At 36.7% G+C, this 72,089-nt stretch overlaps 2 protein-coding genes and 1 non-coding gene across 3 annotated transcripts; all 3 read right to left on the bottom strand.

Annotated features, from left to right (window-relative positions):
* Window positions 1-19,649: 19,649 nt before the first annotated feature.
* CLDN12 (claudin 12) lies at window positions 19,650-29,937 on the bottom strand. Its single transcript, XM_044245986.1, has 3 exons — window positions 29,831-29,937; window positions 28,501-28,589; window positions 19,650-22,996 (listed from the first exon to the last, which is right to left on the bottom strand). Exon 3 carries the CDS (start codon window positions 22,961-22,963, stop codon window positions 22,229-22,231), a length of 735 nt encoding a protein of 244 aa, XP_044101921.1. The 5' UTR covers window positions 22,964-22,996; window positions 28,501-28,589; window positions 29,831-29,937; the 3' UTR covers window positions 19,650-22,228.
* A 7,782-nt stretch (window positions 29,938-37,719) lies between these two features.
* Window positions 37,720-37,826, bottom strand: LOC122905706. Its single transcript, XR_006384399.1, has one exon. It is a non-coding gene; the product is annotated as a U6 spliceosomal RNA (small nuclear RNA).
* Window positions 37,827-41,277: 3,451 nt separating this feature from the next.
* Window positions 41,278-70,323, bottom strand: GTPBP10 (GTP binding protein 10). The gene is made up of 10 exons (XM_044245985.1): window positions 70,206-70,323; window positions 66,792-66,985; window positions 57,590-57,681; window positions 56,672-56,816; window positions 51,588-51,661; window positions 49,944-49,996; window positions 47,323-47,430; window positions 46,685-46,762; window positions 43,403-43,526; window positions 41,278-41,587 (listed from the first exon to the last, which is right to left on the bottom strand). The coding sequence occupies exons 1-10, from the start codon at window positions 70,236-70,238 to the stop codon at window positions 41,352-41,354; spliced, it is 1,137 nt and encodes a 378-aa protein (XP_044101920.1). The 5' UTR covers window positions 70,239-70,323; the 3' UTR covers window positions 41,278-41,351.
* Between the last annotated feature and the right edge of the window lie 1,766 nt (window positions 70,324-72,089).

Here is a 72,089-nt window from a genome sequence, read left to right as displayed (position 1 = left end):
CCAGCATACCTTTCCCTCACAAAATGAAATGACCTCTCCTTTGATTTATAAATCTGTGTGTGCATGTGTATGTATCTGTGTCTATGTATATATATAAAATCACCTTGTATCATGGATACTTATTTTATGTATTTTGCTCTCTATGTTCATCCCAGATTGAGTTCTTACAAATCTCATTCATGGTGGTAAGTATACCAGTACCCATATATATATATAGGAGGAACTCAGAAATAAACATTTTTAAAAATGAATAAATGAATGAAGGAATACTTATTATCTGTCTGCTGGCTTAAAAATCTTGCTGTGTGTAAAAAGGGCAACATATACTCTTTTTTATCTTATGTCTTAGTGCCCAGTGAATTTCCTCTTGTTCCTGAATACAATAAGGCAAACACTATAGTTTTTCTTGATCCCCAGCTATAAGTTTATGTGAGCAATAAATTTAAATAGCAGATCCCAAGAGAGTTTCTCCCATGGATTGGCTTTTAAAAATAAAATTTGTAGCTTATTCAAAAATAAGACTAGCTCCCTTGTCTTTTCTTCTAGATTTAAAAATCCACACTTTTAAATGGAAGTGATGAATTGAGTTTATTTCCAAAAAAGCACTAAAGTCAGGCCTTAAAGCTTTCAAATGAATTCTCAAAGCTGAACTTTAATAACTAAACAGCCTGTTGAAGGCCAGCAGATGAAAAGTCTCCAGGATACTACGGATTAATTAATAAGCAGTATGAAAGCCAACCCAACACACAGAAATTATGTTTATGGTGATTGATATTCCTTTGCTCTGACCATTATATCTGTCAATCTCTGAGCTGTGGAAATTATCTGCAATGACATTTGAGACAAATATGCATGTGTACTCATCACTTGCTATCTAATTACTACAGTTGGCTTAATGACTGGGTCGCATCAATTTTTCAGTAGTACTGCAATAGTAGAGCAGATAGTTCTCCAAATGTCATATTCCCTTTTACATGGCCAACCAGCAGAAAGACAGCATGGTGGAGATTGCTTTCTTATATCCTGTTGTTATAGAAAAGAAATGTTTATAAGCTATTAGACATTTTTGAGGGCACATCTAACATGAAAGGGACCTTTTCCCCCCCAGATTTTACTTATTTATTTGACAGAGAGGGCGAGAGAGCACAAGCAGTGGGAGCAGCAGAGGCAGAGGGAGAAGCAAGCTCCCCGCTGAGCAGGGAGTCAGACTTGGGGCTTGATCCCTGAACCCCGGGATCATGACCAGAGTTGTAGGTAGATGCTTTAACTGACTGAGCGACAAAGGTGCTCTGAAAGGGACCTTTTGAAGGAAAACATACATTCTAGTTAGTTATGGTGGTTAAGTGCATTGTTCAGCAAATGTTCCACTATATTGAGTTTCAGGCATCAGTTGAATTATATTATGGTGAAATTTGTGATTAAGGTAAGCTAACTCAAAATGACAAGCCAAGGGCTTTTAAAACCCACATTTCAATGAAATCTGGCAGCTCAAAAACAGCTGCTCTAAGTCTGCTCCTCTAATATTTCAAAGGAAGAATAGCAACGGATTTCTGATACCATATGTGCCAACTGCAGAAATTCTAGAACAGCCTGAGAGACCTGGATGAAAGGTCACACTCTACCTTATACAGATGGTACGTTTAATTATTAAAAAGCAATTTTAATCATTTAGTCATTCCAGACCCTGAAGTGAAAGGTCTTCTCAGATAACATGAAGCTTGTTGCAACCTAAACTCTGCTGTCAGACTTCTATAGAGCCAGTAAATAGCATATGTGATTTCATATTTTAACTTGATTTACATTTTCATGTGAGTTAATTTTGTTTTGCAGGCTCTGAAAGTCATTTTGTGGGGAAAAAAAAATGAAGGTCATGTCTTTGGCAGAGAATTTGTCTACCCCTTGCAGGAAAATTAGATCTAAATCCTTTGCTTCAGACTGAAATCAGACTCAAACTCCTCAGGAGGATGGCTAAGTGGTCCCTTTTTTTTTTCAGCAGAACTGTTTGCAGCTCTGCTGGAAAATTGTGCATCTAGCTTCAAAAAGTTTTTAATGAAAATCCCCTTAGCTTTTGTTCATTACAAAAAATAAACAACCCCAGCAAAGTGTCTGGTATGTAATGTTCAGTAAATGTTAGGCCCTCCTTTCATCCTTTCAGCAAATGCATGTATGCACACATTCACACACATACACTGGAATTCAAATTTATGCAATTTGGCAAGAATCACGGAATAAAATCAAGGATAATTCCACCAATCAAAGGACAAAATCAAATGCAAATCAAAGGACAAAATCAAATGCAAATCTTGGAACTAGTATGTCTGTTAAAGTAAGAAAATTGATATGCCAATAATATATGACATTTGAGACAAATATGCATGTGTACTCATCACTTGCTATCTAATTACTACAGTTGGCTTAATGATATGATATGATATGGCTATTGATATGCCAATAATAATAGCAACTATTTATTGATAACTTATATGTCAGGCACTGTGCTAAGATCTTTACTTGTTAATACTCACGGCAGTTCAGATGGGAAAGAGTTATAATTACCGCCATGTGACAAATGAGGAGACTGAGATACAGAGAGATTAAGAGACCTGTGAGTTCATACAGCCGTTTAATGTAGCCAGAATGCTAAACCAGGTCACTGAAATTTCAAAACCCATGATTGTGTCAACACCCTTCAGCTAAAGACCACCAAAAACATACCTGAAGTTGAACACAGTGGGTGTATTTCTTAGAACAGAGCAGGAAGATGCACAACATGGGAGAATGTGTGCTATCTCAGTAAGAGGGTATTTGAAAGGAGTTATTAAAGGATTTGGCCTTGTGTTTGGGGAAGGGCTTAGGGAAGCAAGACTTTCCTCTGGACTGGATGTTCCCAGGAAAAGAGGGTAATACTATGATTGGGTATGTTAATAAATCTTACAAAGAGGGAGGAAAGACTAGAGAGATGTTAGCAACAACAGTCACTCAGATTAGCCAGGATAGGGATATAGAGGGTCACTGGAAAGTAGGTAGAAGGTTCAGGATTTGAACTGTGGTGGTCCACTTTGGAGTCTGCACATTTACCCGCTTTATAGGCAAAGGCAAGGGGAGCAGCAACAGAAGTAAAATAAGGACAATGGGAGAGATGTTTTAGGGAGACATCTCCTTGGTAATGTATGGAGCCAAGGCATCAAAGAAGGGGACTGACACCACAGAACTCCCTTGAGGGAGCTAGCTAACTGCTCTAACAATAGTCTGAAGTTAAAAAAAAAAAAAAGTCCTTTTAGAGGACCTTTTTGCTTTCCTGGAAGCCATCTAGATGAGCCTACCCATAAGTATCCACCAAGCAGACTATTCTCAGTTTTAAAAGACTTAGCCCTGGGACCCCTGGGTGGCTCAATCTGGTTAAGCATCTGACTCTTGATTTGGGCTCAGGTCATGATCTTGGGGATTGAGCCCCTGAGTTGGGCTCTCCCTCTGTTCCTCTACCTGTTGGTGCCCCACTCTCTTGCTCTCTTTAAAATAAAGAAATAAAAATCTTAAAAAAGCTTAGGCCTGTTTTTCATGTGTGTGATAAGGCTACTTTCTTCAAGAGGACTCAGATCCATGCTGGTAGCCTGCTGTCCTCAGTGTACTTGATGGAGGCTCCCCTCCATACATTCTCAGGACCACTTTCAGAGGTGGTATCTCCTTCTCGGGTCTGAGACCCCTTCAATGCCACTACCAACAGGGTGTGCCAGAAATTGCTGCACTGGGCTTTGATAAAAGCATGTGGGGGGAGGAATGAAATGACTATCTATTGTGTCATCCTATACAGCAATTCTCCCCTTTATCTGTGTAAGCAAACCCTGGTTTCCTTTGGGAAGTCCCCTTCCCTAGCACATACAGTCCTGGAACGACATGGAAATGAAGATGCCCTCCCTGCCACCTCTTCTTCAGTCCACCAAAAACACACACCAAGGAGGGGCCGCACGGCATGAGTCAGGCAATCAGTTTCTCTCTTCCGGAGTCTGAATCTCGAGTGGGGAATCTGTGTAGAGCTGACAAATGGCAGTTCTCTGCAGAGACTACCCACTCATTCCTAGTTGCCTAGATTCCCAGAACTGCCCTTATCCCTTTGCATTCCCTTTGACTCTCTAAGCTACCTAGAATATTTCCAATAACTTTTTGCTTAAGTTAGTTCCTATTGTTTGCATCCAAAGAGGCCTAATTGACATATGGAATTTATTTGATAACGTCTTCTCTTGAGCAGAGTTTTGGAAAAAGGTCCTTTAATGATGTCAGTTCAAAATAATGAGAAAAGACATAGAGTTAAAGCTCTGGCTCCCAGTTCACATGGGAAACCAGAGTACGCTTTCCCAAGAGTCTTGCTTTATTAAGACTACTGGGTCCTTTTGCCCAGTACTGATAGGTGGTCAGAATAAATGGCCACAAAGATAAAGGGTCTTTGACCTTGATTTTCATTATCTGACTCTAACTTTTCTTCTCAATGGAAACAGATAATGTTGCATTCACATCTCATCTCCAACTTGTTTTATTAAAAAACAAAAAGACAATACCTTTGTTTCAATTTACAGAGAAATCTGATTAAGAGCTTCTTAAATCTAAACACTGTATCTCCAAAAGTCCACTGTTCTATAAAATCACAGATAACGTTAAATGGGATAATATGCTCTTCTTGAAATAAAAGTGACCCATTTGCTTCCAGTTCTTGAAACTTCTGGTACTCCATCTGAAGTCACACCAAACAATCCTCTGAGAATAAAGTCTTAGGGTAACAGAGCAAGGAAAGAATATGGTTATAACTACAGCTTTTGAAAAACATGCAGGATGGGGGGTAAGAAGGCATTTCCTGAATACCTACATTTGAACATATGCTTGTAGATACTGGAGAATGATTTTATTTTAGAAATCAGATATCCTATGAGCTTTTTATTCTGTAAAGTAGCAGGTCACACTGAGAAATGGGATCATTTAAAAATGCTTGCCTGTGCTTTTTTTCAAATGATTGCCCACATGGAAAATCCAAGAGAATCTAGAAGCTATTAAAACTAATAAAGGAGTTCACAAAGTTTCCTTGATCCCAAACCAACAGTGTTCTCATGTACCAGTTATGACCAATTTGAAAATGTAACTGAAATGAAGATCCCATCCACAATATCACAAAAACTAAAGGCATAAAACTATTAGTTTTCAAACCAACATAAATCCCAAAACAACACTGAGCATAAAACAACAAATTGCAGAATGATAGATATTTTTATAAATGATAAAGTTTACATTTTTATATAAATACCAAAAAAATCTTGTATTTAGAACATGTAAATGCAAAAGTACTATATACATATTTATGGATTAATATAAAAATTTTTGCTTTTTGGTTTTACCTCCAGGTAGTGCAAGAAAAAAATGGGACTGGGAAAACACTGGGACTTTATTACTTGAAAAAATAGCCAAAGCAAACATGGCAAAATGTTAAGGTGTATTGTAGGTGGGTTATTATCCTCTTTAAAAGATTATTATTATTCTCTATAACTTTATATTTCATAACAAAATGTTTAAAATACTATTGTAACTGTGAGGAACAGAATATTTTCCTTATTTTTCTCTTACACCAAGTGGACAAATTGAGAACAAAATAAAAATCATTCTGAATGTGTGGGGTTTGTTGTTCTTAGAAACGTGAAGTTAACAATTAGCCAGTAGAAGAAGTTATGCATGAGATAACTCGGAACCTCTATGACCAGAGTTGATGTTCTTAAAATAAACATCCTTCCACATTTCCCCTTATGGAGAAACTTCTCCCTCAAGCTTTTATATAACAGAGGTGGTAATACAGGTTTTGCACAAGGGGGAGGTAAGATTGGTGCCAATTTTACTACTACTTGGTGACCTTGGAGAAGTTACTTTCTCTTGGGTTCATTTGTAAAATATGGGTATTCAGTTTCCCTTTCTTGCTGGCTTGTTATGGAGAGAAATGAGGATATATATATATATATATATATATATATATATATATATTTACTGTTATAGAAATGTTAGAGGATTCTATGTACACACTTTTCACTGATTTCTGGATTGAATTTCATGAAAAGCCAAATATAGCTGTTGGGAAGTACAAACACAATCACACTTTGGAGAAAAGGAGTAGAGTCTGCCTAACATTAAAGTCTCACTATCAGGAAAACGATAATTTGCAAACAGGACATAATCCTGTGGATTATTTTTGGAAGAAAATGTACCAAAGTGTTTGTTATTATAGTGCTTTTTTCCTAAGTTACTAGAGAACTTTATTTGAAAAACTTCGTTTTTATCTTACCAGACTAAGACATTTGATAGAAATTAAGAATGCCTTAGGTTATTTTTGTTGGGACAAAGGCTAACTTCTGAAATTTAAATGGAAAAAGAATGTCAGCTATTTTCTTATTTTTATCCATATATGTAGAAAGGCAATTGTTAAAACCAATAACTCAGTATTTCCACTGGGTTTGAATCCAGATTTTGCCATTTACAATTGGATGCTAAATAATTGAACCTCTCTGCTTCAGTCTCTTTCCTAGTAAAATGGGGATGATAATGATACCTACCTTTAGGCTACTGGGCTTTTAGGGAAGACAATCATATCTCTCTCCACAGGTGAACTTAAGTTTTGTGGGACCTAAAGCTTATATTTTTGAAGAGTCTCTAAGTGCAAGAATTTGACATTATAAATACAAAGTAAGTTATGAGGTCACAGAAGGAGTCCTGAAGCTTTATTAACTTCTTGGGATACCTACCTCTGCTTTTCTCCACTCTTCAGGCCAGGAACCAACTGAGAAAAGTAGACACAAATGTCACAGTGGGATATCAAAACACAGTCAAGCAATCTCTTATTTACAATTCAAAATCCAAAAAGTTCTAAAAGCCCAAAGTGTTTTCATAACTCATTTGGCAGAAAAATCCAGTTTCATCTGAACTCATTTGACAGTAAAATCTAATCTGAACTGATGTGATATGGTCCTACTTTATTCCACTCACTCAGTGTGAATATTCATACATTTTAGTGCAGAAATAATAATGTTTGATAATGGAGAGTTGTCCCAGAAACCAAAAATGAGCCATACAACCTTTCTAAAATCTGAAAATTTCTGAAGTTTGAAACCCACCCACCTGGTCCCAGGAGTTTCAGATAAGGGGTTGTGGACAGTGTCGTATTTATTTCTGACAAAGCTGAACTGAGGAATACATCAGAACCCCAGAAACACAAGGGCAGAGCTCTCCAGAGCAAGCTTAGTACTCAGAGGGTCAGAGAAACCCCACACCTTCCCGGTCAGGCGAACAAGCCTTCCTTCTCTCAAACTCACCAATTCTCCCAAACTTGTCCAGAGGAGGAACAAGTTACTAAAGGGGCAAGTTTGAGAAGCCCAAAGAACTACTCCCAGATGTTTCCCTCAGAGGGAGTCAAGTGGAAACATGGGAAGTAGGAATAAATGTTCTCCACTAACAATGGGGTTATTGTGAAGATTAATCAGAACAAGGACTTAAAGAGTTTAGCTTTGTTCTTGATCCACAGGAAGCCCCAGTATATGCTATTGTCATAGGTAAACCTCCTGCACCTGAGTCATTTCCCTCTGGCCTCAATCTCAGTACACTGTGACCTTTCCAAACTCTGGTCTCTTTCTTGTGGGTGGTTAAGGGAGCTGTTTAGAAAGGTTAATTTCACCCTCAAGAAGAGCACTGATCCTTAAGGTCTGGATTGCCTCTTATCACTCTTTATCTCTTATTTTCTTTGTTCTGATTTCTTTGCTTGTTTATTTTACATTTTATGTTATCTGGCTATGTTTTATTTATCTTTAAATTTTGTGAGTTGTTACTACTTTAAATTATTTCTGGAACAGGGTGACAATACTCACATAAATAACTTTTAAGTAATGCAAAGAACAACAGAAGTGTTTGCTACTTATCAACCACATAAGATATAGATGAAATCAGTCAAGTATGGAGGAGAAATCCAAGGATTAAGGGTCTTGCATGACTGAAATTTGGTGGAAGAAATAACCTTCTTGTCAGATACTTTTGTATCCAATTATCTTCTGGGTCCATGAATCAGAAATTTCTCCTTTTAAAGGTATTAATGGAGTATATCATCTTATTTTACAAGAAATGTCTGGTGAATCAAACTTTTTAAGAATGAAATAGGTCAGGGGAGTGGGGAATAGAGCGAAGGGCAGTGCTAGGCCTTTGGGTGAATAAAACATAAGCTATATGAAATCATACTTAAAGTACTGCACAATGATCTATACACATGAATTAGTTCTGATTTTTTTTTACTTTTTGTAATCATAAAGTAACATATGTGCATTGCAGAGTGATTAAAAAAATAGAAATTAATATAAAAGAAAACAATAAAATCTAACCAAATCCTCAACTCTGAGATCATTAACATTTAGGTGCATTTCCATCCAGTCTTTTTTGTTTGCACAGATATTCTTTTATTTTCTAAAGTGGGACTATATTTTACTTATTATTTTACAATTTGTTTTTTCAGCTACCTATAGATCCTAATTACTTTCCCATGGTATTAAATAGTTCCTTAAAATAATTTTTATAACATAATAGTAATATGTTCAAGTAGTATAAAATTGTATAGAGATAAAAGCAAAATGCCGCTTATCTTGCCAATATCCCATTTAAATATGATATAAAATTAAAATTATAAAAGGAAAAATTGTTATATCTGACTACACAAAATTTTAGTGCCGCAAAGTAGAAAACAATCACAAAGTATAAACAATAAATGACAAAATGGAAAAACGTTTTCAATGCAAATGACATATAAAGGACTAACTTCCTCCATAGGCAAAAGCTTTTACAAGCACACACAAAAAGAACCAGAACATTTCTAAAAATGGGATAAAGATGTGGGTTGTCACCTCACTGATAAAGAAATCCAAGTGGCCAAACAAGATAAAAAAACAGAAGAAAGAAAAAGGAAAAAAAAATGCCATAAGAGGATGAACTTCCCCACTTATATATAAGTTAAAAAAAATGAACATGTTTGGTAATATACATTGTTGGGATGATGTGAAGAACTATTCTTAGTCATAGTGGAAGTGTAAATTGGGGCAAACTTCCTTGAATGGTGAATTAACAATATTAACATTCTAAATATATACTTCCTTTCACTCAGGAATTCCACTACTTGGTCTTTGTCCCTTATATGATTAATATGCAAAGATATTGATACAGTATTGTATGAATGGCAAGATCCCATATTAAATGAGTTGAAGGAAAACAGCATGTGAAACCATCCGGTGGAATTACTTAGTTTAACCACTAGATGTCAGGATTGTTGCACAATTAAGCTATAGCCAGGTAGATCAAGGGAATTTGAAGGTTGGAAAAAATTTTCCATATATAGCTTTTCACTTTAAAATAATTGGTACTTATACATGCTTCCCAGTGCAACTCTAAAATAAGAAACATTTTGCATATCACAAAGTACTTTGCAAAATAGAGCATTTCATAAAGTGATCTTCAAATTCTCTTTTAAAACATACTTTTCCATAAAGAAGTCTCAACAAATTTTCATGTTTTGACTAGGCTTTAGCCTAAAATGCAGTAAAATTGGGTAGATTCACATGGTCTGATTTGCAAATTTCCAGGAGAAACTCAGATTTCAAAGAATATTACTTCTAACATGAATAATACCCCAAATTCCACTGTTGCAGATTAATTTTGAAGAACTTAAGAGTTTTCAATCTTGGGGTGCCTGGGTGGCTCAGTCGGTTAAACCTCTGCCTCTGGCTCAGGCCTTGATCCCAGGGCCTTAGGATAGAGCCCTGCATCGGGCTCCCCGCTCAGCAGGGAGCCTACTTCTCCCTCTCCCATTCTCCCTGCCTGTGTTCTCCCTCTGTCAAAAAAGTAAATAAAATTTTTATTTAATTTCCAATCTTTAGAAGTAGAATATTAACTGTAAAAAATATCTCTAGATGGAGTGACCCTTCATTGGGTTCACCTAGAAGGAGATGGGTGTGATGACAGCACACTAGGAGGAGGTGCCTCTTCATCTGGGCTTTGTGTGTCCCCTATATTGTCCTTCAAGCTAACGACCACACAATTCAGTGCAATCTTACTACTGAGAAGTATGAATACACAGGGAAACCTAAGATCTTAGACAATATTCAGCTTATCGAATTCCATGTTGCCACAAGTATTTCCTAATGTTCTTCTATCAAGTTGCATATTTTATATTATCTAAAATAAATAAGCACAAATACATTAGGCAATAGATGTCACTTATTTATGTTCTCATAAACTAATTACTAAGGCAAATATTGAAACCAAATCCATATTTGGTTTCTGATTAAGGAGCTCCAAATATAAAAATTTCATGTAGACACAGGGCTACATAAGTGTCTGAGAATTTCTTCATCAAAGAAAGAAGCAGGAGATGCAAATTGGACAGGAAAGTGAATCAACAGTGTTAGGTGATTACTTTCAGAAATAGCTGTTCATTTATTTAGGCTTATATCAAGTATAAAATAAAATCATAATAATGAAAAGGGCTAAGACAATCTCATCTTGGCAAAGTATAATGTGTTTGGCATTGCAAGGCATACCAAACCTGAAGATGCAACTACTTTTTAAACATCTTTCATTTGAAAGGAATTACGTTAGTAAAGTGATATTTGTAAGCATATTCAGCTATAGATACCAGTCAATTCCTAATGCTTTCTGGTCATGGTACATTCTACAATTTTCAAAGCAGGTTTACATGCCTTATTTGATTTTCTCCTGAAGAATTACTTTTTTTGGCATTCATATAAAAAAAATACTAACAGCTTATTATCTACTTTCTCTAGCCTTTCTCTAAGTTCAACTAAATTAAATTTATCTTTAACCTTAGGCACTTCAAAAAGAAAAAAATAAATTTATCTATTAAGTTTGTGGATAAGCTGTAAAAGGTAGAAATGACATCGGTGCCCAGTCCCCTGTTCCCCTTCCCCGGACTCAGAGTGGAACCCACTCACAGCTCTGACACGCATCTCTTGTGGATAGACAGAGATTACAGCTGATGAAATAGGAATGACTTTTCATGGACCTTGGCATGTTCCATATGTCCTGCCCTAGAACTCAAGTGTTAGGGCTGCATCTTCTTCCTAATGTGATGCAAGAACAGTGAAGTAGCTCTGGGTTGGGTCCTTTTCTTTTTAAAAATTTTTCTTCTACATCACGTTATTGGAGAACTGGGCAAATACAAACCCTTCTCTCTTACAGACCAGGAGTCTCCTAAGTGGAATGTACCCATAATGAACTACTAGGCAGGGGCTGGCAAATTCCAGCCCAGCCAAGTCCAGCCCACCACTGGTTCTTCACTTTTTATTCTTTCTAATTTTTTTTTTATTATAGTAAAGTACACATACTATAAAGTGTACCACTTCAGCCATTTTTAAGTGGTTCCGTGGTACTGAATATATTCTTAATGTTGTGCAACTATCATCAAGGGTTCAGTCCTTTGTAGTGTCTCCTACAACCAACCCAACTCTTGCACATCAGAACAGAGTCAATTTTTCACTGCCCGCATCGCAACACTGTTACATCACAAGTATTCTCATTCCCATATTTGCCCCTAAAATCCTAGAAGGAAGGACAGGTCTTAAAACTATTGGATCAATTACTTTATCTTACTTAGAAAGGCCAGTTTATATATTTACAGTTTTATTGTGTCCCCATGGATTCGTAATGCATTTTGAATGGAAACACACTTATCATACAAATCCAAACATTAGCATAGTCTTGGCTCTTGTTTTTTCTGGGAAGATAAACCATCTATAAAGGAAGATTCTGATACATAATATGAAACCTTATGATTTATGGTAATAGTAAGCCAGAACTTAGAGAAAAATCCATTAGATCCTCTCAACCACCCTTTGAAGGAAGACTGATGTTATTGGTCTCAAAATACAGATGTGGAAACTGAAAAATAAGAACATGGAGTTTCAGAATCCTACCCAAGGCTGCCCAGCTGGTAAGACAAAGATGCAGAATTGTAGAGATCTCAGCTCTCCTGACACCATGTCCAGGATGCTCTCTGCTGCATCTTACCGGAAAAGGAGATAAGAGAGATTACTGGATCTTCTGTCCGTATGCATCTCTTAACCAACCTACTGGATTTTTTTCTCTTCAAGTCCACTAAGGCAGTAAGATCACTCCCTCTCAGTTGCCATATACACATGAATTCCATATTTGTAAATTTGCCTACTTACTAAAATTTGTTTGTAACCCCCAAATCAATACTCATAAGCTTCCATGGTCATTCCCGGACCCACGTAGAGCAGCAAAAAATTCAAATGGCCATCTTAACATGTTCCTAACTCTCAAAAAGCAATCTATTTTGTGCCACATTTTTCACATTTAAAAAATTTTTTTATTAATGATTTTACTGCTTAAAAGTGCCCTCAAACATTGTGTTAAAGTGCCGGCTAGTATTTCAAAGTGCAAGAAAGCTGTTCTTGCTTTATGTGAAAACACATGTGTTGATAACCTTTGCTCAGGCATGAATAAGTGTTATTGTCCTTGAGTTCAATGTTAATGAATCAACAATATATATTAAATAAGGTATTTTTAAACAGACATAAACATAGAACAAGGTTATGTAGTCATCGACTGATGAGAATGTTATGGCCAGAAGTTTCCAGGAACCTAAGTTTGTATTTCTCCCAGGAACAATGGTTCAGTACTAATTCAGGGTTCACAGTGATCTGATAGACTATAACTACCACAAATAATGAGAGTTTACAGTATTTAGACACAATCTCATATGTGTTGGTTTGAGGTACATTATCTCAGTCCTGTGTAATGTCAGGACCTATCCTGGCTCCCTGTCCTCTCCCCACAGTTAAGGACAACTTAAATTAAGTATGTTTCCCTGAATGCAGTAATTTGGGGGCTGGCTTAAAAGAAGAGCAATTTGTTTGATAATTTTATATGTTTTCAAATTTATATTCCCTTCAGCTAGAGAGTGGCCTGCTCCTTTGATAGTGGAGAGAGTAGAAAAATCCTTTGTCCCAGACAGAAAGGACAGACACCATAATAGTATGGTATATACAGTCACCTTCATGTTTTCCTAGAGAATAGGGAATCACTGAATTCCTGGTTTCTTAGTGGAATGATGAAAAACACAACTACCCTATAGGAAGTAGTTAATGCTTAAGAAAATTATTTTTTCTTAGTCTCTACTAAAGAATCCAAGTAATGTAATAAGAAGACATGAGGATCCTAGCAAAAGTGGCAGCAGTGGCAATGTAAATCCATAACCACCTATAAAATGTAAAGCAAAAAGACAATTCTGTTTTTATAAAGATACTTCTTTTTGTGGTCAGCACAAACATCAATTAGGATCTGATATCTAGACTTGGTTTCCATGAATAATACTCATGGTAAAGCCAGACATACTGTGCTAGGTGCTTGATCTGCTTCTTTCACAATGATGTCTAAGCCTCATAGTAATAACCCTGGGGAGCATTGTCTTTGTTGCAGATGGAAATCAGAGGTTTAGAGGATAAGTAATTTTCCCACTGCATAGCAAGTACAAGTCAGTTCAGAGAGAATCCCAAAGCTGTGTGCCTTCAAACCGGTGTATTGCCTTTCCCACAATGACCTCACGGAGGACTGGCTAGATAATTTTTGGGACCCAGCACAAAGTAAAAACGCAGTGCCCCTTGTTCAAAAATTATGGAAAACTATGGAATAGTAAACCAGGGACAGGGCCCTTCTAAGCAAAGGGTCTTATGTGTTGCACAGGTCTCATGCCCATGAGCCTGTCCTGCCCTTATGTCACGATGCCTTCCGAAAAGCACAGATCTAGTGGGAATTGGGGAAAGAGGTATTCTTATTTTTCTTCGTTGGTATGATTCATGTCTATGCCACCATGGAAGCATTGCTAATTTCTCTTGGCAGCCTTAGTGACTTTGCTTCTAACAAAAAATTCAGAGGCATCTGTAGAAACAAAAGCAAATACATAAATACAGAAAGGCTGCCGGTTGCTTGATATACGACTGACAATAGCTGGGTTTTTTAAGTAAAACATAAGAGTAAGATGATTTTCTTTTTATTTGCCATTATTCTCTTTTGGAGAATCTTAAAAGTCTGATTCCTTTACTTCCTTAACACTCATATACTTTTGTTTTCTGAACAAACCGCATTTTTATCATTCTCTTGCAGTATCATTTCTAAGGACAAAGAAATTTGACTTGACTTGAGCTGAACTACAGATAAGGGAGTTGCAACACCGTTAATTCCTGCTGTGTTCTCAGTGGGTTGAGCCGCTGCCTTCGGCTCGGGTCGTGATCTCAGGGTCCTGGGATCGAGTCCCGCATCGGGCTCTCTGCTCGACAGGGAGCCTGGTTCCTCCTCTCTCTCTCTCTGCCTGCCTCTCTGCCTACTTGTGATCTCTGTCAAATAAATAAATAAAATCTTAAAAAAAAAAAAAAAACTCTCTGAAGTCCACAGGCATTATGGTTCTGTTGGGGGAAAGTTTGCCAGTTTTCCCCAATCCACTTTAGCATTTATGATTTTTCTGCCTGACGAGCTGGGTGGGGAGAGAAGCAACCTAAAAAGAGTAGGAAAGTTAGCTTTTGATGCTTTTGCATTGCTGAGCCATGGGTCCACTCAGGTCACATTTACTCCTTTGATTGTCTTTAATTTCCCCAACCAAGGAGCTCAGTGTCCTTAGGCTGATTGCCCTTTTCAGGGCAAGTGTTAAGAGAGCAATCAGATTAAATTCACTGTAATGAAATGTCATTACAATTCAGTTTCCCTCTTCCAACCCTTCTTGCAGGACTCCTGCCACAGGCTTTTTGTCTTGCTATTTGTTTTTACTAGATGGAGGTATTACTTGTCAACTCATCCGCCTGAGGAGTCTTAGAATCAGCTATTTCCTCTTCTACATGGGCAACTATCCCTTTTATTTTCTTCCTGTAGGGCTGGATGTAATTGGATGGTTAGATAAAAACAAGTTATGTATTTTTCGTAAGTATGGCTTATTTATTCCCGGTAATCATAAAACAACATAACCACTACATGCATCAGATTAATTTGACTGTAAATGTATTTAACTTCTATTCCAAACTCTATGTATGTTTATTCTTCAGTTTATTTCTATGGTAACAAATGTAGCCACTCCCAACCTAACCAAAATTAGAAGGAACTCTGCTCCCAGTCTGAGTACAGATCTTTCTCACCTCCCACTCCCAATATACACACTTCAGATTAGACTGTTTCACCACACTTGGGCAATATTCAGCACTTTTCAAGGGAATCTGGGGTCATGACAGAGATTTTTTTCTAATATGGAGCAAGGAAAGTTCACGATGTCTTTCATAGCATAAAAAACAAATATTCTCATAAACTGGTCCTCTGTATTTGCTCTATGCTTTTTTTATTAGTCATCTATCGCTGTATAACAGGCCCAAAACTTAACATCTTAAAACAACAATAAGTATTATTTCAGTTTGTGTGGGTCAGGAGGTTGGGGGCAGCTTAGCTGGGTGATTCTGACTTGGGGTCTCTCAATCAGGTTGTAATCAAGATGTTAGCCAGGAATGCCGTCATCTGAAGGCTTGGCTGGGGTTAAGGCAATCTGCTTTCAACACAGCTCTCTTACGTGGCTGTCAAGTTGGTACTGGCTATTGGTATCCTCCTATATGAACCATAGGGTTGTCCACATCTTCCTAACACGGCATCTGTCTTTCCCTAGAGAAAGTGATTCAAGGGGGACAGTCAGAAGCTACAATATCTTTTATGACTTTAACCCCAGAAATCACACACTATCGTTTCTGCAAAATATTATTAGAAACACTGGTCAGCCCTGCTCAGTGGCATGGGACCACAAAAAGGTATGAATACTGGGAGACAAGGATCATTAGGGGCCATCTTAAAGGCTAGCTATCATCATACTACTCTTTCTATCACATACAAAATGTAAGTTCCTTGAATAAAGCATGTGACCAATCTAGTCACTGAAAAGGGCTATTTCCCATTTTTTATTATTGAATTTGTATTCTTTGTTACACATTAGACTTGGGAGATATTGTTAGTGTCAATAATCACTAAAAGTCTGTTCAGCTATGGGCATGGGGATAAAATCCCCTTCTAGATGACTCTTGTGTTATTGTGTTATGCCAGGGAGTTCACTTGGGTTGGCTCTATAGTCTTTGGTGTACCCTGTATTACTGTATGAGACCTTCCATTCAGACTTAAGGCAAGAGCTTAGATTCTGTTCTGAAGGGTGGCTGCTGAATTATTTTAAGTAGGGGAAAGGCTAGGTCATATTTTCATGTTATTAGGTTCATTGTTACCTGTGTACAGAATGGATTGGTGGTGCAAAGGAAGACAGAGCAATACTGGAGACAGACCTGTTAAGAGTCTGTTTCAGAGTCCTTTAATCACAGGTGAAGTTTTACAGCTCTCAGCCCTCACTGTCATTACAAAGTTCCTCATCAACTAGACTAAAATTCAATGAACTGAAAGAAAGGAAAAAAAGAAAATTCCTAATCTGTAGCATTTGCTAATTTCTGTGGTATACATACATACATACCAACATGGCCAATGTCAAGGCGCCAACACGCTGTCATGGGACAGAAAGCTGGGAAGAGATGTGCACAACTGGCCAGGACGACCTGGCTCCAGCATCCACTGGGACCATTTTCTTAAAACAGTAGTCAAGAGCAGGTTAGCAGCTCTAGAAATGAGGGACCAGTTAAGCCAAAGCCCTTGTCCACATAGCCAACAGAGGGGCTAGGCACCTGCTTTCCCTAGAGGGGGCTGCTGGGGGCTCCCACTACCTGCAGCAGCCTTCTGTTGCTAAAATTCCCCCCTGGGCCTTCCAGATCATAGGTTTAAGCTCTGAGAGTGAAGGCAAGAAAAGGAACATGGGGGTAGAGGCAAAAATTATTTTTAAATTTAAGTGAATTATTTGACTTATTTACTATAAGTAGCCTTTCAAACTGCTGAGAGTGAATCTTGGAGGGAGGCCACTAGGTATAACATGAAGTATCAATAATGCCTTTTCTCTAATGAGCAGCAGCTGTTACCTTTTTCCATAAAGTAAAACTCTGGAGACATGAATATATATTCTTTCTAAAGAGGATATTAATGAACAAGGACAACTCAAAATTCCAATTACCAGATTCCTGCTAACAGTACCCAGTCACATTGGGTTTTTCAAAGGAAAATTTTCTCTTTTTTACATTCACCATCTTGTGTTCTTCCTCAGTATTTGCTTAAGAATTTGTTTTATAGAACAGTCTGAAACTTGGCATATTTCCAAACAAAATATAACAAACCAACCCAAATTCCCCATGAACAGCAGATTTGTGTATTAACACTAGGCAGGCTACAGTTGTGCTTTTTCTACCCAAATTCCATAGCCCTTCAGATTTAGAACCTTCCTGAACTATAGGGTGGGGAGACATCCAGCAGGGACAGGGGAAATGACCTTCTCCTAGAAAGATTCCTCCAATGTGGGGGAGGGAGAGTAAGAGGAGAGAGCCCTTAAGCTAACAGGTCAGCATGTTTTAGGACTGAAGATATTTTCCTAATCGACGGAAATCGGACGGTTAATTAAGACCTGAGTTCTGTGGTGCTGAGTTCTGAGTTCTGAGTTTTGATTTATACGTCTTCTGCAAGGAATCTTCCCTTTTTAGTTTTTCAGAAGACGTAACACAAGCTCTTCAAAATCCCTCCTGAAAGCGTTACTGTATACAGTATTTTGGAGACAGCTTAAGACTGTTAGTTTCTGTTTTTTATAAAACTGAAGAGTGAGAGCAAGAGAAGAAAGCAAAAAGCAAAAATGGAACTGACAAGCTGCACATCTTTCCTCAAGATTAATCTAAAGCTTTTCTTTTTTTTTTTTTAAAGATTTTACTTATTTGGGAGAGAGAGAATGCATGCCCACACAGGGGGAAGGACAGAGGTAGAAGAGGGACAGATTCTCTGCTGAGTAGGGAGCCTGACCTGGAGCTAGATCCCAGGACCCTAAGCTCATGACCTGAGCCAATGTCAGACGCTTAATGGACTGAGTCACCCAGGCGCCCCTCAAACCATGTATTTTTTTTTTTTATGGAAACACCACAAAAGCAATGGTGCAGCCTTACTGCATCCTATCAGGAGATACATGGTGTTGGTCTTACTACTGGTGATTAAATTTGATCAGTTGGTTAAGGCTGTGTCTGGCAAGTTTACCCACTATAAAGTTACTATTCTTCCCTTTGAAATTAACAAGTCATTTGTGGAGCAGAATTTTGAGACTAAGTATTTACAGGGTATTTATCCCATTTTTCATTAAACTTTCACCAACCACTTTTAGTTCTATTGATGTTTTCCTAATTCCATTTTTCCCCTATATTTATTTCTTGTTATTTTACTGTAACAAACAGCTTTTCTTTCTTTCCATTTCTATCAATATAGACACACAGAGTTTTGCTTTATTCAATAGCTTATAACCCATTACTGTTTCTTTTCATGTTCAGATTGTCAGATTTGGACAGTGGGAACCTCAAGCTGGCTCCTATGTAATTTGGTAACTCCCCATCATTCTTTGAATGTTTCCTTACTTTCCAGAAGAACAAGATATGCTGGGTTTGTCTTGTACTTTCCCTATCCCAGGACTGGAATCAGTTTTTTCTGATTTATGGAGTTTTTTCTGATTTAAAGGAGTCTGTTTTTTGCTATCTATTTTTAAAAGCAGGTCTTGGATAGTGGTTGTAAGTAATCTGTATTTATCATTTCTGGTTGGTAAATTAGTCTCTGGTGAATTTGATTAGCATGAAAGGATTCTCTAGCACATAGTCACCCTCAATGAACCAGTCCAACTGAGCAGTAGACTCAGAATTGTGGTGTTAGTGTATTCAGCTGGGTTTGCTCAACCTGAAGCAGCTTCAGATTTCTAGTGCAGTGAATGGATCTTCCATTGAAGGTGCTACCATAGAGCAGGGCTCAGTGAGGAGTACACACGAGAACTAGCCCAGAAGGCTGCAATCCAAAATACTAAAAGCTCATTCCAGGCTTCAAAAATTTTAAGGTGACTTACCTATCAGGACCACTTCTCCTGGAAACCTCAAGTTCTGAAGAGTAAAGAAAGGTCCTCCTACCTAACCATTTAAGAACTCTCAATTTTCAAGAACACAGACCATTAGAAAATTCCACTGATGAGGCAAGAGGCAAATCTGGCACACTAACTTCACTCAGTGTTTTTTTTTTTTTGGTGGAATGTTGAAACAGTCCAGTGAATTCCTGGGGACGACTCTTAGAAATGGATGAAGGGTCTTGATGCTTCTGGAATAATAGATCCATGTTTTCTAATTTCTTTCCAATTCTATTCTATAAGGCTTTAAATGGGGTTATATCTTTTTCAATTTACATACATTTGAGAAACATTTCTCAAAACAGTTTATTTATTGATTTATTTACTTTGAGAGAGTGCATGTGTGAGCAGGGGTGGGGGAAGGGGAGAGAATCTTAAGTAGGCTCCATGCTCAGCGCAGGCCTCAACCTCATGACCCTGAAATCATGACCTGAGCCAAAATCTAAAGTCACTGAACCAACTAAGTCACCCAGATGCCCCTCAAAATATTTTACCTTAAAGCATTGAGGAAAAGGATAGAAACAAAAACTTGTAAAAATACATCTTTTAATAAACACCAAGAAATACAGTGCAATTTCACTGAGGTTTTACATTGCAGTTTACAACAAACATTATCTATTATAGTGTATAATTACAAGTAAAGGAAACTCAGAGGGGTTTTTTTTGTTGTTGTTTTTTTGTTGTTTTTTTTTCTCCCATGGCTGGATAAACCAAATCTGGTGCATGATACCACATTTGAGGTTTGTTTCAAGCTGGCTTTCATAAAAGGCCCTTAACATTAATTGCTTGCAGCAACTACAACAAAAAACATATCCCCCATCACAATGATAGCCTGATGAGTGCTCAAAAATTACTAAAAAGGACTAAATACTTGCTTTCCTTTGATGGCTTTGAAGAATAGCTACTGAGGGCAAATCTGAAATATTAAAGACAATAAGGGAAACATCTGTTTCCTTTGCCTAGTGTATCCATAGTAAATACTAATTTAGACTACAGATTATGAAAGACTGCAAAAGATGCTTATAGAAAAAACTTCACATTTATATTTATGATCCCATGGACTAAAACCTGTCTAGTGTATTAATGGCTGAGTCTACTTTTCTTTAACATAGTTGATACTAAGAACAGGAAGATGGTAGAACTCTTGACACTTCTGGACAAATTTAGTGAGAGAGAGGGCTGATATTAAATAGCAAAGGAGGAAACTAATATTAATCTTAAAATTAAACCTGCCATTGTTTTGGAGTGATCAAGATTCAGCTATGTCTGAGAAGAGTAAAAAGGAATGGAACTGAAGGTAATCAGAAGCTATAACTTAAAAAACCATAGTTTTGCATGCTTTATACTAATGGCATTTAGAAATTATACAACGGAATTATTTGCTATATACATAAACTAGTGTTGTAATTAGGAAAAAAAAGAAAAGTAGCACTTATTTTCCACAGAAGTACCAGAATCATATCCAGATTTGCAAAGAGGCATAATAATCTGTTTACCATGCAACTAGTGGTTTGTGGAATTTGTAATGGTTAATATAAAAAAATCTTTATGAACATAATGCTAATGTGTAGCAAAGTATACCAATTAAGTCAGCAGCTCAAATTTTCATAAGGGTAAAGACTCAATATCCCTGAATTTCTAAGAATTCATTTTAGTGTTAACACTGGTGCATCTAAATGTTACCCCATTAGAAGAGATTTTAAATACTCCTTCCTCTTCCATACATCATCATACTTTCAGAGGTAAAAGGAACAATTTAATTTCTTTACCACTTTTGCCCATTCCAATGAATCTGATATAGTGTTATTATAGTGTCTAGGCTAATGTAGGTGCTCTAAAGGATCCAATGAACTGAATTTCCAAGTTCCAGAATATTGCTGATATTGTACAATAAGCCTGTCAGAAAGTCATAGTTGAAATATATTCCTTGATCAATGACTGAGAAATTAAGACCACCTGCCAATAAAGTGAGACTGTTTCCTAACTGTTAGATAACAGTTTGATCTTCTTTATTATATTAAAATTTCTTAGTGGATGGGACTGGATTTCATACTTTTCATGTATCCTCTATAGCACCCACTAAATTGTGGAGCAAAGATATATGCTCAAGGAAATAACCAGTGACAAAGGCAGGAACTGAATCAAGAGTGAATGTGGTCAAGGTAAAGCCATAACTTATTTCACTCATCATTCAAAAGGCAGTCCACCAGAATGAATCTCTGATGTTTTCAGTGAAGAATAGATGCTTGTCCCCTACCACTGTCTAAAAGAGAACAAACCACTTGGGCCTCTTTCTTTATCACTAAGAGATTATACAAGGCCATGAGTACTACTTGGTGGATGCTATCTGGAAAAAAAAAAAAAGGTTTTTCTGCCACAGAGGGGAAGCACCGATTCATCACATGGCCCATTTTAACTCTAATAATATAATTTATAGAATCATTAACTTTTGAAATTTTGTTAAATGTTATCCATACTAATAGATATTTAAAATGTTATGCTTATTCTGTCTGACATCACTTAAAATGCATTTTTTAAAACACTGCCATGAGGTAGAAGATAAGGAATGCACAAAAGAATATCTTCAAAATATGAAACTCTGTTTTATATAATTAACCCCGAGAGAGAAGTAAGAAAGGTTACAGCCTTAAGCTGGTAGACTGACTACTGTTAAAATATTACACTTACCTGAAAGAAATTTCTTATATTTGAAATTGCCCTTTTTTCCCAGTTTAAGGTATTATATAAAAAGGACAATACACTTTCTAAAATACTCATAAAGATCACGTACAATAGCCTCTCTTAGTCTTCATATTTTACTTTACCATGTTGCTCTAAATTACCTCAACTGAGACACAGGTCCTTTCCACTTGAATAACTGATTAGATATCAATATAGAGGTTAAAAATCTTTCTAGCATAAGAAGCAAGATAAAATGATTCACATTTAAAATAATGTACTTTTCATAAAACTAGCAGCACTTCATTCTACCAGGATATACAAATTTGGCTTCATTGACTGGTCAGAAACAAAGGAAAATGTATGTGGGTCCTTGTACAAGGGAAATGTGAGGCTAGAAGTGTTCTCTGAGAACTAACTATTTCCACATTAGGTGGTGTGTGAAACTACTGGAATGTCAATTTCGATGGCAGAGAGGCGGGAGCGTGCTGAATAGGGCTGTGAGTAGGTATGCATACTGGGAGGATGGGAGTACAGTGGCTGCCAGAACGGAGAAGGCAAAGATTTGCATGCACAGTACCAAATAAACAACAGAAGGGAAGTCATATACAGGCCCCCAGCACTAGCCATAGTGACATACACTGCGTAGTCAAATGTAAAGACTGGCTCAAACTTCTTGTTCAGATGAATGTTATAAAAGATGACCCAGATGGAAGGGGAGAGGCTCACAGTACCTGCCAGGAAAAACAGCAGCCCGGCCACCAGGTGGCAGCCTGCACTATTGACCAGGCACTTGGCCAGTTTGATGTTGGGCACTGAGGACCTGAAGGCCGTGTTGCACATTCCAATCAGGCAGAGCAGCAGGGCACCCATCGCAATCAGGATGCTGAGAGGCAGGGCAAACTGGAGGACCCGCAAGTCCAGCTGGTCAACTGATGAGTACCAAGTAGTATCATACATCAGGCAGTCACTGCTCCCATCATATCGGGCACACTTCACCCACAGGCCAGTGTACACAGTCAGATTCTTCTCGTTTCTGTTGAATGTGATCAGTCGTAATTTCCTCCAGTTGGGAAGCAGAGTCCCCGCAAAGAGGCCTGCTACCGAGGCGATTCCACACAGGAAGGAGAGGACTGTGGCTGCATGGACATCCCGACAGCCCATGGCAGGCAGGCTTGTGCAGTACTGTCAGTCAGACTGGGGGGTGACACACAAGAGGACACATCATGAGGGGACAATAGGAGAGCATAGCAGGAAGGGTGGTGCTAATTGGCAGCACAACTAATGACGTCAATGCAAAGAGGGAAAGTCTGTCCCTGTTTCCTGTATACAATATGAAGGCATATAAACACATGTGCATGTGATAGCAGAGCACAGGAGCACTCACCTATTGGTTGCCAGTGGCTGCGTCAGAGAACAACCAAAGATCTGAGGTCATTGTGCATGAGTATTTTATTTCCCAGCAAATCAGAGGAACAATCAAAATACTTTCAAATCCTCTTAACATTACATATGAGTCTCTCAACTGTCAATAATCACTCATTCAACACACATCTACCAAATACTTTCCTGTGTCAGCCACTCAAATATACAGAGTCAGAGCACTCATCAACCATCAACAACAAACACCACAAATTCAGCCTCCAATGCTCATGTGAATGTAAAATGAAACGAGCATGAAGCTGAGGTGAAGGTGGCTCAGAAAAGACAAATATGTAAGAAAAGAAGGATCATAGGACAGGAAAACTGGCTGAGGGAGGACCCTGACTAGGTTCCAATCCCCACTTCCTCACTTACTAGCCAAGTGACCTTGGGTCAGCTATAGAACTCTGTGATTCCTTCTCCTCATCTGTAATATGAGAAAAATTAACAGTACCTGGCTTACAGAGTTAAGTATTCAGTGAGTTAATATACTGTTCACTGCTTAAAACATGTTTGGCACGCTCTAAGAACAATTCAAATGTTAACTACTTCTTAGCACTCAGTGACCAGCTCAGTGCCTGGCACATTGGAGCAGTTTAAAGAACACTGCTGAATAAATGTTATGTAAGAAAAACCAACATCTCATTCCTATATACTAGCATACTAGATAATTACAAAATGTAAATGAACTCTCCAGTGAGTTAGTCAAATGAAAAGAAGAGAACAAAGATACCTGAAATGATTCTGTTCAACTACTTCCTGGCTGATTCAAGATGACTTGCATGCTTTTCAAGTTATTACACTTGTGGTTATTGGTTATTATACCATTACTGCTCATATAAGATGAAAGCACAAATTCCTGAAGTAATGACAACCTATCTCTATTAACACTATTGTAAGAAAAAGAAAAAAGTAGCCAGGCTTTTCTTTCATTCCAAATTAAAAGGCTGTGTTCTTTTTCTGCATGTGACAAAGTATAAAGACCAGTATCTAGTTTGGCTTTAATTTAAGAGTTTGAAATGCACTCTCCAAACACCACTCAAGTGTGTTTTCTCTGCCTTCTATCACTCCCCCAATGAGGCAACACAACAGACCAATAAAGTAGTACATTTACTTTTTTTAGTCGGATGATGAAGGAAAAAGGTTGAGAATATTATTGTTTCTGAATACAGTATGTGTTCAGAGTACCTATGACCCTCTGCAAAGTCAAATATTATCTGCTGTGATGGTGGAATAGCATTTCCAGGAGTTCAGGGACCAGAAAGAAGATCAAAATGCTAAACTGGGTTAGGATTTGATCAAAATGTGTCTGAATGGGAAGGTACATTTTTTTTCTTTAGAAAACAACATATTTGCATATTTAATCTGGTCATGTAAACTAAGAATAATTTTACTAGCAGAAAATATATAGGTATATGCATCCCTATATAACTGTACAATATAAAATCACTTTAAGTACAAGTGAACCATATTTCAAAGTCCTCAAGTTAGGCATAGATTTAGGTTTTTCCATTAATATTAATTTGCTACTTGTTTATCATGTTGTCTTCTGTCAATATTACCAGGAGTAGCAATTACTTACAAATATATTGTTTACAGATGAAAACAAAGGAATTGTAGTCGTAATTTATATTTTTCATGCAAAATAGGGAGAAAAACTATCTTGCTTAATTTTAGCAACCAACCACCTTGTTGTTCAGGTTTGAGGATGTTTATGCTGGAAAAGGCTACTAATGATGTCAACCTCCAAAATGTGGCTTCTTACTAGTTTTTGCTCACTTACCTGTCTCCCCCCATATGCTGTTAGCAACCTGTACAGTGCCTAGCATGTAAATCATTCTAGGAATATTTGAATAAATGAATACTGGCACTGTTCCAAGACCATAGTAACTCACAAAGGTAGGCTACTGATAATGCAGAACTGGACAAAGAAGTAGCTATTACCAAGTAGTAATTCATTCAATCAATCAATTCATTCAACTCGGGTATTTACTGAGTATCCAGCACATGCAAAATACTGTAAGGCCCTGGAACAACTGAGGATACTAAGGTCTGGAACCTGCTCCAATATGTTAACAATCAAAGTGAGGGAAAGAATATGCTGTTCTATGAGGAGTCAATTATGCTGAGAGTGAATCAACTATATAATTACTATATGTTAAAGGGTAATTGTTAAATATCAAGCAGAGTGAACCAGTAAGGTATCTGTTTATAAAAAATGTATCATCCAGGGTTAGAGAAAGACTAAGCAATGAAAGAGAATGATGATTTGATTAAAGCTGTGAAGACATAAGAAAAAGGTTCCCTCTCTTTCTCTCAAAGCTTCAGAACTCCTTTAGACAATGTATTCACAGTTCTAACCCAATCATAAATTCCCTCTTGCTTTCAGAGATAGAGGTAAAAACTTGGGAGTATCAATAAAATTGAGACTTCTCCAATCAAGCTGCCTTGTACCACTAATTCCTACAATGAAAAGGGGATTAGAAACAAGATCGGAATGAATGACTTTATTATTATAAATAAACTCCTGTAAGTCTTAGATTATAGACTATCAAATGACACTAATGAGCAGAGATAGGTCAATATTTACTTCAGAATCAAGGGTTACTGAAGCATCATTAGCTCAGATCCCAGAGACTGACTGAAAGTTCTAATTTACACAGCCAACAAGGATACCATGACATTTCTTCAGAAGGGAAATACTATTAACCTCAATTCTTTAGCTAATTTCAATCTCAGTACTGGAATTAATGTCCTTCCTCTTTATAACCTTCTCTGGCTACTTTCCTTATGACCTGTTCTTAACTCCACATCTGCATGATCTGGTAAGTCATGTATCTCACTAGAGGGATGAGGAATCATTTCATAGGGAGATCGCATACAGTTAGTGATTTAAAACTGAAAATAATGCTGATTCTCAGATTAGTATTTGTTCATATTAAGAGGGTGAAAGATCTCTACTCTTGTCCCACACCAATTAATTTTTAACCCAAAATAATTGTTTCAGATGCAAATCTGATTATTTCACTATATTTCTTTTTTTCTTTCTTTTATTTTAAAGATTTTCTTTTTAAGTAATTTCTATAGCCATTGTAGGGCTCAAGCCCATAATCTGGAGATCAAGAGTTGCATGCTTTACCAGCTGAGCCAGCCAGTTGCCCCTCACTACATCTCTTACTTTCAGTGCCTTCCTATTTCCCTCGGAATACAGTTTCTAAATTTCAGAACTTTTCCATGGCTCCCAAAGATTCAAATCCCACCATCAGTTCCTATCAAATTCAAATTCTCAATCTCCTTATGTGTCACTCTCCCATCTAACATGTTACAGACTAAGTAGCCATATTGCTTTTTTCCTAACTTTTCAAATTTTGTAGTTTTATATTTGGCTAAGGACTTTACTTCATGCTATTTTTCCTTCTAGAACTTTAATTCCATTCTACTCTTTGCTTACCTAAAAGGTATTTATTTTTCTAATTTTCAGGGAGGCTGGCCCTAAACCTGTTCTCTCCTCCCTTATTCTTAACCTTCCCCCAGCCCTGGTTATACACTCTGAATTCACCTTTTTACCTTCTCTTTGGGAGCAGTGATTATGCCTATAATTCCTTGTTTAGTATTTATCTTTCTCACTAGACTGAATTCCAGGATGAAAGAGAGCCTTCTCTTTTATTCACTGTGTCCCACACTGATACACAGAAGGCACTTGATATGTTAGATATTTGAACAAACAAACAAATGTAAGGTCCAAATGGGTATGGTCAGGATCCAGAGAGAAAGTTACAAATCTGCCCTGTTATCAGTTTCTTTCTTTTCCTTCTTTCCTGCTTTCTTTCTTATTCATTCATTCATTCATTCATTCATTCATTCATTCATTCATATCCTGTGTTTGGCAGCCTCCAAGTTGCTTCTAGACCATGCCCTCCACTTTCCATTCATTACTAGCCAGTCTCTCCCATTATTTAAAACAAAGTTCATTTTCTTCCCCTAAAACAGTCCCCTAAAAATGAGACCATTCCCAAGTATTTACATAAAGACTATTCTTCCGAGAAAATACGTAACTAAGTTTGGCAACACTAGTTAACTTTCACAGTGGCAAGGAGTCAATCAGTTATACTTGTGCTGATTCTCATGCTTTCAACTCAATAGGTTTGTTACTACTGGATATACTCCCTCTTTTTATTAACAGGTTAATAGATCAAATTAATTTCTGTTTATCCAAACAATACTATTTATAGAGCAAAACAATTTATTATATTTGTATTTGTATTTTCTTTTTAATATAGCAATGGAGAAAAAAGATAAACATCTTTTTGCCATATGAAAATCTCTTTTTGGAACTGTAGAAAATGTGCCAGGTTAAGAATACACTAACAAATCTAAGTAGCATTCTTGAACACAAACTAGGCAAGAGCCTTAAGCTGGGTCAGATATACAGATATCTGGGCTTGTTTTGAGTGGCAACTTGATATTATAGCCCAGGCAATCAAAGACCCAAATGCCAGTCACAACCTACCATTTACACACTGGGCAAGGCATCCATGTCCTCTGAACCTCAAATATCTCATCTGTAAAATGTTCCCCAAGGTATGTGTAAGATCATGAATAGTAAAGCCCTTTGTAAAACAGAACATGGTCAGAAATTTAAGTTTATAATGATTATTAGCAGGCTTGTTTATTTTCTTTAGCTAGGAATGTGCTTTTCTTCTGGATCTCAGCAATCAATCACAGATGATTACAGCCATGTAACAATAATAACAGAGCATTCTCTATGGCGTAGTTACTGACCAAATCAAATAAGCACTCTGTTTCAAAACAAGCACTTCACATTTGTCATCTATCTATTTCATGGTGATTTTTAGAAGTAGATGGATAAAATTTGGTACACAGTTAAAGGTTATCAAATATGTCATTTTCAAATAAAAATGTTTTAAAAAAGATACCTGTCCTGTGGTTTTGAATAGCATTCAAAGAAGTCTGAGGCAGGAATAATACCTAACAGCTTTAGGAATTCACAGACCCACCACTGTGTAATTTTTTCAGGGATAATCTGGAATAGTTACATGAGAAGACATGTGTTAACAGCAAATACATTACTTCTTGATGGTAAGATGAGCAGTCCCTTTTACCTGTAATTGAGTTTTCTTAAAAACTACAGGTTATCAATCACTGCTTTCACAAAGGAGGTCTATCATAAAACTTCATTTTCTTGAACAAGAGAAAAACATGACATCTGATAATACAGTGGAAAAAGGAAAAGGAGTAAAATCAAAGGATGTACTTACTCTTTGAGATACTTGACAGGTCTAAATCAACTTTAATCAACTTAGAAGAAATATATGCACATCTGAATAGACAGAAGAGATGATTGGGCCTAAAGAAATAGGAAAAATGTCCTAAATAAATATAGTACTTCTTTAAATTATACGTGTGTGTGTATACACACACGCATAAACACACATACACACACATAATGGGTTTTTTAGATTCTATCCAGGACGAATAAGGAGACCCAAGGAAACACTGTGCAGTTAGTTGTCTTGGAAGTAAAACAAATTCATTGTTTCTTTTGTACTTTTTAGAAGGATATGGTTAACAAAACTAGGCTAAGTTGATCTGTACTGTGCGTCCTAAAATTTGCAACTAGAATGCTTTTTTGAGTTTACTGTTCCACCAATGGCTCAATGTGCCATTTAAATATGTTTCCACAGATCTATTTTAACCATCAACCACTTCCTTTTCAAGTACTATTTATCTCAATAGGTAGGATGAGGATGCAAACTTATAAACGCCAGAGAACTTCCTGGATTAAGGCATTTATCACTGGCCCCATTATTATGCAGAATGTCGTCCTCAACAGTCTCCCCAGAAGAGATTTCAAATTATGATTTTTTTTTCTTTTCTAAATGTATGTTTCTTAAGTTGGTATCACGCATAACTGGTCACTCCCAATTAAGGGAAAATTGTTTTACAATTAAAAACTCACACTAGGATCCCTGAGCTTTCGTTCTAAGTGGGGTTACCAAGTCTGGCCTGCCTCTAACGTGGTAACCGGCGCCTTCCAAGACCGATTACACACAGCTTGGGCTTCAGAATAAAGCAAACCAAGCTTCCAGCGCAACCCGCACTCCCCTTCCTCGCCTTTCCTTTCCTTCGAGCCCTGTCCTTAGGAGCACCAGAGCTAGCCGAAAGAAAGGGGGAAACAGCGGGGGGAGCTCTCCTGGTCAGAGCCAATCGAAAGAGACCGCAACAGTGACTGTTACCGCTCTCGGAACAAGCCCACCCCTGCAACACTGAGTGGGTTTGAACCGCGAGCAGGTCATCATTACACAACCAGCTGGTGATTCAAAAATAGCAACCCGCAGCTCCACACCGCACACTCCGCCGGCCAAGCCCAAACCCTCGGCTGCTCCTGCAAGACATCTCGACATTTCCATACTCCTGTGTACACAATTTTTTAAAGCCTTATCAAATATCTCCTCATTCAATTTTCATGTCCACTGACGTGGTCAGCAGTTTTCAGTGTCCCTGATTCCCTTCGATTTAGCTATTTTACACAAAATCCTCAACGACTTACGCAAAAGACCTCCAAATCAGATTCTTGACCACACCTACCTGTTCCTCACATCCAAGACATTTCACTCTCCCACACTGAGGAGCTTCTTAGAGCGTCTCCCTCTCAGCTTCCCAGGAAGTGCGTTCCTAGCGAGCCGCCCCGGAGGCTTCTGGGAGCGTAGTCAGGTTTTCCCGAGGCTCTATTCAGGAATGCCCTGGATAACACGGAGACTACAATTCCCAGAATTCACTGGGCCGGGGCTGCAGGCAACATCCTGCGATCGCCTCCTGCCTTTCTCCCGCACCTCCCGCCTCCTTACTCCGGTTGCAGCGTTAGCTCCATCCAGATTTGGGTTACAGGTGTTTAAAAAAAAAAAAAAAAAAGTTAAACGAAATAAAACTAAAAATGGTTTGGAGTTGGATACCCAAGTAAATATTTCCTACTAAATGTGATCTCCCCCTAAGGTTTGTTAACAAAAATGCTTAAATACTTTTTTCCGCAAAGCATTTACCAAGGCGCAAAGTAGGAAAGCTCAAACTCTAGAATTGATTTTGAAAATGTTCAAAGATACAGAGAACTTGAAGAGTACAATGAACACCCATATGCTCACTTTCTGGATTCAACAACTATCCACATTTGCCACATTTATCTTATCTCCACTTATGTTGTGATCACTAAGGTGATAGGCATCATGACACTTCAGCATCCTTAGTTTTAAATATTTAAGAACATATTTAACTGCCTACTTTAATATGGGGTTTTGCTACATATTAGTTGGGTGGCCTTGGGCAAGTTACCTTTCTGAGGTTATCTGTAATGAGGATAATAAGATTACCTCCATCATTGAATTGTCTTGAAAATTAAGGAACTATATACAGGCAAAGCGCTGAGCACATAACTAGCTATTAGATATTTAAAATAACTTTACTCTTGTGCACAATTTCAACTATTCTGTCCTTTTCTTTGTGGCTTCTCCTAAATATGAAGTACTTTGTTAGTGAATATTGGAATTAAAGTAAAGATTTCAGAAGTCTTATATAGGACTGATGCATTTTACATATATAACGGATGTGGAAGTGTCACGATGCATACTAATTTCAAATGGCCACACACAGAGATAAAGTAAATGTGGCAAATGTTGATAATTCTTGAATTAGAGGAAGTTAATTCTTGAATTCTTGAGAGGAAGTGTATGGGTGTGTTCATTTACTGTTCCAACTCTGTATCTTTAAAAATTTTTCAAGATAAAAGTTTGATAAAAAGCATCACATTTTAAACAAAAGTAGAGGGTTATATCCCTCCTTATCCACTCTGCCCCTGTACTTAACTTGGGCAAGTTAAGTAGCCTTTTTCTGGCTCAGGGTCTTACCTGTAGTTTAAAAAAAAAAAAAAAAAGTAAGGATTAAGTGAGTTACTACTATAGAGAAGTTTACAACAGTGTCTGACGTTTTTACCATTTTTCTTTTTGTGTTGCTCGAGGAACTTTTTTATTAGTGATGGAAAACACCTTTTCATCTTCCATACTGCTTCAGAAGATGGATAGAGTTATCTAAGTTCTGAAGCAATCCAATCCCCAAACTAGACTTAGAAATGTAATTATGAGAAAGAAAGATTGGGGGTAAAAGGATCTCTGAGCTCAGGCCAATCAGATGGATGATGGCAATATGACACAGCACATCTCACTTCTTTGCTCTGAATTTCAATTCTTTCATCTATAAAACTGAATTGAATCCAATAACTGTGTACAAAATCATTTTATAATTTGGTTCACAATCACAATGAATTAACCTGGTTAGCAGACTTTGGCTGGGATGTATATGTAGTTGATTATAAGGATTTTTAAAAAAAATAACAGCACCAAAAGGAAGGGATGGGCTATTTCTTTCTTTCTTTTTTTTTTTTAAAGATTTTATTTATTTATTCAACAGACAGAGATCACAAGTAGGCAGAGGCAGGCAAAGAGAGAGAGGAGGAAGCAGGCTCCCTGCTGAGCAGAGAGCCCGATGCGGGGCTCGATCCCAGAACCCTGAGATCATGACCTGAGCCGAAGGCAGAGGCCCTAACCCACTGAGCCACCCAGGCGCCCCAGGATGGGCTATTTCTAAACTTACTGATAAGTTCACATCTATGGTTAGCCTGGCCTTTGGTATAGCAAAGATAGAACAAAATACTTATGTACCATAGTGAGACTAGATTTTTGGAATATCATTCTCAGAAGTACTTTAGGTAAGACTTTAGATCAGCAATTAACAATCCTGGCTTTCCATTTTTTCTCAACAGAGGAAACTCATTAAAGAGTAAATCAAATCTTAAAACAAATTCACTGCCTAACACCACCACCAAAATTCTACAAATATTTATTTACTGTATTAGTTTCCTATTGCTGCTGTACCAAATTATCACAAAGTTCAGTGCCTTAAAATAACAACAAATTTATTATTTATTTTACAGTTCTGGTGGCCAGAAACCTGACACAGACCTTACTGGGCTTAACTAAAGGTGCTGATAGGGCTGTATTTTTTCTGTGGGCTTCAGGGTGATTGTTTCCTTGTCTTCTCCAGCTTCAACTGCAGACACCTGCATTCCTTGGCTTATGGCCTCCTTCCATTCCCAAACTCAATAATAGCTGCTCCAATTTTTCAACATCTAAATCATATCACTCTAATATTCTTCTGCATCTCTCTTTCAAGAGCACTTCTGATAACATCAGACCCACTCAGACCACCCCAGGTAATTTCTCTATTTTATGGTCATCTGATGAGTAGCTGTAATATTCCCTTGCCATGTAACAGAATGTATTCACAGAGTCTCGAGATGAGATTTAGGACATCTTTACGGGACCATTATTTTACTTGCCACAGTCACTAATCACTTCTTTCTATTTGAATCCAAGGGTCTCTTTTTGGTTTTCATTCTCTTCTACTTCCTCCAGGTCCACATTGCACAATTGATTGCCTCTTTTTTTCCTAAACTCTGCTTTCTCATTTTTGGAAACACCAACATTTCTACTTCTCTTCTAGTTTACCTGATTTGTTCCCTGTCTGCCTGTTGCTTTCATTTTCTCATCCTTACTCCCCAGTTATCAAAAGGCTCTGTCCTGGGACCTATCAATGAAAACTTAGAGGGCAACCTGTTTTTTTTTTTAATCTCCCCAAATCCACATCTGCCTAAGACTTTCCAAAATTTCAGTACGATTTCTAATTACCCCATATGACTAACTATTATTACCTTAATATTCTCCAAATACAAAATAGTTGTACTGTTTATGTCTTCCATCATTCCTTATTTTGTCAGTGGTTTCCCCTCTTATCTCTTTTTGGTATCTTCTTTATGCCTTTTACTCAAATTAGGAACCACACACTGATTCTTTCTTTGAAATATCCATTTGCCCCTTATTCACTACAAAGAATAGTTACAGTCTATTTAAAGCCCTCACCTTGGGGCGAATGGGTGGCTCAGTCAGTTAATTGTTGGGACTCTTGGTTTTGGCTCAGGTCATGATCTCAAGGTCATAGGATCCAGTCCCACATGGAGCCTCAGTGTGCAGTCTGATTGAGATTCTTTCCCTTTTCCTCTCCCTCCCTCTCCCACCCCCACCACTCACACACATGCTCATGCTCTCTCAAATAAAATCTTAAAAAAAAAAAAAATGAAGCCCTCAACTCTTTACATTAAGATATGTGCAACCATTTCCTTACATAAATATTAATGTCAATTTAAAAATAATAGAGAATACTCAATATTTATTATATTCCAAGGATGTTTTCTATGAAACATCTAATTTAATCACAATAAATCCATATTAATGACAAAGAAATTGAGACACAGAGAGTTTAAATAAGGTGCTTGAAATCAAGAAGTAGTAAGTGAAGGATATTCCCAAAAGGTTACTGTCACCATTCAGAACTCTTCAGATTCAGAGCAGTCTCCTTACTTTGGATTTCTTACTCTAAACGCTTATTGAAGCTATTCCTGAAGTTGGAATGTCTTCCTACTACCCTTTCTGCCCAAATCCTACCTATCTTCCCCCTTGTCTGAATAATTTTATCTTCTGTAAATTATACACATCAACTCCAAATGGAAACTAACTGACACATAATATTCCCTTTTTGTGTGTTAGTCATATCTCACCACAGTATTTCCAAGTCCCCAACTGAAACTCAACAGATACAGATTAATTTAAAAACTTCTGGGGGTGCCTGGGTGGTTCAGTCGGTTGAGTGTCCAATTCTTAGATGTTGGCTCAGGTCATGATCTCGGGGTCTTGAGATCGAGGCTTAAATCAGGCTCCATGCACAGCAGGGAGTCTGCTTGGGATTCTCTCTCTCCCTCGCCCTCTGGCCACCCCCCATGTGCACTCTCTTTCTGAAATAAATAAATACATCTTAAAAGAAAAACCCTCCCCATTTACTATTTTTTGGAGGAACCTACCAAATAAAAAATATTAACTATCTATTAATTGGAAAGTATAGAGAGAAAAATAAGTAAATGTTACAGGAAGAATGTGTTCCTCAAAAATTCCAATGCTGGAATCCTAACTCTTTCAATATACCTCAGGATGTAACCTTATTTGGAGACAGGGTTTTTATAAAGCTAATCAAGTTAAAAAGAGGTCATTAGCGAGACTTAATCCAACAGGACATTTCCTTATGAAAAGGAAAAACTTGGAGACACACACACACACACAGAATACCATGTGAAGAAGAAGGCAGAAACTGGGGTGCTGCTTCTACAAGCCAAGGAACACTGCAAACCACTAGAAGCTAGGTAGGTGACACGGAAGAGAATCTCTCTCAACAGCCCTCAGAAAGGACCACCTCTGTCAGCATCTTCATCTCCTACTTCTAGTTTCCAGAATTGTGACACAATATATTTCTGTTGTTCAGTTTGTGGTACTTTTTAAAGGTAGCCTTAGCAAACTAATACAGGAAATAAGGGAAGAAGGTTCTGGATAACCAAGCAGTGAGCTGTTACTTTAAAAATGGTTGGGACTTTGTTGTCTCCTATATAAGAGGAAGGGTGACCACACGTTTCCAGTATTCTTTAATAAAGTGACTAGTGAATAAGGGGAAGGAGGGAAGGAAAGTGTACAAAAAAATTGGCTTAAAGCAGGATAACTGAAGGCTTTTGCCTATAATTGCATTCAGGTGTTGTAAATCTTTGTCATGTACCATGTTTATTACCCTCTCCCTCGACCACCACTATTTTTAACCTAGTTTGTTTTTTTTTAAAAGATTTTATTTATTTATTTGACAGAGAGAAATCACAAGTAGACGGAGAAGCAGGCAGAGAGAGAGAGAGGGAAGCAGGCTCCCTGCCAAGCAGAGAGCCCGATGCGGGACTCGATCCCAGGACCCTGAGATCATGACCTGAGCCAAAGGCAGCGGCTCAACCCACTGAGCCACCCAGGCGCCCCTTTAACCTAGTTTTTACAGATAAACCTGTATGTTAAACTTTTGATGAATGTGTTACAAATTTGGAATTATGACATTAGTGATTCTTTAAAGCAGCTGAGTTTTTCTGATTTCTATTTTTATAAGAAAGGCCATGTGTGCACATTATATTGCTCTTATAACTTCTCTTGACCTCAAGGTAGCACCAGTTCATATTAAGATTTGTTTTTGAAACTGAGCCTCAAGTATTTTATAGTACTCTTATTTCTCCCCCTTAGGATTTTGTTGACCAGAGGCTTTTACTTATTGTCACTCAATCACGTGGCAAATCCACTGAAATCCGGAAGCTTCTACTCAATGCCTGCTCTTGATTTAAAGTTTTCCAATCTCCCTCAATTTGCAGCAAACCATATACAAATAAAACTGAAGGCACATTTTAGATTTATTATCATATTCTTTTTCTTGGGGCTGGGTGGCTCAGTTGGTTGGGTGACTGACTGCCTTTGGTTCAGATCACGATCCCAGAGTCCTGGGATCAAGCTCCGAATCAGACTCCTTGCTCAGCGAGGAGCCTGCTTCTCCCTCTGCCTGCCGCTCCCCCTGCTTGTGGACTCTCTCTGGCTCTCTATCTCTCTCTGAAAAATAAATAAAAAAATAAAAGAAATCCGTATCCTTTTTCTTAAGAAAATTACACCATGGTCTTCTTAGAGCCTCTCATACTGGAATAATACCAGTAATAATGTCTGATAACAAATAAGAAAATGAATAGCACTGGTCAGAAGATATTGGCAGCTTCAGAAAAATATGTTAAAATATGTGCCACTGGGGTGCCTGGGTGACTCAGTCATTAAGCATCTGCCTTCGGCTCAGGTCATGATCCGAGGATCCTGGAATTGAGCCCCACATTGGGCTCTCTGCTCAGCAGAAAGCCTGTTTCTCCCTCTCAAACTGCCCCTGCAGTTTGTCTCTTCCCCTCTCAAATAAATAAATAAATAAATTTTAAAAAAATAAATAAATAAATTTAAAAAAAAATTTTTTTTAAAAAGTGCCATGAACAAAGGAAGTTTTGTCCTTTCCTTTCAATTTCAATCACTTAAGTTTAAAAAACAAATAGAAAAAGCTCCAACTTTGGCATATATTGCTCCAAAATTACTTATATTATAAACTACATTTGCTGTTCTTCAAATTCTAAGTATTTTAAAAGTATTTTTAAGTATAATTCAAATTCTAAGTATTTCAGAGGATAGGATTCAAATAATAGCTAGGCTTCGCATAGCTTAGTATCTGGGGCAACCCAATGAAATTTAATTTCTATTATAAAGACATTAATAATATACACAAAGGTGACTGATTGCTTCCCCTGAAGTCTTCCAAGTACCCAACAACTATTAATTAAGCAACAGTCATAAAATAGGAAACAGTAAAAGTACAAAAATTAGAATTGCCTAAAAGTAATGATTGGTTATGGTCAGAAATGGTAGCTGAAACTGCCCTTGGCTTCTTCACACATCTGACAGCCAGCTGAGGCAATAACCCACATCACTCCTGAATTATCCACAGAGAAATACTACAACTCTCCAACATACATGCTTTTCTTTCTTTTCTCTTTCCTTTTCTTATTCCTATCACCTACTTGATTTTGCTTTTCCTTCAACTGGCTTATGACACCCACTTAATGCTAAGAGACTTCTCTGATACTTTCCTTCTCCCTGCCAAACTCTAGTCACAAAAAACCCCAAAACCAAAAACCAAAACAAACAAAAAACCCCAAACAAAATGCTTCTCTGACATAGCTGTTTAAGAAAAGAAATAAATTTTTCGTTATTATTTAACTCTGCAGTTAATATTACAGCATGTTGTCTGCCAACATTTGTTAACTAAGTTTATCTAAATGGCTTAATTCCCAAGGAATAAGCTCTTGTAAGGCAAAGGTATTTTTAAAATTACAAAATATAGTACACTCCCCCCAAAAGTTAAAAACACTCAAAACAGGGGTGCCTGGGTGGCTCAGTCAGTTGAGCCTGCCTTTGGCTCAGGTCACGATCCCGGGGTCCTTGGATGGAGCATTGCTTTGGGTGCCCTGCTCAGCTGGGAGCCAGCTTCTCCATCTCCCTCTGCCCCTCTCCTCTCCACTCCTTCTTGTTCTCTCAAATAAAAAAAACAAAAAACCCCAAACATCCATTCACCTAATAGTAAATGATCACAGGCAATATAGTTTGTAGTTTTTTTTTTCATTTTTGCTGAATTTTTATTTTTTTTTTTTATTAATAAATAAGTATTACGGGATGCCTGGGTGGCTCAGTTGGTTAAGCAGGTGCCTTCGGCTCAGGTCATGATCCCAGCGTCCTGGGATCGAGTCCCACATCGGGCTCCTTGCTTGGCAGGGAGCCTGCTTCTCCCTCTGCCTTTGCCTGCCATTCTGTCTGCCTGTGCTTGCTCTCTCTCCCTCTCTCTCTAATAAATAAATAAAATCTTTAAAAGATAAATAAATAAATATTACTTGTTTCAGGGGTACAGGTCTGTGATTTATCAGTCTTAACACAATTCACAGCACCAAAAATATGGAACGCTTCACGAATCTGCATGTCATCCTTGTGCACGGGCCATGCTAATCTTCTCTGTATCATTCCAGTTTTCGTATATGTGCTGTTGAAGCGAGCACAATATACTGTGTGTTGAAAAGAGATATTTATGAACAACCCAGTACATTGCCCAGCATATGAAAACATTACTGTGTTAGATATTACGATTACTAGCACAGACCACGTACTCATTTCTCAATTTGTTTCACTTGTCTATCTGTAAGGAGAGACAGATTTAAATTAAATTTGAGATACTCAAAGGTTTAAAAATATACTTCAAATTCAACTCACAACTTGGTCTTCAAACAAAATGTTTCCATATTTTTGAAATAAGATGTCTTCTGTGTAAGGTTTACAATTTAAACCACTGCTAACTTTCATTTCATTTTTTAGCTATAGTTTGTAAGCTAACTTATGCTGCTGCTTTGAAACATTTAAAAAATTTATTATGCATATGCATTTTTAACAAAAATAGCTGTCACTTATTACTTATCTATTTATTTATTTAAAGTAAGCTTTGTATCTAATGTGGGGCTTTGACCCACGACCCTTAGATCAAGAGTCGCATGTTCTATTGACTGAGCCAGTCAGGCACCAGAAACATTATTTTTAATGTAACTTAATGATATTACAAATTTCTAGAGGGAGCTTACCTTTGTTAACTATTTTTTTTTTTATCTGAGCTCTGCAAACCCTATGAAACTACTTAGAAAAAATACTCCATGTGTTTATGTACATGTTGGCAAGAAAAGAAATCTTTAGCTTTCATTAACTTTCTCAAAAGAATATCTGTACTCCATCCTCCCAAAGCAAACAATGAGCTAAGACATACAACTTTACAAGAAAACTAACTAGATAAAACCTAAAATAAATACCCTTGACCTGATTTTTCCCATTATGAAGATTCCCCCCAATTAGATAATACATGTTTACCACTTAAAAGAAAACATTAGGGGATCCAGAGTGGCTCAGTAGGGTTAAGCGGCTGACTCTTGATTTTGGATCAAGCCATGATCTCTGGGTTATGAGACAGAGCCCCACACAGGGCTTTGCCCTCAGTGCAGAGTCTGCTTGTTCTTTCTCCCTCTCCTTCTACCCCTCTCCCCACCCAGGCTCACTCGCGCTAAAATAAATAAATAAAATCCAAACAAAAACATTAATTTTCTATAAAGTTCATTTTGCAATGATATGAATAATATGGATATATATTGCAAAAATAACAATATATTTTGGGAAAATTTTTATTCATAGGTAAAATCTTCAAAGCACGAATCCAGCTTCACAGTATAATACACTTAATACTTGACAGTATCTGGCTTGTAATTCATGATGGTAAATCAATCTGACACAAGCTCTGCAAGAACTACTGGGACTTGGTAAAAATTTAGTATACGCAGCACACTGATACCTTGGCTATTCAGTAATATAAAAATTAAGTCTTTCAAAAAGTATATATATTTTGAAAGGTAAAAATGAAAAAAAAACTTGCTTAAGGACAAAATAAATGGCATCTGAGATGTTAATATATTTCAAAATAAATCTTTAAATTCTTAAAATGTATTTTTTGTAAAATAAAAAGGGATCCAGATTTTCTCCTTCTGTTTAGAATAAAAATCAACTATCAACTTTCATTAACTAGAAAATATAAACCATGAAACATTTAGTGAGTTACATAACACAATGCTTTCTTTAGTTGTAGAGTAGTGACCTGACCATTACTAACAAATAGGATGTAATTCCTCTTAATTCTCAGCACATATCTACTATCCTTTGCCACAGCAGAAAACAAGATTATGGTGTCAGAACTTCAGAAATTCACCTGATGAAATTGTCCTCACATTGCTACTTCTATATATTTAGGAAATAATATAAGTTAAGAGAAAAACGATACCTAAGTTATAAACGTAAAACATACCCAAAATGAAACATGATCAGAATGATCAGTACAGATGTTCAAATTCTGAATGCTCTCCTCACTCTTACTTCTTTGCTGTAAAGCAGGACCAGACTATTCTAATCCCCTGCAGTTTCTGCTATTGAATGTGAGGTCCGTAAGGGCAGCAGGTCCTGTCTTCAACACTGTACATGCTGTGCCTTGCACAGTGCCTGACAGATGGGAGATACTCAATAAATACCTGTGCAGTGAAGGAAAAAGAAATAGAAAAAAAGCCATTGATCTGGGGCCCTGAATGGGAGGTGGGAGTGGAGAACAAAAAACAGAACAAATAAAAGTGAAATAATACTTGTAAACACTCATTCACATTGTCACATCAGAAGAAATTTAAGAACTATACTGACATGATTTTTATGTAATACTTATAACCATATGTAAAAGCTTCACTGAGGCTTAAATTCCAAAAAAATTTCTAATAATTTAAAAGCAGCTTTGAAGAATTAATTTTAAAACTCATTAACTTGCTACTATTTGAACAACAACAAAAAAAACCCAACTCAGAAAAGGTTTATATAATGAACTCATTTGAGTAAAAAGATAAATGAATTAAAAAATTCTGCTGGAAATAAGAAATTAACAGTGGTTTTCTCTTGGAAGGATGAGATGGCCCAATGCAGGAAGATGGTTAGTTGTTTTCCTTTATATGCTTTTGGGTGGTTTATGTTTTATTTCCTACAATGAACATATATATTTTATAATAAAACTGATGAAGAGAAAATGTCCAATTTGTATTTCTGAAACACAGAAATTTAGAAATTTTAATATCAATATACTGATGATTGCTAATATTGTTTCAAATCTGTACTTCCTATAACTTCTCTTTACCAAAATATGAAAACAAGACAGATTTGAATTCAAGAAAATGAGACATGTACCAGACTGCTCCAAAGCAGGAAAAAAGATTTATAATTAAGAAAGAAAATTTTCTAAAAGGTGAAAGTATAATCATCTACCTGCTGGTTTCTGTTAAATATTATCAGTGATCTTTATTATTACTGAAAATATGTTAAAATTTAGGGTTTTGAAGTTTTCCCAAAAAGGTAACTATTATATAGTTAGTAGAACCAGGTATACGACAAACTCAAAAACAAACAAAACCTGGTTGCTCATTTGAATAATATTCTAGAGAATGCTCTTCTGTTTATATATATATAAATGATCTCACTAGAGATGTCATAACTACAGGAATATCAGAGGATTTTATTATGGGTAGATTGGCCATAAAATATAAGTTGTCATTTCTAGGTTTTAGTTTTTTATTATCTATACACTTAACTACAAAACAAGAAGGTATGGTTCTTGAATGATGGCATTTATAGCAGAAGGTTAATAATAACTAACCTTCTAAAGAATACATGTCTGTAGAAAAACTTTCAAATGAATATAATTTCAGTATCATTTAAAAATTTTTTTTAATTTAAAAAAATATTTTATTTATTTATTTGACAGAGAGAGACATCACAAGTAGGCAGAGAGGCAGGCAGAGAAAGAGGGGGAAGCAGGCTCCCCTCAGAGCAGAGAGCCCGACACAGGGCTCGATCCCAGGACCCTGAGATCATGACCTGAGCCGAAGGCAGAGGTTTAACCCACTGAATCACCCAGGTGCCCCTCAGTATCATTTTTAATAGATTTAAATTACATCTATCTGGGACTAATAATTTTTTGGTGGTGGCTCACTGTAAGATGTTGTACTGGAAATCTGTAAGTTAAGCAACTGTTTCTTATGATATGCATCATCTTCCTGACTGGCATGTTTATCTAGAGATTTTCTTATATAGTTCTTTAATTCGTCAATTCCTTCTCCTGTAATTGCAGAGATGGGGATGATATGTTGGAACTCCATGGTCTTCTCTGGAATCATGTTTTTTTCAAATAGATGCAGAAAATCTGAAACAAGAAGCACAAAACTAAGCTGATTTTCATTGTCTTTGAAAGTAAATTAAAACTATTTATTAGAGGTTTATGAATCAAGGTACTAAAAACTAGTATTATTCTTTTTTTCCTTCCCTCATTAATAACCTCTCAGAAACTTGTTTTTACAAATGACAATGGCAAGATTCTAAGCACATGATAGGTGCTTAGCAAATATTTTTTGGATGAATATATTTTAAACCAAATTAAGTAAAAATAAAAGACAAATCACTCATGTTCTATTTACAGAAGCAAAAAATTTGCTTTTTCTGGAGGAGCTCAGCGAAGTCAGGCAACACAGATTTTCTAAAAGACATATGTATAAAAATAACATCATTCATGATTGGGATTTTGTCACTTGCCTCAATACACAGGTGGCCTTTAGCTGCCCTAAACTATAGGCTTTAACTACTAAACTACCCTAAACTACAGGCTCTGGCGTTAGGAGCTGTACTAAAATTGAAAGGGGTGGTGGGGACATTTTAATGGGAAATCATTTCAGATGAGTTCAATCTATCACCCCACAGGGGCTGACAGCTATTATATTACTTTTTCCTCTTCCCTGCCTTCAAGACAATGGAAAGGGAGATGGCACATTGATGGGATGGGTTAACATGGGTATGCACTGGAAAGGCTGGACTGAAAGAGACTGGACAAGTAAACATGGAACTTCATTTGTGAGATTCGAACATCCTCAAGGAAGTCCATAGATGTTAACTCAGGAATTATCACTGAGGGCACTGTATTTTGTTTTATGACAGACCAAAATAGCACAAACTCTTGAGTTACTCTCCCTTTTGACACCTCCTCTGTAAATTTCCTTTTCTGCAAGACCAACTAGCAAATAGATCTAATGACCTCATAAAGCAAGTGACATTATTATAGAATAAAGAGTACTCAGTATTATATCCTGAAAGTAATTTATTAACTCGAGGACAGCTCCAATACGTAAATTATGCAGGGGAAAGATTTCTGTAAGGAAGAAAGGATCTTCTGGTGCTGTGTGATAGCCCCAGTATACTATAACTTATTTTCCCCATTTCTGTAGAAGGATAAAAACAGGGAATTAGTACCATTTAAAAACATATTAGCCACCTTCTATCCATCTGACTTTTTCTCCTCTACTAGATTCAGAAAAATGAAAGCATCATTACTGTAGGATAGGAAGTGTTCTGCAAAGGTCAATATTCAAAACTATGGAGAGTCCCTTTAAGTTCCTTTACACGAAGTGGTCCATTTGGGAACAAATTTCAAACAAATAAATCCTTTTGCAACAACGGCATTATTATTCTATGTCACACATATGTAGGTACATAAGTTCTTTTTAGAAAATTAGGAGTCTTCAGGGTACTTTGCTGGCATTGCAAAGATACATACCTCTTTAGAACTACTTGCTCTGGTTTTAAATTTTTAGTGTATTAGGGGAATGAAGGTCTAGAACTTGTGAAGTATGTTAAAGTAAAAGAATTTAAAGGTAGATGCTGACTTTCTTCTCTTCTGATCCAACTCCCATTAACTCTTTAAAGGCCTAGTTTAAATTTCACTTCTTTATGAAGCCCGACTTTTCCTTTTGTCTCTGCTAACTTACTGTCCATATCACAGTTCTGAAACTTGATAAGTATTATGTTACAATGTTATTTAAAGTTTCATATTAATGTGTTCTTTCTTCAAACATAATTTTTTTTAAGAGTAGCAATTATCAGTTTTCTTTTGCATTGATTACACCACTTAGCACTTTCTGCACGCAATAGGTAATCACTAAATTGGCATTAAATGAACAAATGGGTTTACCTTTAGGATTTTGGAGTTGATTCATCAGTACATGGTATTTATCCTGAGCACCTGGCAAGTCCATTTTATTAACTGCCAGAAGTGCAGGTTTTGTCTGAAGTTCCTCTTTGTACAACTCCAATTCCTTCCAAAAAAAAAAAAAAAAGAAAACCAGGTAATTTTATTAAAATAAATATATAGATTACCTATTTGGTAATATCTTTCTTTACTTTGTAGGCCTGGGTAATCTAGAGCCCACTGACATTTCTGAAATTCAATAAACCTCAACGACCACAAAATTAAATGACAAAGAAAATTCATAAAATGCTCACTGGTTAGGTCACATGTTAATATATTTTAATTCAAATGACATCTTAGAGACATAGTGATTTGTACATAGGACCAAATACAGATATCTAGACTTCTATTAAGCACACTGATAAAATTCATAAGTAAATAGTAACAGTCTAATGCTATATTTATATTATTCTTAGAAAAAGTAAATGACCATAAATTAGGAAATGGTTTCTTAGCTGTGACAGCAATGCACAAGCAAAAGACAAAAATAGACAAAAAGAACTTCATTAAAATATAAACCTTTTTGCTTCAAATAATATAAAGAAAATGAAGAAAAGGGCACCTGCATGGCTCAATGGGTAAGAATCTGCCTCTGGCTAAGGTCATGATCTCAGGTTCCTGGGATGGAGCCTCCTGTCAGCCTCCCTGCTCAGCGGGGAGTCTGTTTCTCCCTCTCCCTTTGCCCCTTCCCCTGCTCATGCACTCACTCTCTCTGAAATAAATAAATAAAATCTTAAAAACAAACAAACAACAAAAGTGAAGACAAAAGAAATGGGAGAAATATTTACAAGACATGTACCTGATAAGGGACTTGTATCCAAAATATACAGAACTCTTACAACTCAACAATAAAAAAAAAGATAAGTAACCCAACTTAAAAAATGCACCAAGAATGTGAACAGACTTTCTTCAAAGACATAAAAATGGCTGATAAACACATGAAAGGATGCTCAACATCATTAGTCACTAGAGAAATGCAGGTCAAAACCATAATGAAATACCACCTCACTTACTAGTATAACTAAAAATAAAAAACATAGACAAAGGAACAAGTTTTGGCATTCTTGTAGAAAAACTAGAACCCTCACAGACCTTGCTAGTGTGATTACAAAGTAGTACAATGGTTCAGCCACTCTAAAATTCTGGCAGGTCCTCAAAGTGTTAAACATTGACTGACCATATTATCTAGCAATTCTACTCCTAGGTATATATGCCCAAGGGAAATGAAAACATGTCCATATAGAAACCCGTATTCAAATACTCACAGGAAAAAAGTGACAAGGATATAAGATATAAAAAGTTCTGGAGGTAAGCAACAGCATGCTGTGTTAGAGAGAAATCATGTGGCTAAGAATAAAAAGTGAGGCAGGAAGGGCAGAGATGAACTGCTAGGAGCCAACCCTTGCCAGATTCAAAAACCAGAGTTAGACTTCAACCTAACAACAGGGGGGGAATCACTGAAGTGTTTTATTTTTTAAAAAATATTTTATTTATTTATTTGAGCGAGTGAAAGAGAGTACATAATTAGACAGAGTGGCAGGCAGAGGGAGAGGGAGAAACCGGCTCCCCAGTAAGCAGAGAGCCTGATGTGGGGCTTGATCCCAGGACTCCGAGATCATGACCTCAGCCTAAGGCAGAGGCTTAACTGACTGAGCCACCCAGGGACCCCCACTGAAGTATTTTAAGCAAAGAACAAGCATTATCTTGGTTTTTTCACAAATATCACTCTAGCTGCCATATTAAAAAAATATAGAATAGAATAAAAATATAGAACTAGAGAATGGTATTTTTTTTAAGATTTTATTTATTTATTTGACAGACAGAAATCACAAGTAGGCAGAGAGGCAGGCAGAGAGAGAGAGAGAGAGACGGGAAAGCAGGCTCCCCACTGAGCAGAGTGCCAGACGCGGAGCTCAATCCCAGGACCCTGGGACCATGACCTGAGCTGAAGACAGAGGCTTTATCCCATGAGCCACCCGGGCACCCCTAGAGAATGGTATTATAATAGCATTGTGTGGTGACAGATGGAAGGTACACTTGTGGAGAACATAGCATGATGTATATAGAGTTACTGAATCACTATGTTGTATACACCTGAAAATACCGTAACTTCGTATGTCAACTACATTTCAATTTTAAAAAATGGACTGGAGAGAAGTGAGACTGGAAGCAATGTGATGACATAGGAATACTTAAAACATTCTAGTGAGGAGGGCTGATGATGATAACAGTGTGGATGAAGACACACAGATGAATTTCAGAGATTTAGGATATGGAACTGATAGGGCTTAATGCAGATGCTGAGAAAGAAAGAAGCGAGACTAACACCCAGGATTCTGGTTTACAAAACCACTAAAGTTCAGTTGTATGCATATTAAGTTTGAGAACGTAATGTGACAGCCAGTGAAAGATATCCATTAGATGGCTGGTCTAAAGCAAGACCAGAAGACGTAGGTATCAGAAAGATCTGGCAGTCATCAGTGTATTAACTGTAACGGAATGCTACCTAAGGAATGAACAGAAAAAAGCAAAAAAATAGACTGAGGGGTGCCTGGGTGGCTTAGTTGGTTAAACATCTGCCTTCGGCTCAGGTCATGAGCCTAGAGTCCCAGGATAAATCCCCACATTAGGCTCCTTACTCATTGGAGAGCCTGCTTCTCCCTCTGCCTCTCACCCCACTCATACTCTCTCTCAAGTAAATAAAATCTTCTTAAAAAAAAAAAATAGACCGAGGGGTGCCTGGGTGGCTCAGTGGGTTAAGCCTCTGCCTTTGACTCAGGTCATGATCTCAGGGTCCTGGGATCTCAGGTCCTGGGAGCATCAGGTTCCCTGCTCAGCGGGGAGCTTGCTTCCCCTCCCCTATCTCTCTGCCTGCTTCTCTGCCTACTTGTGATCTCTCTCTCTGTCAAATAAATAAAAAGAATCTTAAAAAAAAAACACAGACTGAGAAATAGTCTAAAAAGTAGGAATAAAAGTTCAAGCAAGAATAAAGTCTGAGAAGTATGTAATAGAGATTTAAAATAAAGGAGGATTTCATTGGTTTTAATAGGTTGAAGAGTGGGTTAACACAGAACTGGAGAAAGCAAGTTTAGATGATTCTTTGACTTCAAAGCTTCAAAAAGTAGAGGTAGAATATGTATTCATTCTAATTATCTGTTATCTAATACAGTTCTATATGCCTACATGTCAGACCAAATGCAGAACACAGTAAAACAGAAAACCTACTTTTGTAAGCAGTATTATAGTTTCAAAGGCAGTTCTGTATTGAGTTTGGGAAGAAAGCTGAAATCCAGAAATATCGACCTAAAAAAAAGATGGAAAGAGACAGTTTTTGACATAACAACAGCTACAAATTTCTATGTTCTGAAATGTTTAACTTTCTCAAGCTAAAAATAATTTCTCAATCTATACATTGTTAATTCAGTAATTCAAAATGAGTAAGACAAACTGTGGTGTCAAGACAGCCATAATTATTCTGATGAAATTATAATATTAATGAAATAAAAAACTAGTATAGATAAAACAATTTGTATGAGATACAGACAATCTAATATATAGCTCCAACACCATCAATGAAATAGGGAAGAGATACTATATAGTAACATAACAGTATGTTGACAGCCTTAAAGAATTAAACCTTGATAAGTATGGCCAAACTTACATCTGATATAGTAATGCCATCTCCACTCTGTGTTATAAACAAAGATTACTTACCATATTTGACTCCCATTTAAACACTTAGTAGAATAACATGTGATAGTACCTTATCTTTTAATCTTATTATTTTAAAGAATTTCTAGGAAAACTAAACACATTGATTTTCACATTCATTTGAACATTACATTGGTACACATATGACTTACAACAAACAGTAGTTGTTTGGTTCTTTCTATATGCTTGAGGAATTTATGGCCCATTCCTTTGTTCATATGTGCTCCTTCTATTAAACCAGGAAGATCAGCTACTGATATCTAATAAAAAATTAGATGGTTTAATAAAAAAAAATAATTACATCCCCAAATTTTCCTATTTCAAATACAGTTACTAATTTGTGATTATCACTGCATATTTATAAACCAAGATATTAAGAATCAAAACCATTTGTTATCTGAAATTAGAGTCCCATTTTTACTTACTAATCTAACAATCTAAGAATTCTAGGGATTAGTTTAACATTTATTAATCACATAAGTTCTCTTTAGAATTCCATAGATTATATTGTTCAACATGAACCTGTCACAGAATTTCAACTTTCTGAGTTCTTAAAAGTATAGAGGGATAGTAATTCAGCAGACATAGACTTATAGCTCTGTAGTTTCGAGTTTTAAATTTCATATGTAATTGATTATGTGGCACCACTGTTCCTTTTCTGTTTATGTCCTTCCAGGAGGACTACTGACCATTTTTGAAAAGTAAAGGAGAAAAGGTTCTTTATTTCTAAATTTTATTTTTTAAAAAATATATATTTTTAAAGATTTTTATTATTTATTCAACAGAGAGAGATCACAAGTAGGCAGAGCGGCAGGCAGAGGGAAAAAGGGAAGCAGGCTCCATGCTCAGTGGAGAGCCCGATGGGCTCGATTCCAGGGCCCTGAGATCATAACCTGAGCTGAAGGCAGCTGCTTAACTAACTGAGCCACCCAGGTGCCCCAGGAGAAAAGGTTCTTATATCTCCTTTTTGAAATGGTGTGATTAACTATTAGTCTATATTTGTGGTTTTCAAACCTCACTGCACATTATAAACACCCAGGGATCTTTTATAAAGTAGAGATACCCAGGCCCTACCCCAAGGAATTTGGTTTCAAATCTCCGGCGCCTAGGCTTCATTTATCATTGTTGTTCTGAAGCCATCCAGTTAATTTTAAAGATGTGCAGTAAGGGCTGAGAAGCACTGCTCTTCATACACTGCCCCTGTGGATAGGATTTCACAATTTTATTTATTTTGTAAAAAAGATTTATTTATTTATTTATTTATTTGACAGACAGAGGTTACAAGTAGGCAGAGAGGCAGGCAGAGAGAGAGAGGAGGAAGCAGGCTCCCTGCTGAGCAGAGAGCCCGATACGGGGCTCGATCCCAGGACCGTGGAACCATGACCTGAGCCGAAGGCAGAGGCTTTAACCCACTGAGCCACCCAGGCACCCTGGATTTCACAGTTTTAAAGGAAACTGTGGCTATGTGACAAAGCAGTCATATAGACAAAATACAACAAAGATTTCATGTCCTGAAAACATTTTTTTCATGTCCTAAAATTTTGTTTGCAGGTTCTCCATCTTAGAATTTTGCAACTGAGAATTAAGTTTCCCTTAAAATTTACAATGTTCTCTTTTCCTCTATATATTGTTCTCCATATTCAAATTATTTATAATTTTACTTATTCTATATAATAAAGTTTTAAAAAATTTTTTACTGTTAAATAACTTATATAAATGAATATAAATCTTTTATGTGTCACTGATGTATCATCACCTTAAGTCCATACTTTACATTAGGGTTCACTCTTGGTTTTGTGCATTCTACTGGCTTTGACAAATGTGTATCATCATGTACCCACCATTAGTATCATACAGAATGGTTTCACTGCCCTAAAAATCCTCTGTGCTCTACTGGTCACCCTTTCTTTCCCCTTAATCCTTGGAAACCACTGATCTTTTTGTCATGACCACAGTTTTGCCTTTTTCTAGACTGTGACATAGTTAGAACCATACTGTATGTAGCCTTTTCAGATTGGCTTCTTTCCCTTAGGAATACGCATTTAAGTTCTTCCATGTCTTTTCATGACTTCACAGCTCAATTCTTTTTAGTGTTAGATCATATTCCCTTATTACGACAGTTTATTTATCTATTCATCTACTGAAAAACATCTTGGTAGCTTCCAAGGTTTGGCACTTCTGAACAAGGCTGTTACAAACATCCATGTGCAGGTTTTTGTGTATATGTTGCATTTGTGTAAATACCAAGGAGCATAAATGCTTGTCATACATTATATATTTTAAAAATTTTGTTACTTTCCTTTGTTATTTGTTTTTACTCTAATTATTCAAAAGATCTATAGTTATTCTTTATTAAGGAAAAATAAGTTTTAATAGCTAGACCAGAAACCCTTGCAATTAAAAAAATTTGTTTTAGAAAGAAAAAGTTGGAATAAAATAAATTCCATGAACTTTAGAAAATGTTTTTAGGAAACAAAAATCCATAATCAAATATAGCAGTAATACAGACTTGCAATAAGAACAAAGAGAGATCAAAGAGATAAAGAAGATTCTATACTGTAATGATAATCTGGACCTAAACTTTGGAAGGACAAAAAGTTATATTTTCATATGATATTCTACTATGATCGTGCTCAGGAGAATTGATTCGATCATGGTCTCATTTACCAAAAACAAAATTCTGCTACCTTTCCCCAACACCATAGAAACAATCAAATATTACATAGTCCAAGCATCAAAGGACTTCTAACCAAATGTCTTTAAAAATACTCACCTGTTTGAAATCATCATACATAATCTTTCCAAGCTGAGGCTTTAATGTTGTAACTAAAAGAAAAAATAAATTTAGGCTAGAATAAGGCTGGTACTCTCAAAACTGTCTTACCATTATGTATAAGATAAATAATACTATTTTTGGAAACAATTTAAGTCAGATTATATTCTCATTGTTGGAGTGGAAAATACAATTATAATCTGCATAGGCATGGAGCTAATCTCATCAGTGGGCTTCAAAGTTCTTTGGCTGTACTTTAAGGAGCATGATAAAGGTGCCGCTGGGTAGAATAGAATTTAGGTTTCTATCACTGGGTCTGTGGGTGAAATTTGTTTAGTCCTTTCTCATTCACTTATCCTCAAGCCTTATCAATTCTGCACTAGCCTCTTTCCTATGACTCTGAACTTTTCTTCCTCTTTCCTTCTCAAGAACTCCTATACTTTAACAATAAATATTGGTCACATAATTTATAGCAATTAGAACCAAACTAACTCTGCTTCATAAGAGTTTAATTTTAGAATGGCTTAATTGTATTTTCTAGGTCAATGGATGTTTCTATATCTTTTTGTTTAATGATGACAGAGACTCTATCACATTTATTCATTACGTGGTCTAAGCATCCATTATATTTCATCTAGCTACTGCAATAACCTAACTACTCTTCCCAGACCCATTTAGGTCCCACACCAATCCATTTTCTACATCCACATGTCGTGAGATCTTTTTGAAAAGCAATCTAATAATTTCATCCTTTGATTAAAAGGCTATGAGCTATTTGTTATAAAAAAGAAATTATGAAAGTTCTCCATAGTTCTCCGAATGCATCAATCTCAGATAATGCTTTTTAAAAATCTTTTGCAAAAGAAAATGCTGAATAAAGTTCTCTCTCATTTCCTATCAAAAAAAAAAAAAAAAAAGGCTATGAGCTGCTCTTTAGATATAAAGAGCAAAGCCTACCTGGTCTGTATGATACAGTTTCTACTTACATCTCCTGCCTCATCAATTCCCTCTTTCCCTTATTACATGTTCTCTAGACACAGAGATCTCCCTGCCACCAGAGAGCCTTTGTGTACATTGCTACTTCCTCTGACGGAAGTACCTTTCACATCCACTGTCTGTCACTGATTAATGCAAGTATTCTTCATACCTCAGCCCTAGCATCACATCTTTCCAAAGTTTAAAGCAGCTACCTACACTCTTTAACAGAATCATAATATATTCTCTTATAGTCAGGTATGATATATATGCCCTCCCCTACTAGTCTATAAGCTCAGTAAGAGTCAGAAGAGTGCTTACCTGTCTTTGCTTCTACAGAACTCACTGGAGTTCACAGAAATAAATACTTGCTAAATGAATAGAAAGAACAGTGCTTGATAAAGGATAGGTGCTCAGAAAATCACAACTAAGTCAAATAAGTGGTTATGCAAGGAGAAATAAATGCAAAGAAGCAAGTATCTAACAAGTACTAGGAACTTTGTGAAAAGCTGAAGAGATTTCAAGGATTAATGGGAAATGCATGTATGCTGGCGGCCAAGTTTTCAAACTAAGGCTACCTCAGAGTTGTCACTTTATTCATATTCAAAGAAAGATGAGTCTATAAAAATTTACCTCCACATATTAAAATACACAATAAATGATACTTACATGCATAATCTGCAATTACAGGTTTTGCATGAGAAACCTGACTTAGCAAAGAGGATTTTCCAGCATTTGGGAATCTGAAATGAAAAAATAATGTAATGAATTAAAACAAATATTAGTATTGTTAACAATACTTGATTATCTCTGAATTTCTAACATTTCAGCAAGTATATTTCTTGAATACCTCTGGGAATAAAAACAGACTATAAATTAAAAATAATCCCCAAAGGGGCTGCCTGGGTGGCTCAGTCATTAAGTGTCTGCCTTCGGCTCAGGTCATGATCCCGGAGTCCTGAGATCTAGCCCTGCATCTGGCTCCCTGCTTTGTGGGAGCCCTGCTTCTCACTCTCCTGCTCCCCCTCTTGTGTTTCCTCTCTCGCTGTGTCTTTCTCTGTCAAATACATAAATTATTTTTTAAAAATAATAATCCTGAAAAACTTGAATGAAATATACATATGAAAAAAATAAAGATTAAATTTATGCTGGACACTAGAGATGTTTTAGTATTGGGAGTATAATTCAATTATCTTAAAAAAGCCTGCAAATCATAGAAAAACAAAAAGAAACTAATGAAAATACCAACAATCCACTAATTCTAGCCAAACAATGACAAAATATTGCTTATATAGCTTTATAAATTTTAATATGTTTTATACTGTATTTCCAAATATATACAAAAGTAGAGAGAAGTAATGAATCTTATTTAGCAATAGCCTACCTTCAACAAATTACACATTCCCAATACTTCTTTTAAAGTTGGTTTGTACAGGGACTCACCTAAGGCCCGTGTATTACAACTGGTTAATGTATCTCTTAAAATTTCTTTTGGTAAAGATCTCCCCCATTTTATTTTCTCTTTGTAATTTAGTTCAATTTTTTTTTAAAGTTTATTTGAGGAAGAAAGAGAGAGCCAGTGTGTGCTACAAGTGCAAGCAGGGGGAGGGGTTTGGGGAGAGAGAGAATCCTTAAGCAGACTCCCTGCTGAGTGTGGAGCCCCACAGAGAGCTTGATCCTAGGACCCAGACACCATGACCTTAGTGGAAATCAAGTTGGGCACTTAACTGACTGAGCCACCCAGGTGCTGCTGTAATTTTATTTTTAAGGAAACTGGGTCATTTGTCCTATAGCATTTCTTTCCCATAGTCTGGATATTTTTTTTTTTTGCTGACACCCCCATGATGTCCTTTAGCAAGATCCTTTGCCCCAGTTTTTCTATAAATTGTTAGTTTGAGATAAAGCCTTGATCAGGTTCAGTTTTGATTTTTTTTTTCTGAAAGATTACTTCATAGTTGGTTGGCCTGCTTTTTAACCTGAGTAATATAAGATGAACACTTTTCAAGAGCACACTGTAATTTACTTAATTTCCTATTTTTAGGCATTTAGGTTATCTCCAATTTTTTACTATTAAAAATAACATTGCAAAAAAATGTATGCAGCTCGAAGGACATATACCAACATTAACAGTCACTCCTAGGTGGTGGAATTAATAGGTACTTTTTCTTTAAGAAAATTTTCTTTTAGCATTTATTATTTGTCTAACTTTTAAAAACTTTACACACCACAATTATCCCTGAACTTTTGTTTTAAAGATTTTACTTGAGAGAGAGTGAGAGTGCGCCTGAGCCCAGGCAAGGTGGGAGGGGCAAAGGGAGAGGGAGAAGCAAACTCCCTACTGAGCAGGGAGCCTGATCCAGGGCTCAGTGACAGGACCCTGAGATTGTAACCTGAGCTAAAGTCAGAGGTTTAACCAACTGAGCCACCCACATGCCCTTTTCCCTTTTTTTTTTTTTTTAAGATTTTATTTATTTATTTGACAGAGACTACAAGTAGGCAGAGAAGCAGGCAGAGAGAGAGAGGGAAGCAGACTCCCCGCTGAGCAGAGAGCCCGATGCGATGCACGGCTCAATCCCAGGACCCTGAGATCCTGACCTGAGTCGAAGGCAGAGGCTTAACCCACTGAGCCACCCAGCCGCCCCACATACCCCTTTCCTTGAACTTTTACATATACCATTAATCTCTTTCTTGAGATATATTTCTTGATGAGAAAAAAGTGAATTATAATTAAAATATATATTGTTTAAAGGCTTTGATTTTATTGTTTTAAAGGCTGTGATTTTATTGCTAAATTTGCCTTAGGAAAGGCCCATCATATATGAAAGTACAAGGAATGAGAGTCACTTAAGAGATGATTTCCTCAATTCTATGCAGATATTTTCATTAAATCTTTCCAAATAATATTTGTTAATCATTAACTTAACCAGGCAATATACTAGCATCAGAAATACAGCAATCAATGAGACCAGTGTGATCCCTGTCTTCACAGCTTTCACTCAAAACTGGAGAAAGCTCTTCTTACAATACAAGCCGAACTTTCACTTGGAATAATAGTGTAATAGTTTGGAACTATTCATCTGAAATTCTATAAAAATTTATAACCTCTTAGTAGAGCTCTTTTAACATTCAAAATAAACCTAATTAAAATATCTCTTTAAATATATCTTCTTATAATAAATTTAAAATAAAATTAGTGAGATTTTTTTTAATGACTCTTTTTTCTTTTTTTAAAAATTTATTTCTTTGACAGAGAGAGATCACAAGTAGACAGAGAGGCAGGAAGAGAGAGAGGAGGCAGGCTCCCTGCTGAGCAGAGAGCCCGATGTGGGGCTCGATCCCAGGACCCTGAGATCATGACCTGAGCCGAAGGGAGAGGCTTTAATCCACTGAGCCACCCAGGTGCCCCAATGACTCATTTTTCTATGGAAATATGTATTGTCTTTTTTTTTTAAATACAGTATTATCTTATACCTCATTATACCAGGTCCTTTTAACTTTATGAAATGTAAATTGCAGTAATTTTTATTCATGATTATCCCTAACTAGACTTGTTTATTGCTTTCCATTATCCTATTTTCATAACAGTATTAAATGCATAAAAGTGCCAGTGACTATTTCCAAGGAAACTGAAATCCTATGAAGAAAAATGATGCCAATGGTTGAAGATGTGATAATTGAAATTTTTCCTGAAAAGTACTTAATAAAAATTTTAGAGGCTGAAATCCAACCTATGCAAAGATCAGATCTGACAACAGCAGTACAAATACGTTAGTGATAAGCACCTTAGTTCTAAAGTTCAGTTCATTCCTGAAACCAGAAAACAGGTTATCTGTTTATGCTGGTACTCACAGTAGTACCAGTACTTCTTTTTAAGAACAGTTGGCTAATTTAAAAGCATTAAAATATATACATTAAGCATTGTACTTAAGAAACTTGATGCTTTAAAAAAAAAGAGAAACTGGATGCATCAATTATTGACTGTATTATCAAATCCACTTTTTTTTTCTGTTGCACATTCTATATTAACAGGAGAGAAGAATAAGGAATATATTAGTTTTCAAGGCGGCTGTAACAAAGTACCACAAATTGGGTGGCTTAAAACAAAGAAATTCATTCTCTCATGGTTCTGGAAAATAGCACTTTGAAATAAAGATGGAGGCAGACTGATTCCTTCTGAAGGCGCTGAGGAATCAAATCCACTTCTAAAAAGCTTAGTATTTCACTATATGTACGCTCCAATAAACTGGCAATGTAATGATGATGATGTTAACAGCTATCATTCATTACCCATTCATAAATCTAACGCATGTGTTGTGCTGTAAATGTGTTATCTTATTCACATTTTAGCAACGTATCTAGCCACTATTAAAAAGAGAGAACAAAAGCTTAGAGACATTCTAAAACTTACCCAAGACCTTCCAGGTGATCTCCAGTGGATATGAGATTCTAAACCAAACAGTCTCTCACCTGAGTCCCCCATCCTCACCCCACCTTTACCACTTAGCTTTGTGAGGCTCTTAGTCTGCAGAGATCTCTGCAGAATTTGAAACACGTTTTTGTAACGAATGAGACTGCAAATGGCTAGATTCTCAGTCTTGTTCACAAAACCTTACTAAGCCTACAACATTGTGAAAAATGAATATTATTAAAGAAACTATGCCTTATAACTATGTTTTATGGAAAAGACTAAATGCAAATGGCAAGCCTGAACACCAGGATCACATCCTTCCCTGTTATAATCCCTGTTATAATGTCAGCAAGAATGGGGCCTTCATGAATTCTAAGCCACTGCTGTTAAGACCCAGTAGCTAGACAGGCATGGCAAGAAGTGAGGGATTCAGACTGATTACTCTGGTAAAGAAGCAGGGAAATGGCTGGGGTGGTAGATAAAGAGAGTTAAAAAGAAGCTATGTAAGGCACGGAATGGAACTGGAAGTCTGAAGTAGAGCCAGCAATAGGCAGTGTTCCCTATCTCTTTCTTTAAGTCTTTCATGTGACTTCTGCGTAATGCTGAAGGGGGGGCCAGGCAGACAGAAGAGAAGAAATACAAAGTTGAAGACTTCCCTTCCTTTACCTACTTTCTAGCTTGCTATCTATCCCCCTGAGTCAGGTGCCAACACTGCAAACTCTACAGCCAAACAGCACGGTTTGATGAAACAAAGGAAGCCTGTGAAAGAGGACAACATTGTGGGGTCTGCAGTACTGAGAATGGACAGATCGTAAGTAGAGCATGAAGGACAGGGAAACAGTCACAGTGAGATCCAACTTGGTGCTCAGTAACATCTAAGTCTGATGGCTGAGACTGTCTGTATGGGCTGTTAGCCACCTGATCAACAGAGCAATACCTCTACAAAGACTTGTAGGAGTATCTCAAGCATTTTTTTCTTTTTCTTTCTTCCTATACACTTCATAAAATGTGGTCTGAAATTATAATTTTATTCCTTAATATCTGGTCATCTTTTTTCACCTTCCTATACTACTGCATTTGATTGATTTCCTTTCTTGATTCATTCTCTACCATTCCCACTAGCCTACTCAATTGCTGTGATCTTCCTCCCTTTTTATAAATAAAAATTAATTGTGAAACTCCATGTTTGCAATGTTAAAATAACTGTATTTAGCAGCATCCTCAAAGTATACAAACAACACACAAATTCCATAAATAACACTGGTCCCTAATTACCATTCATATTTATCTCCTACTTATGAACTATTTCTCAAATTATAAAAATAAAAATACAAATGATACTTACCCCACTAGGCCTACATCAGCTATAAGTTTTAGATCAAGGCGAATGACTCGTTTCTGGCCTTTCAGTGGTAAGAAATTAGTGAGTAATTTACCACCAAGGCCTCCTTCAGCTACCAAAATTCTGTCTTTCTCTTTATTGAGCTCTCCTTAAAAAGACAGAGAAAGATACTTAGAACAAAGATTACTACTTGGAGCTAATCATTAATCACATTTTACATTCAGAAACAGATGCCAAAAAATTCCAACTTATAAATCTAAAAAGCTGTATCATTACAATAATCTTAACTCTAACAGTTAATTTTGAACTCTTAAAAAAAGAATTATTTACTATTTGAGAGAGACAGAGAGACCCTGAGTGAGCACATGTGTACCAGGAGGATGAAGGGCAGAGAGAGAGGGAGAATGTCAAGTAGACTCCCCGGTGACTGAGGAGCCTGATGCGGGCTTGGGTCATGATCCCAGGACCCCGAGGATCATGACCCGAGCTGAAATCAAGTTGACTCTACAACCAAATGAGCCACTCAGGTGCCCCTTGAAAAGTTTTTTCCCTTGAACAACTTTTATATAAAGTTTTCAAATCTCTTATAAATTAGCAATTGAAGTAGTTTTTAACAAAATTATTTTAAGATTTTATTTATTTATTTGACACAGAGAGCGAGATCAGAGCAGGCAGAGGGGCAGGGAGAGTGGGGGAGAGGGAAGCAGGCTCCCTGCCGAGCAGAGAGCCCAATGTGGGGCTCGATGCCAGGACCCTGAGATCAAGACCCAAGCTGAAGGCAGAGGCTTAACCCACTGAGCCACCCAGGCTCAGTTTTTTAAATTTTTAAAAAAATTTAAAGAGGAGCTATTTCTCACAGTTCCCAAACAACTTTAAAAAATATGTACATTTTCACAACCTTAGAATCTATAATACACTTACCTATAATTTTACCATTTTCATCAGTTACTGAAATACCCACAGGTACAGGAATTTCACAGTCTTTTCCTTTGGACCCTTTCAGTGCATTAACTCTACAAAAAAACAAAGCTAAATTAAAATAGGGAAAACCCACTATATTAAATGGACTATACTCAACAAATATAATGGCTTACAAAGACTAGAAACCAACTTTTCTTGTTGATACAGATGTTAAATAGCCAAATATCAGAGGAAGAGAAAATTATTGCTATTTATTTGCATTTCAGACTATCCTATAAAAACAATAAAAATAAAACAGTTAACAAGATAAGTAATAATAATAATAATAATAGGTAATGATTTAAGTTACCAAGCTAACCAAGTCATTTTAGCTCATAAAGAACTAAAATATTGTATGACTAAAATGGAGAGATCATTGCTATAACACAAATAAGCTAGAAAAAATAGAATTATGTAGATGTATATAAACGGAAGAGACTGGGAAAAAATAGGAAATCCATTGAATAACAACCATTTTAACAAACGGACCTCAAATAAGAATATTTTAATTATGAGTGACTGATCTAGCTACTTTCACACTGCTCATGATAGAACTGGTACAAACTTTTAACAAGCAATTCTACTTCTGGAAAGCTATCCTAAAAAAATAACTGAATAATCCTGTAAAACACTATACACTAGGATATATTTACATTGTGACTATAACAATGAAAAAGCCTATAATTACCTAAATGAATGAATTCCAAAAAAGTTGTTATTTCCAATAGTATATTAGTATGCCGCCATTCTGAATAATTCTCTGTCATGGAAAAAAATGTTTAGAGAAAAGAAAAGATTGGAAAATGTTGTGCTCTCATATTTGTAGCCCCAAATTTTACATACATCCACATAATCACAAACTAACTGCCACAAGTCATTTTGCTTAAACGTCTAAAAAAAAAAAAAGACTTAAAATAGTCAAGAAAAGGTTAATAGTAGTTATCTATGCGTGGAAGAATTATAGGTGATTGATTTTCAAATTTTTAAATTTTTAAAAAGATTTTATTTATTTATTTGACAGTGAGAGAGAGCACAAGTAGGCAGAGAGGCAGGCAGAGAGAGAGGGGGAAGTAGGCTCCCTGCTGAGCAGACAGCCTGACGCAGGGCTCAATGCAGGGCTCGATCCCATGACCCTGAGACCATGACCTGAGCCAAAGGCAGAGGCTTAACCCACTGAGCCACCCAGGCGCCCCTCAGATTTTTTTTAGTTTTATTTGATATTTTTAATTTTATCTGATAATTTTTGAGCTAGAATAACCTTTTAATAGAGATAAAATGAAGAAAAATACACAAACAAAAACATTATACAATTACATAACAATAACAACCACGTTAAAGCTATCACATAATTATGTACCACTTATTCAGCCAATTATACATACAGATTCAACATCTACATACAACGCCCAGTGTTCATCACAAACGCACTCCTTAATCCCTACCACCTATTTCACCCATCCCTCCCAACCCACGTCCCCTCTAGAAATCATCAGTTTCTCTCTACAGTTAAGAATCTATTTCTTGGGGGATGCCTGGGTGACTCAGTGGGTTAAGGCCTCTGCCTTTGGCTCGGGTCGTGATCTCAGGGTCCTGGAACCGAGCCCCGCATCGGGCTCTCTGCTCGGCGGGGAGCCTGCTTCCCTTCCTCTCTCTCTGCCTACTTGTGATCTCTGTCAAATAAATAAAATCTTAAAAAAAAAAAAAGAATCTATTTCTTGGTTTGCCTCTTTCTCTCTTTTCCCCTATGCTCATTTGTTTTATTTCTTAAATTCCACATATGAGTAAAATCATATGGTATTTGTCTCTGAGTTATTTCACTTACCATAATACTCGCTAGTTCCACCCACATCTTGCAAATGACAAGATCTCATTTTTTTATGACTGAATAAGATTCCACTGTATATCTATACCATATCTACTTTATCCATTCATCATGTAATGGACATTTGGGATCTTTCTGCTAATTTGGATATTGTTGATAATGCTGCTATAAACATTATGGTCCAGGTATCCCTTTGAATTAGATTTTGTATTTTTTATTTTGGAGGTAAATACCCAGTAATGTGATCACTGGATCATAGGGTACTTCTATTTTTAATTTTTTAAGGAACCTCCATATTGTTTTCCAGAGTGGCTGCATCAGTTTGCATTCTCACCAACAGTGTAAGAGGGTTCCCCTTTCTCGGAATCCTCGCCAACACCGTGTTGTTAATTTTAACCATTCTGACTATTGTAAGGTGATATCTCATTGCAGTTATTATTTGTATTTCCCTGATGATGAGTGATATTGAGGATCTTTTCATGTGTCAATCATCTGTATATTTTCTTCGGAAAAGACATGTCTTTTCCCCATTTTTTTACATATTCTGGATACTAACCCTTTATCAGATATGTCATTTGCAAGTATCACCTCACTCTATAAGTTGACTTCTAGTTTTCTACATTGTGTGCTTCACTGTGCTTTTATTTTATGAAGTCCCAAAAGTTTATTTACTTATGCTTTTGTTTCCCTTGCCTCTAGAGACAATCTAATAAGTTGCTATGGCCAATGTCAAAGAGGTTACTGCCTATATCCTTCTCTAGGATTTTAATGGTTTCCAGTCTCACATGTAGATCTTTAATCCATTTTGAATCCATTGTTGTGTATGGTATAAGAAAGTGGTCCAGTATCATTCTCTTGCATGTTGCTGTCCAGTTTTCCTTACAACATTTGTTGAAGAAACTGTCTTTTTTCCATTGGATACTCTTTCCTTTTTCCAAGATGAAATGACCTATAGTTGTGGGTTCATTTCTGGGTTTTCTCTTCTGTTCTACTGATCTATGTGTCTGTTTTTGGGTGAGCACCATACTAATCACTTGATCACTACAGCTTTGTAATATAACCTGAAGTCCAGAATTGTGATGCCTCCAGCTTTGCTTTTCTTTTTTCAAGAAAGCTTTGGCTATTTTGGGTCTTTTGTGGTTCCAAAAAATTTCAGGATTATTTATTCTAGCTCTGTGAAAAATACTGTCAGTATGTTGATAGGGACTGCACTAAATGTATAGACTGCTTTGGGTAATACAGACATTTTAACATTATTTGTTCTTTCAATCCGTAAGTTTGGAATGTTTTTCCATTTCTTTGTGTCCTCTTCAACTTCTCTCATCAATATTTTATAGTTTTCAGAACAAAGATCTTTTACCTCTTCGGTTAGGTTTATTCATAGGTTATCTCATGGTTTTTGGTGCAACTGTAAATGGGACTCATTCCTTGATTCCTCTTTCTGCTGTTTCATTGTTGGTATATAAAAATGCAACAGATTTCTGTACATTGATTTTGTATTCTACAACTTTACTGAATCCATGTATCAGTTCTAGCAGTTTTTTGGTGGAGTCTTACAGGTTTTCTATATAGAGTATCAGGTCATCTGTAAATAGTAAATTTGACTTCTTCCTTGCCAATCTGAATGCCTTTTATTTCTTTTTGTTATCTGATTGCTGTGGGTAGGACTTCCAGTACTATAATTAACAACAGTGGTCAGAGTGAACATCCCTGTCTTGTTCCTGACTGTAGAGGAAAAGTTCTCAGATTTTCCCCCATTAAGGACAGTATTGTATGTGGGTTTTTTGTAAATGGCCTTTATGATGTTGAGGGATGTTCCCTCTATCCCTACTTTGTTGAAGATTTTTATCATAAATGGATGTTGTACTTTGTCAAATTGCTTTTTCTGCATTTTTTGAAAGGATCATATGGTTCTTATCCCTCCCTTTATTAATGTGGTATGTGACATTGATTGATTTGTGAATACAGTCACCCCTGTAGCCCAGGAATAAATCCTACTTAGTCATGGTGAATGATTCTTTTAATGTACTATTGGATTTGATCTGCTGTATTTTATTGAGAATTTACATCCATGTTCATGAGAGATATTGGCTTATATCCCTTATATTATTATATAATATAATTATATATTATTATATAAAAATATTATATAATATATTATATAATATAAGGGATATATTTTATTATTATATAATATAAGGGATATATTATATGGGATATATAAGGGATATATTATAATATAAGGGATAATAATATATCCCTTATATATAAGGGATATATGTTATATTATTATAATATAATATAATATAATATAATATAATATAAGGGATATATCCCTTATATTATATGCAGTGTTTGGTTTTGGTTCAGGATTATGCTGGCCTTCTAGAATGAATCTGAAAGTTTTCCATTTCTATTTTTTGGGAAATGTTTGAGAGGAATGGATATTAACGTCTTTAAATGTTTGGTAGAACTTACCTGGGAAGACATTTGTTGGTAGTTTTTTCATTACTGATTCAATTTCTCTGCTGGTTATCAAGCTGTTCAAGTTTTCTGTTTCTTCCTGTTTCAGTTCTCATAGTTTATATGTCCTAGCAATTTAATCCATCTCTTCCAGATTGTCCAATTTGTTGGGATATAGTTTTTCATAATATTCTCTTAGAATTATTTGTATTTCTGTGGTATTGGCTGATATTTCTCTTCCCTCATTCATGATTTTATTTATTTAGATCCTTTCTTCTTTTTCGTAAGTCTGGTTAGGGTTTTATCAATTTTATTAATTTTTTTCAAAGAGAAATAGGTACTATTATTATCCCTATTTTATAGCTGAAGAAACAGACTTTTATACAGATCTTGAACACTTTAAAGGATTTACATGCTGAAGGCATGGCTTCTTCAAAGCAGTAGTTTTCAGTTTTTCAATTGCAACTCAGTAAGAAATAATACAGTCATTCATATATACACACACACACACACACACATACATGTACACATAAAAATTCATATATATATATGACTTTAAAGTTTTGTGAAACTCTACCTCATTATAGTGCTGTTTCTTATTCTTTTTTTTTTTTTAAAGATTTTATTTATTTATTTGACAGAGAGAGATCACAAGTAGGCAGAGAGTCAGGCAGAGAGAGAGGGGGAAACAAGCTCCCCACTGAGCAGAGAGCCAGATGTGGGGCTCGATCTCAGGACCCTGAGATCATGACCTGAGCCGAAGGCAGAGGCTTAACTAACCACTGAGTCACCCAGGCGCCCCTGCCTTTTTTTTTTTTTTTAAAGATTTTATTTATTTATTTGACAGAGATCACAAGTAGGCAGAGAGGCAGGCAGAGAGAGAGAGGTGGAAGCAGGCTCTCTACCGAGCAGAGAGCCTGATGCAGGGCTCGATCCCAGGACCTGAGTTCATGACCTGAGCCAAAGGCAGAGGCCTAGCCCACTGAGCCATGTAGGTGCCCCCCTATTCTGCTTTTTATATGAAATCTTATAAGTTGATTTTACAACCCTAAGGCAATGTTTTTCAAAATACAGTCAAAACCAGCACTTAAAATAAGATAGGTGATTGCGGGGGGCGCCTGGGTGGCTCAGTGGGTTAAGCCGCTGCCTTCGGCTCAGGTCATGATCTCAGGGTCCTGGGATCGAGCCCCGCATCGAGCTCTCTGCTCAGCAGGGAGCCTGCTTCCTCCTCTCTCTCTCTGCCTGCCTCTCTGCCTACTTGTAACCTCTGTCTGTCAAAGAAAGAAATAAAATCTTTAAAAAAAAATAAAAATAAAAAATAAAATAATTAAAAAAAAGATAGGTGATTGCTGTACAACAAGATGAATGTAGTACAATGCCACAGAACTATCCATGTTAAAATGGTAAATTTCATATTATGCATATTCTCCCAAAATAAAGGAAAACAACAATGTACAACATACCACAGGATAGAAAATAGAGTAACATACATGTGTGGTTAAAATGTTTCTCAGTATGGATGGCACAAAAATGGTTTAAAAGTTCCTATTAAAAAATTGAAAGGGTCTAAAAACACTAGTTTAGAGTACTTAAAATTGTCTAATAGTTGAGCTCTTTCTCCCATGATTAACCTTTGCATATCCCAAAAACTAAAGCACATGAACAAATCTTTCAAGGAAAAGAAGATAAAGGAGTTAAGATTTACACTCAATAGGGAACAAATCTCTTTAGATGGAATTAAGTGAGCTTTGTTTGAAAAACAGAAAGAGGATAGGTGGGGGTAGGTGCAAGTGGTGAGGTTGTACTGACAAAGCTTGGTGGTTTGGCGTAAGGACACAGACTGATTGGAAAGCACATTCTTGAGGTAAAATGGGGGATAAATGAGGCAATGTGTAGATACCAGCATATAAAAATAACTCCCTTGTATTAAATATTAAACTCCAAATACATATTTCAAAAAGTTAAAATACCAATCTATTTTCAAATCAATCATTTATGAATTTAATTAACTTACAAAGCTTGTAAGTTAATTAAATTATCCCTTATAATATAAGGGATATATCCCTTATATTATATGCAGTGTTTGGTTTTGGTTCAGGATTATGAAATTTAAAAATTAATACTTTAAAATCACAGCATGATATACCATACCTCAATGTATGAGTTCATCTTTGAGTGTACTACATCTAAGATATCATTTTGGTATCTTGTTTATACTTGACCCTCATTAAGTGTGTGCTGAAGTAAACAAAATAGACACTATCTCTGTTATCACTGCAAAATGAAAATAAATGATAGCTCAATTTCATCAATCCAAGAGTCTCCCTTTTGGTTCTACAGCCAGAAACAAAATGTCATGTAAGGTACCTTGCAAAGCTCTTGTAGATTTCTGATTATTGACGAAAACTAACACTGAACAATTGATTTTAAAAATAACATTGAACATTGCATGCCATAGCGGACCACAAAAATGCATCTCTTACAGCTGACTGCAGGGAACATCAATGACCCATGACCCAAGCTGATGTGCTCTGAAATCTTAAAGAGATGATGCTTCCCACAGTCTACTTCTTACCAATGATTAGGTACGGCAGGGTAACAGCCCCTTTGTAGGAGACAAGAATTCCTCCTTTGGTTTAAGGAGTCACTATCAGCTCTGCCTTAATTTTTTAAAAACTGCACAGTGGATTAACATTTTGCCTTTCTCTCTCTCCTTTGTAAGACTTAGATTTGCACAGTGGTAAGACAACTTTCCCAACATCCTTCAGGTCCCTCTCCAATTTGTGCTTATAGGTGTTTTCCCAATAAATCTCTTGTTCATCACATCTTACTTTGGTACCTGCTTCCTGTAGGACCCAAATACAGACATATGGTGGCATAATTCATAAAATTATAAAATAATACATTCAAATGCTGGCATTCAGTAAGTTTATTCAACTTAATTTACCTGAACTGCACAAGATAAATAAAACTGTTACCTCCTCCTCCTTTAAATTCTTCCTTAGCTTCCATGACACTAAGTCTTTCCTAACTCTCTATTTTTAGATCACACCTTCTGTTACTCTTCCTTAAATGTTGGTGAATAACAGAATTTGATCCTCAATCCTTTTCTCTTCTGTAATGCACCTATCCTAGTCCATGCTTATGATCAACAAATTTATCTCTAGACCTGACCATATTCCTCAATCACAGTCCTGTATTTCAAGTGTTTGCTGACATTTCCAAAGATCCTTCAAACTCCCTTTTCCTACATCTCAGTTGCCACTTTCTATTGTAATCCTTTTCAAAGAATGATACTATCATCTACCCACACCTCAAGTCAAAACATGGAAGTTGGCCTTGATTTATTATTCTCTTTCAACACTCCATCAATCACCAAGTCTTATTTATTTTACTTCTTTAATATAGTTCTAATCCATCCACTTCTGTCAATCTAATTCATCATTCAACTAATGTTAACTGATATCTACTATGTACCAGTCACTGTACTAGATATCTGGGAAGAAATGATGATCTAAACTGTTATGTTCCCTGCCCTAATGGACCTCAGCAGTAGTCTGGTTAAGAGAGCAGACACTAATCAAATACATGAGAAAATGGAAAATTATAACTATGACAAGTCTTATGAATTAGAATTTACAATGGGAGTTCATATGAGAATTCTGACTTCATTAGGGAGGTCAGGAAAAAGATGTCGGCTTAAATCTAAAGGGTTCATAGAAGGCAACTGGATGAAGGGGAGGAAAAAGCATTACAGAAAAGGTAACACAAACAAAGCCCCAGTGATAGAAGACAAATACCAGTATAAGATACTAAAAAAGAAAGCCAACATGGCTGAAATGCAGAAAACACAGAATGTAGAGGGAGATGAAACTAGAATGATGGGTATAGACCAAGCACTGTGTATTTCATCATTTCTGAAATACTGCAATATTCTCCAAATTGATCTCCTATCTTGAGTCTCAATCAACACCTCCAATTCATTCTTCAACCAATTATCCCCAGAGTGATTTTTCTAAGACACTAATTTATTAATGTCCCTTTAAAATCTTTCAATGGCTCCCCATCACTCTAAGATAATCTTCAAACACTGTAACACAGCATATCAGGCTCTGCATGATCTGGGCTATAATGTCTTTGTTTTAAAATGAGCCACCCCATTTGTACCACAGTTATGCTAGAAATAAGTGTTATTTCACCAGTTTTTTCCCTCCTAATGCACTGCCTTTTTTGTTATACACTTACCAACACACCTTTTCCTGCCTTGATTGTCTGGCAAGGTTCTATTTCCTTCTCAAGACTTGGTTCAAGCACTACTTCCGAAATACAGGTAACTGAGTACGGTTTTTAAAAAGTTCTTTTCAAATTTTGAGGGCAGCATATATTCCATAAAAAATAACAAAAATTTACAAAAAATAAACAGAACATTTTGTTACAGGGAGAAGACCAAAACAAGCCAAAGGAAAATACACAAGGGACTTAGTGAAACAGGCTCTAAATCTTAAGACCCCAGCAGAACTACTGGTGATGGTAGGGTGGGTAGAACAGTTGAGATTTGAAAAAGGTTTCCTAAAGATAGCTAAAAATTTAATTTTAGAAGAAGATAGTGGAGGTCATTTTCTGTTTTCACAGCAAAATGCAAAAGAATATAAACAGACACTAAGAGAAGAAAAGGATAAAAATGTTTAAAAACTGAAACATTCCTTAGTATCTACCCTTTTTATCTTTACTAGAATTGAGATAATTATGGTAGACTTCTGCTCATTTACAAATATAGAATATAATTTACTTCAAATTACCAATTCAATCTTGATTTTCTAACCTTTTTTTCCTCTGGGATTAATTTTCTAAAATCAAAGTCATTCAGTAAATACTTACCGACTATTTGCTCCTTCTCCAGCCACAAATCGTTTCTGAGGATATTTATCTTTAAGTTGTTTTAAAGTCATCCTGTTATGGGCTACAACCCAGACGTCACCACCTTTTCCACCTTCTCCCCCTAAACGAGGGTAACCCATTCCACCACTTCCTCCTTTGGTGAAGAGTCGTAGGTTATCAATGAAGTTTCCATACTTAAAAAAAGAGAGAGAAAGAGATCATTTGTATACCAAACATGCTTACCAACTTAGAACTCCCTATTCTTTTTTTCTCTTTTTCTTTTTTTTTTTTTTTTTACCACTAAAGCTCCTAAAAAAATCAATATTAGCTCTGATTGTCAAATCTATAGTCTTTTTCCTTAGTTCACCTCTGGTTTGACCTCCCTCTCCCGTTTGATTAACTCCCTTAAGATCTCTTTTTTTTACTTCTCAGTTATCCCACTTTGTGTCTCAAGGTTTCTGACACTGTCCCCCCTTTTTTTCCGAAAGATTTACTTACTTAATTTTAGAGAGTGCATGCACGTAAAAGCAGGGGGGATTGGGAGAGGAAGAGGAAGAGAGAGAATCTCAAGTGGACTCCATGCTCAGCGGGGAGCCCGATGCAGGGGTTGATCTCGCGACCCTGAGATGATGAACTGAGCAGACATTAAAAGTTAGATGCTTAACCAAGTGGGAGCCCTGTCCCACTTTTCAATCTAGATTTTCTCCTATGGGTGATAGCAGACTGTACCAGTAAACTATCATCTAGGTGAGATATTCTATATATCTAGTCTGTTGCCTATTCCATCAGGAGGTAAGCTTAATAGTTTAAAGCAACCAAGAGCAAGATCTGCATTTAATTTATATTTGAAACCTCTCAAATATGCAACTTTTTCTTAGACATTAGTTGAAAGGGTAATAGTCACTGTAGATATATAACATGGCAAAACCACATTTTTCCCCAGGTAAATTCTGTTCCCCCAACATTCTCTCAAATAATTGAACCACCATTTATCTAGTCATTGAGTCTATACTGGGGAATCTCTGACTACACCTGCTTCTTTTCTCAAAGCTCTATTACCTATTTCTCCTTTCTGATACCACTGCCTTAGTATTTTGACCATTACACTGGCTCTAAAACACTCTTGCAATGTCTAATCATTCCTTCAATTCAGCCTTTGTCCTGCTGCCTGAGCTATTTTTCTGAAAATGGATTTGATCTCTAATTATATTTCTCCCTACTCAAAAACCATTCATGTTTGTTTTTGCTGTTTATGAAATAAAGTCTAAAATTCCCAGTAGCAAAAGTTCTTAACTTATTCTTCCAATTTCATTTTCATTTATTCAATCTCCATCTCTCCTTCCTCTCTTTGCTCTGTACTACATAATCTACTATCACATTTCCATGCCACTCTGCTCAGATTTTTCCTCCAATGTCAAATGTTCTTTTCTACCATAAACCCACCCAAATGTCAATTTTCTGATGTCTTTCTTTATTCCTCTAGTCAACACTTACCACTGACTTTGCTGGATTCTCTCAGCAATTAGACCGGATCTTTTTTTTTTTTTAAAGATTTTATTTATTTATTTGACAGAGAGAGACCACAAGTAGGCAGAGAGGCAGGCAGAGAGAGAGAGAGGAGGAAGCAGGCTCCCTGCCGAGCAGAGAGCCCGATGTGGGACTCGATCCCAGGACCCTGAGATCATGACCTGAGCCGAAGGCAGCGGCTTAACTCACTGAGCCACCCAGGCGCCCCAATTAGACCATATCTTTATTATTATGCCTTTTGAAATCTTATATTGCATTTAATATTTGTTTTCCTCACTAAACTTCTGCAGGTAAAGACCCTAACCTCTCAAACTATCAAAATTCCTTACAGAGCAATTTCTTTAATTGACAGTCTTTGGTCACTTAGCATAGGTTAGGTACATCTTTTTCCAAAATATGTATAGTCCACTGACCATTCCACTATATTCTGGAGGAGGGGATAAGGATAGATCCCACTAGCACATTTAGTAAAAGCTCCTTTGGTGATTCTGATGTGGTCTAGTTATCAGATTGCAATGGATGGGAGTACAACAAAGATTTAAAGTTTAGGTTTTGAGTACACAAATGTACTCATGAAATAGAGTGTTCTAAGGGAACATGGTGGAAGGAATATATAAAAGATGAACTTGAGCACTAGCCAGAGTATTTTTCTTGCAGATGAAGAACTTATACTTTGATTCTGCCAGAATAGATCAGAAATGAGTCACGTATAAGTGAACAGATTCCCCGTGCAAACAACATTTAGTGGAAGTAACTGTTTAGGACAGTAAGGTTACACAAGCAGCCTTTCATAACTAAGCCACACAAACACACAAAGAAGCAGTTTCTTTTTGGTTGAAGAATTAGTTACCTCATACACCCCAATACTACCTTTCCCATGTTTCTTTTCTATTGGCTACCTATTTTCTGGAAAATAGAGGACTGGACGAAGTATGATTTAATTTAGGGTGCCTGGCTCGCTCAGTCAGTAGAGCAGGTGACTCCTGATCTCAGGGTCTTGAGTTCAAGCCCCACATTGGGCATAGAGCTTACTGAAAAACAAAACAAAACAAAACAAAAAAACCTTCCAAACTCCAAAAAAAAAAAAAAAGAATAATTTAATTCAGAATATTATTAACCATGCCCCTCTCTCGCCAATAAACAGAAAGTTTCTGTTTTAAAAGTTCTATTCCATGTGTAAAACATTTCTTACTACTCTAGATTCATCATATTCAGGGTTTAGAAACCAAACTTAAAATGAGTATCTGAACTTCGTCATTTTTAATGACGCCAGCAAGTCTCAAAACATTACTAGTGAGGCTCTTTAAGATTTTTTTCTTTAATTTTGAAGCAATTGTAAATTTTTACAGAAACGATGTCTAAAATGAACACTGCATAAAAACTGACCTAAATTTCTTGCAAGAAGGCAAGCCAATTACATTACTTTCGTTTCCTGATGAATAGTTTTTAGAAAGCTCTTAAAAAGAGTACACTAGAGAAAAACATACATAGGAACAGGCTATGGATATTATTACCTAAAAGAAGAAAAATAGACTATTTGAGCCAAAAGAAAGCGTCAACCCTACACACTATGTATACCATATTGCATGCCTAAAAGGCAGGCAGGTTTCCCCAGCTCCCCATCCCGCGTGCACACAATTCCCCTGAAGAACCTCAAACCTTATCCCTCCAAACAACCGTCCTAAACCGTGCCAGGTAGATACAGTCTTCACATCCCTCCGGGCCAAGCCTGACTTCTGGAAGGGCTAAGAGGAGACAACTACAGTAGAACCAAGCAGGAAAGAGGCCCCCAGAAAGAAAAAGGGGAGGAAAGGGGAACCAGAGTTCTCAGGTGGCGCTACAGGCACCATGCTCTGAGCAACAGGATGAGAAACACCGGACACGGACCTTTCTGAACCACACGCAACTGCAGTGCACCATCACTGCGAAGTCCCAGGACTCATTCCCGAGGCAGGTGTCCACATCGAGTTAACGCGCGGAATTTTGACGTCACCACTGGCGGCGGAACCTATTTTGCCTACGCCCGCGGCTGCAGGGATGGCGCATGCGCTTAGGGAGAACTCCTGCGGACAGACGCAGGCGCAGAGGCAGACGCAGGCGCTGAGCCTTGTCCCTTACTGGTAGGTGGGGAAAACTAATCTCTTTGTAGGCATAAAGCGCCGCAAAACGCCGAGAAAATGTTGAGGCTCCTTCAGGCACGGGGCAGTCAGGTGCGGAATGGATACCTAGGAAATTAACATTTAGTATGGGATGGCACTGGACATGGGACTGTCCTGCACGAATTTTTACTCTGATTGAGGAAACCAAGGGTACCACAATCTTCACTCGGGGAAGCGGAGTAGAAAAAACAAAAGAACCACCAAACAGACCATAAGACCAAACGCGTAAAAGTCGCAAATTCAATTGCGAAGAAAGAGCGCGAAAAGCTGTTTGTTCATTGACGGGTTGAGTAACCTCTTGTTAAGTGCCCGGAGCCAGTGCATTTAAAACTTGGGACGCAAATGTCAGGACCTGAGGGCTGTAACAATTTCATTGTGTCTAGTGAGGAAGGAAATTTATCTTAAACAGTTTGTGAGATATTAGCTTCTTGGAGGTGGGTAGACAAGTCTTTCCCCACCTCACATTTAAAGCGTGGCTTTGTGAGAATTAAAAAGCCTATTTTCCTCAGCCTGAGCAGGACCAGCAGAGAAAGTGGTAGCCCTGAAGTCCGCCCCACCCACCTCCAATCCTTCAGTGCCTTTTGGGAAAAAAAAAAAAAAAAAGTCCACAGCTAAGTTGGGCGGCCCCGCACCACAATGCAAGTCTTACAGTAATCTTTCTTAACCACTCAGAATTCATTTCTAGAATCTTTTTCATATTTTTACCCCTCTTTTATAAAAGTCATCATTTGGAGATGAAAAAGATGTGAAAAATATCCCTGTCTTGATTGCTTTGTTGCTACTGAACCTCACTCTTCCCCACCAGTCAGTAAAGTTGTGATTGTTGCTTAATCTGTGATTAATCAGGACGTTAGGCTGTTAGTATGTAGATGCTTAGTTTAATCTTGTTAATATTTGCTGCCATTTAGATTACTGTCTTTACAAGGTTTTCTCTTCAATCAGAGCAGTGTTAAGCCCAATCTATTTATTTTCTGTTTTTTTTTTCTTATTAATGGACACAAGCCAAAATTGTTTTCTATCCCATAAGGCATGGGCAAATGATAACAGCAAATGAAAATAAATGAGAAAATGATACTAAAACATCCGAAAATACAGAGGAACATTATGTACTATAAACAAAGGAAAAAGTATATTTTCCTTAAACAAAACAAGGTCAGAGCCCGAGATATTTATTATAGCTCTGGTTATCATTTAGTAAAAGAAACATGAAACTGGAAACTTTCGCCTTTAAAATGTGCAGCTAAAATGAAGGTGAGGTGAAATGACTCAAGGTATTATCCAGACCTGATGCATAGGTCATTATTGGATAAAATGTCACTATCTCTGCCACTGAGAAAATGCCACTCTCTTCTGCATGGTTGCTCAGAAGATAAGAATATATGCAAACTATTAAACTCAGTGACACTAGAAAATTTTGCACAATAGGCATGGTAGTCCCAAAGGAGCCGTTGGCATAACTCACAATTTGATCTAAAAAAATGTTTAATATAAACTAGAGTTTTTCTAATACAAAAATTTTAGTAAGCATTTTATTTTGCAATAAATTTAAAATTACAGAGAGGTTACAAAGATAGCCCAAGGAGTTCCCATCCCTTTACTCAGCTTGCCTTAA

The sequence above is a fragment of the Neovison vison genome, chromosome 4 (assembly GCF_020171115.1).
Source record: "Neovison vison isolate M4711 chromosome 4, ASM_NN_V1, whole genome shotgun sequence".
Taxonomy (NCBI): domain Eukaryota; kingdom Metazoa; phylum Chordata; class Mammalia; order Carnivora; family Mustelidae; genus Neogale; species Neogale vison.
This window is presented reverse-complemented; position numbering and strand designations above follow the sequence as displayed.

What these genes read in the sequence shown, in the direction of transcription:
- CLDN12 (XM_044245986.1), bottom strand. Translation starts at nt 22,963, where the DNA reads ATGGGCTGTCGGGATGTCCATGCAGCCACAGTCCTCTCCTTCCTGTGT.
- GTPBP10 (XM_044245985.1), bottom strand. Translation starts at nt 70,238, where the DNA reads ATGGTGCACTGCAGTTGCGTGTGGTTCAGAAAG. An exon ending in TGAAAATGGTAAAATTATAG is followed by an intron (nt 56,817 to 57,589) that starts GTAAGTGTATTA and finishes TGTCTTTTTAAG; the next exon opens with GAGAGCTCAATAAAGAGAAA. An exon ending in TGTAATTGCAGATTATGCAT is followed by an intron (nt 49,997 to 51,587) that starts GTAAGTATCATT and finishes TTTTTCTTTTAG; the next exon opens with TTACAACATTAAAGCCTCAG.